The 72,089-nt window shown below is 29.0% G+C and overlaps 1 protein-coding gene across 2 annotated transcripts; it reads right to left on the minus strand.

The window, feature by feature from the left end:
* Positions 1–9,519: 9,519 nt before the first annotated feature.
* mRpL40 (mitochondrial ribosomal protein L40) lies at positions 9,520–22,213 on the minus strand. Of its 2 annotated transcripts, XM_043049246.2 has the most exons (5): positions 22,065–22,213; positions 15,942–16,034; positions 14,634–14,801; positions 12,258–12,456; positions 9,520–9,756 (listed from the first exon to the last, which is right to left on the minus strand). In XM_043049246.2, the coding sequence occupies exons 1-5, from the start codon at positions 22,091–22,093 to the stop codon at positions 9,583–9,585; spliced, it is 663 nt and encodes a 220-aa protein (XP_042905180.1). In that variant the 5' UTR covers positions 22,094–22,213; the 3' UTR covers positions 9,520–9,582. The 2 variants fall into 2 exon arrangements, with proteins under 2 accessions (XP_042905180.1, XP_042905184.1); XM_043049250.3 differs by lacking the exon at positions 15,942–16,034 and having other exon boundaries at positions 22,065–22,196.
* Between the last annotated feature and the right edge of the window lie 49,876 nt (positions 22,214–72,089).

Genomic DNA, 72,089 nt, shown 5'->3' on the forward strand with positions numbered 1-72,089 from the left:
GAAAGAAATAAAAAGAAAAAAAGAAGAAGATATAATGAAAATTTAGAAAACAAATTAAAAATCGATCGAAATTTAAAAATGAAAAAAATAATGAAAATATATAAACTTACCATCAGCTCAGACGAAAGTATCTGCAAAACTTTTGCTTTCTAATACTGTATTATTGCCAAAGCAAAATATATGAATACATATATGATAGCACTGACATATGATATGAATATATATATGATAGCACTAAAGGGAAAGACAAATAAAGAAACTGATTAGTAAAACCGTTTTATCAAGTAAAAATCACTAAAATTCAAGAAAATACCAAACAAAATATAAATAGGAACACTCAAAAACATATAAAGCAAGAAGACAGAGCGGATGTTATGGATATATACAAACATATAGCAAAAATAATTCAACGATGTTTAGTAATTGATAATAATAAATATAAATTGATATGAAGTACTGAAATGAAATATTAAAATATGATTGTAATAAATAAATATAAATTGATTAGGTTTCAGAAGAAGAAAAAGCTTAAATGGAGCTTTTTATGTGCGTTCATGCCGAAGCAAAGATCAAATTTTAATGAATTACTAAGTAATGAGACTGTTGTTATCAAATATATTTTGATAGAGCAATATATTTCGGCGTTTTAATGTATCAAGAAAAATTTTAAAAACAACGAACTGTAGAATAAGATATTGCTTTTTTTAAAATAGCTAAAAGAAAACGTTTTGTACATTATTAATATAAAATAGCAATATCACCAATGAAAATTGCACACTTTTTATTCTTTGTTGAACGAAACTAAAAAGATGGAAAAAAAACTGAATTAAGGAAGACTTTAATAAACACTGATTTTTTACTATTTTTTCCAACAACGACTTGACACTTTTTTTAAGTTTTTCGAATCAATTTCTCATATGGATAAAAAATTAAATTAAACAAATCTGTGATTCTGTAGAATTATTTGTACTTTCAAAACTATATTAGCGTAAATGTCGTATTAGAAATTGTTAATACAGAAAGAATATAATATTTAAATGAACGTTCTGCATATAAAATTTACTTAAAAGAAAACTAATCAAAAGGTAGGCAAATGCTCTAAAACCCAAGCTCTTAATCTAATAACATATTTTAAGTCCCTATTTTCCTGATGATAAATGGTTTGTAATAGTTAAAATTCTCGAAAATAATGATTTATGATTATGTCCTCAAAAATGATGGAATAATTCATATTTGTTTGCACTTTCAGTCAACTTTTCTTCTTTTAACTTCCCTTTCCCGCTTTGCATTCCTTTTTTATACATGATTTTCGTAAGTAAATGAGCCCGATTATATATATATTTTTTTCTAATGTTAATATTTTTAAAATATAGAATAATCAGATGTCTAGGCAGTTTTCCGTTTACGATCATGAATAATGAATTCGTTTTTCTGAAGAAAGTTTTGCTACATCGGAGGCAAGAGGTATAAATGTTTCATATTTTATACACTTAATTAATGATAAGCATTGTTTATCATAGTAATAATCTTGGTAATAATCTAACTGGAACTTGAACTGAATAAGAACTATTATTGAACTATAACTAGCAATAATTGCACAAAAGTATTTGTTATAAGTAATATAATTTGAAAATCTGGTTGACAACGTCTTTACAGCCAATAACAAATTTAAGGAACACATATAACTTTATTTACAATTGAAAATAAAAAAAATCACAAGCAGAAAACTATGTCGCCATTTGGCATTGTTTTATTTAGTAAACAGTGCCAAATGGCGTTGTTAACTATGAACAGTAACATTGTTGGAAATTCTTTTGAAATGGTAAATTTTGATAATTTTTGCACGAGAGCCACGGTGACTGAATTTGATGGAGCGTTCACCTCCCCGACCCAGGCTCGAATCCCAGTTTGGATGTTTGCTATGAATTCTGCTCCCAGCTCGTACCGATCACAGTGCTGACGTAAAATATCATCAGTGGTAGACTGATCATGGGTGAGAGTCCCCTTTCCGTCAGGCTAACCGTGAAGGTTTTTGTGACTTTCCTCTACATGTAACGCAAATGCGGGTGAGTTCCATCAAAAAGTCCACCACGGAAACAAATTTCTCCCGATACTTGATCAAGGAATTCATTGTTTTCTGGATTGAGTTAAAAATTACAAAGCTACGGAGTTGAACAGTAGTAGTCGTAAAAAAATTGGATCGGTTGTTCAACGACGCTTATAAAATAAAATAAAATTATTAATAGTTCATCAGTATGCAGAAAGTTCAAAACTACCAGCCATTTACAAATTACCATTAGTAACAAACCCTTCTCGAAACATAATTTGACAAAAATCCCCCGTATTGATATGCAGATCATGAGCTGCAATCTCATTGGCTGGAGCTGGGAATGAGTCTTTAGAATAAGACCATTTGAATTGCAACCAAACCTAATAGCGCCAGAATTTCCTATGTATTCAAAATCAGAGAAAGAGTTAAGTAAACATTTTTTGTTCTTTTTTATTATCACCATTGAACTGCCGTCCCAATTTTGAGTTTACGACTATATTATTGAATGTATCCTAGTAATTTTGAACAAAAACTAGAAACAATTGAACTCCTGGATTTATTGGAAAAAAATAGCCTAGCTGGAGGACTTTTTGATGAAACTAGTCCGCATTTGCCATTCATAAAGAGGAAAATCCCCCAAAACCTCTCATGGTTAGCTCGAAGACGAGGAGATTCAACTAATGATTCGTCTACCATTGGGGATATTTTATATCAGCCCTGTGGTCGTTGCGAGCACGCAACATAATTCATAACTACCATTCACCGGTGGAATTGGAGCCAGTTCACCTCCTTGGGATACGAATGCTCTATCGCCTGAGTTAAGGTGACTTCTTCAAATTCTCAGTTGGATAGTCTGGGCATAAGATTACTTTACTTTTTTGATAAAGAAATAAGTTAGTCTCTCAAAGAATAATTCACTCATTGGGCTAACAGTGGATGCAATTATGCACTTTGAACAGTTTAAAATCGCCAGGTAGATGATTTCTGAAGTTTTTTTTTCTTTACAGATACTGGGAATGGAAGTTCCTAATAGGTTAAAAGGATAATTTATAGTTACTATAATAAGCGATAAGCATACTATCCGAATAGTGGATTTAGAGTACCCAAATCAATGCTTACGAATGTTTATCGATGGCGATGAAACTACTAATTTTTTTTTAAAACAACAAATAATATAGTTTTAGAAGAAGAAAAAAACTTTTATCTTGTAGCTCTTAGAAACTCTTTTCTCTCTTTTTAATTTCGATAGACTTTGAATTGTGTTTTGTACTTCACAAAATAAACATTCCAATAACGAAGATTGTTTATTTTGAGAGAAATAACTTGGCTGAATTCAAAGCTTTCCCCACCCATTATACGTATTTTCAATAACCCATGTCTTTACTCCCGTGGCTAATAAGAACACTACAACATAAGTTTCTTTTTTTTAAATTTTTTTTTTCGAACATAATAAGCCTGAGGATCCAATCGATTTCCTTTTCCAATTCGAAGTAAAAAAGTTTCGTTTCATCAAGTAATTTTCAAAGAGAAATAGTGAACAAATTTTCAGCATACGATCTACTTCTTAGAAGTGTTTTTTTTCTTTCACGAGGAAAAATCAAAGAAAAAAAATCAATAATCCTATTTGATCTTTATAATTTTCAAAATATTTTGGAGATTTTTTTTATACATGTTACGATTGTATTTCAAAAATAAAAAGGAACTTGCTGTTATAAATTTTTCATAGTTCTTTATCGTATTTCATTTTGCTTCGCTCAAATTTATTATAAAACTTTGTTTCTTTCAATGCAATAGTTTATAAAATATCCCCCAAGAAACAAAATACAATAAAATTATCGAACGCATATCGTTTAAAGGGGATCGAAAAAAAACTATTACCACAATACCTGTATTAAATACCTATTACCGCAGTATTAATTACCACAATGCCAATGTCCCATCGCCCCATTTAATGAAACTATAAGCATCACTGGCGTCAAATATTTTGACGCCAGTTATTGTAAATTTAAAATTGTGATTTTTTCACTGCCCCTGTTAACTTGGTGTACAAAATATTTTTAAATGCTTTTGAAGAGCCGCGATGGCTCAGGGTATAGAGCGTTCGCCTTCCAATGCGGCGAACCGGGTTCGAATCCCAGTCGATGCAAATTTCGCATCCGGCTTGCACCGACCACAGAACTGACGTGAAATATCCTCAGTGGTAGACGCATCATGGATTAGAATCCCCTTGCCGTCAGGCTAACCGTGGGGTGTTCTCGTGGTCTTCCTCTCCATGTAACGCAAATACTGGTTGGCTCCATCAAAAACTCCTCCACGAATACAAATTTCTCCCAATACTCGATCCAGGAGTTCCCTCGTCTTCTGGATAGGGTTCAAAATTGCAAGGCTACTGAGTTAAACATTAGTAGTTGTAAACCCATAAAATTGGGTCGGCTGTTCGAGGACTTATAAACGAAAATAAAATGCTTTAGAAGTAAGTAGCACTTAAACTCAATAATATAAGAACTTCATTCATTTCAAAAATTGTAAAGGAGGAAATGGCGACAAGTTTTAAGCTTTTAAATAATAAGCATCCATTCTCCAGACCTGCGGCTGTGAATTAGAAAAAAAAGGGTTTCCCAACGAATCATTATCAAATATATATTTCCGCTTGTTTCTAGGGATTATCCAATAACCAAGTATACTTTTAAGTTTATATATCAAGCGTACAGACAAGAGACCTACTTGACAGGTTAAAATGATACCTAATATTAAGGACTGAATTGAGATTTATACATTTTATTTTTATTGTTGAAAGCGTATAGATAAACAGTTATTTTGCTAGTCAAAAAAAAAATCAAAACGGGAATGCAAAATCACCTTTTACACATGATCACTCAAATACACCTTTTAAATATGTTGTTCAATGTGCTCGCTCAGAATAAATGAACGCGGTCAAATATCTTGAGGAAAACTGTTGCATCAAATTTTCAAAAACGCAAGTGTGAAATATTTCCAACGAATGCGTTTAATGATACTTAACTCAAGCTTCTAATCTCTCTCCAAGAGAGGACTTCACACAGCATTAAAATTTTATATAGACAACCCCTATTTTTTCTTCTTTTTTCTTCTTTTTTTTTGCAGATTTGGATTATCCAAAAAGTACCCCAATTTGACCCAAGGGTTGTATCATTTTTGGCTGTAGGTAAAAAAAAATTGCAAAGTAAAAATAACATTTTTTTAAGTAGTGATACCTTGAAAAATGCGTAAGTACCAATTTTTAAAAATATAAGAAAAATTTCGAAAAAATATAACATATCTAAAAACTTAGGACATTCTTAATTATTTTTAGGACACATTTTCCTAGGCAATTTTCACCTTTTTGTGGCCAGCATCTATCAGAGTCTAAGCTGCTTTTATTTGTTCCATGCATTTTCGTTTGATTCCAGTTATGATATGTTGATTGCCTGCATTAATCATTGACTGGGGGCTTGATACCCATTCTTTAAAGTCAAAAAGTCTATCAGCGTTTACTTGTGGTAGATTGTGAAAAAAAACACGACGTCATCTATCCCTTGCGATATATTTTGTTTTCTTTTTGTCCAGAAGTCTTTACTGCTTTGTATTTAGTATATGCAGCCTTATGAAATTTTTACATTCTTTGAGTAATGAAAAAATTTGTAATTTTTTTTTTTTTTTTGCAGCTATTTTGATAACTCGTATGTCTTTGATGGGGCCCAGGCTGATTCTTGATCTTTCAAATGTGCCATTTTTATTGTTATAACAGAGAAACTTCTTTCAACTGATGCCTGTCCAGTGGAAAATGTAAAACAGGTTTTTGCAAGAACAGATAAATAACTGTAATGTAAAACATTTATATTATCTTTTAATTTGATAACTTTTCTCAAAAATAACACAAAATATTTTTTGTTGTTGTATATATTCAAAATACTTGACTTTACCTTATCAGGTGGCAGGTGTGGGGATTTCAAATCTGAAATCAGTTTCTTCAAAGAAATAAGTAAAGCTATGAATTTTTTTAATTGACTTAAGTATATTTTTTGTCGAAATGTACAAGTTTAAAAACATTATATAATGGGTTCCTATGCTAATTTAATTCTGATGATGTGTCCTAACGTCCCTAGAAGTTTGTGTCGCACTGTTTACACAACCCCCTGATATTTATAACGTTTTTAAATTTATACGTTTTGACAAAAAAAGTCATTTTTAAAATTTAAAAAAAAAATCTGCAGCTTTCGCAGCAAACCGGTTTCTCTCTTCCAGCTACAGATTTTTTTTACGTTAATTATTATATTTTTTGTCGAAATGCACAAGTTTAAGAAGTTATAAATAACAGGGAGTAACGTAAACTTCTAGGGGAGTTATAGCACATAATCAAGATTAAAACTGTGTACGAACTTATGCCCGGAAATGTCATCTTACGCGACTGTAGAGGCTTTCCTATAATGACCTGGTCAGAAGAACGCAAAAATACAGTTCCTAATAAGAAAGCACTTACTAGCGGCGCATGAGGACATTTCCGGGCATGGGTCCCCTAAGCAGCTTTAATCCGGATAATATGAACAAACTTCACTGGAAGCTTGTCGCAACATTTATGCTACCTTCTGTTATATATAACGTTTTCAAATTTGTACATTTCGACAAAAAATAGACTAAAGAAGTCATTTAAAAAAAAAATCTGCATCTTTAGCAGCAAACCGTTTCCTCTCTTTAAGCGACATATTTTCTTAAAAATGATATATTTGTCGAAATGTTATAAATAAAAAAAAGTTATAAATAACAGGGAGTAACGTTAACTTCTAGGGGAGTTATAGCACATCATCGGGATTAAAATAGCATAGGAACTCATGCCCGGAAATGTCATTGTATGCGACTGGGTACGCTTTCCTATTATGACCTGTTCAGAAGCAAGCGAAGATACAGTTCATAATAGGGAAGCACCCATCGGCGAAGCACGAGAACATATCCGGCCATGGGTCCCTATGCAGTTTTAATCCAGATGATGTGTATCCCAACTTCACTAGTTGCTTGGAGCAACATTTATGCGACCTCCTGTTATATATAAAATTTTTAAATTTGCACATTTCGACAAAAATAGATTAAAAATATCATTTAAGAAAATCTGTAGCTTGGAGAAAGAAACCGATTGCAGATTTGAAATCAGCGATACTAAAGTATTTGAGATCTGTTAAGAAACCTAATGCAACAGAAAATAATCAAGAATTTTTTTTTTTCCTTATGGGTTTCCAAGAATTTTCCCGAGTAGTTCCCTTTTTCTAGAATGCCGTCGTCATTTACATAGGGATTCTACTCATCTGTTATCTGTAAGTTTTGCAACATTTTGTTTCAAAAAAGGCAACTTTTTTAAGTGAAAACAAGTAACTACTTAAATAAAACTGCTTTGCGTCGACTAAAAAAGCAGCTCTCAAATATTGATTAAGGTCTTATACAACTACACTAACAAAAAAATCGACGCACCAAGAAGGAGTTGTCCGATTGAAACGAAAATTGGTGGATAGGAAGACAATGTACAGAATAGTAAATGATTAAAATTTCAGAACAATTGAATAATTTACTGCAGAGTTACAGTAACAAGTTCAATAAGGTGTTGACCCGCCTCTAGCCTGGATACAAGCTGCCACACGGCGTGGCATAGACCGATAAAGCTCCCGGATGGTCTCTTGCGGGATTTCCTGCCAAATTCGATTCAATTGTCGAACGAGGTCATCAACATTCAGTGCCAGATGCAATCGCCTTCCCATCATATCCCAGACATGCTCGATGCGAGAGAGATCTGGCAGGCCAAGGAAGAGTTTGACAAGCTTGCAGACAGTTCTTAGCGACACGTGCCGTATGTGGTCTGGCATTGTCCTGCTGAAAAACCAGCCCAAGGCGCTGCAAAAGGAATGGTAGCAAAACAGGTCTTAGGATGTCGTCGACGTACCGCTGTGCAGTAAGTGTACCTCTAATGACGACCAAAGGGGTCCGGCTGTCAAAGGAAATGGCACTCCAGACCATAATGCCTTGTTGAGGGCCGGTGTGGGGTGCAATAGTGAAGGCGGGATCACCCCTCTGCGTCTCCAAACACGTCTTTGATGATCGTCAGGACACAGTTGGAAGCGGGATTCGTCGCTAAAGACTATACGTCCCCAGTCGGCATCATTCCAGCCATATCTGTTCAAAACATTCATGCATACGAAATTTCAAAGAAATCGGATGATTGTTTCTTGGTGCGTCGATTTTTTTGTTATGGAGTGTATTTCGGTAATATAGGTTTTTAAAAAATATATAGGATTTATAGGAAGACTTTGACACCGGTACTTGTCATATCTCAAAAACAAAAATGAACTCGTCTGATATTTTGAAAAACCTTTTTAATATCCATCTTGAAACCTTCCCTCAAACTAGACCCCACCCTCGAAGAGTCGACCTGGGATAGTGAAAGGGGGTCAAGTTTAATTTCATTCAGATTAATTTTTGAAAATACCAAGCTTTTTTTTTCTTAAATAAGACATTATTTTACATATCTCCCTTTTAAGCACTTTTTTACGTTAGCAATTACAGCGTCACCTACGAAGAAAAATGCAACAACCAGTATATCAAATTGGAGTAATTTATGGAAAATTAAAAAATAGTAGTTCCTATTTAAGATTTTAAAATTGCCTTCACACTCATCCCAGGCGATGAGATAAGGGGGTAGAGTTAAGCTTCATTGAGAGCATCGTTCGAAAATATACCGAACGTCTACAGAGACAATCAATTACGAAATCGGACATAAAAACGTGCCTTCGCTAAATATACATTACATATACAGGAAAATAAGGTTTCAATAGCTTAGGTAGGAGAGTGGTAGAAAGTTTGGATCGTTTAATGTTAATTTTATTTTTTGCGCATCCCAAAGTCGAATTTTTAAATTTCACAAGAACTATAAGACCAATTTCATTAAAATTTTGACGTTTAGAAACATTTGTAAACTTTACAATTACAAATGTTTTTAACCATTTGTTTATCAGATATAAAAAATTATAAAAAATAATTTTTTACATGGAAATATCCTTGGATGAAGAAGATTTATAATTGCATACAAAAATTTATTAGCTGATAACAGTTACGAAAATGTGCAGAAAACGAAGGAAGAAAAAAGAGGAAAAAAAAAGAGGGAAAAAAACAACATTAAGAAGCCCGAATTTCAACCACCTTTTTGGCATAACTAAAGGAACCATATTTTCCAGAATACATTTATCCCTCATACTTGAAGGGCCAAGAATCCAAATCCAACGAAAAAAGATTATTTAGAGATAGTTCGCTCCTGTGGTATTTCGTAGCTTAAAATATCGATCGCACTAATTCATGTAATTAGGGTAAGGCCCCGAACAATTAAGATTGAGTATATATATTTGTGAAAATTTGATCACTAAATCAAAAGTTATTGAGGTCATATACTTTTTATTCAAAAGAAAAAAAAAACAAAACAGAAAGATTATTTTATTCAACTATAAACAAACATAAAAACATCTATACATGTAAAAACATTATAATTTCTTTTTATGAAGTCCTAGTTGTCTTAACTTCTTAGGATCTGTAGGTAAAATAGGCTCATAAACTTTAGTTATATCAGTATAATTTCCATCAGGGTAGTCAAACTTATTGATGGGTGGGGTCTCAACAGGTCCTAGCATTTTGAAAGGTATGAAACTAGGATTCGGCTAAAAGGAGAAAAAAATAATAATTAACACTATAATACAAAAAGTTTATACAGAAAAACATATTTATACAGTTGACTCTTTTATTATATGTTAAAGAAGTACAAAAACAATTAAATTTAGAAAACTTGAATATATATATAGTTTGTACCGTAAATTTTATACAGTAAATTTTATCTAAGCTAAATCTCATTTTTAAGCTAGCTTAAACTTCTTGGTAATTTTTTCTTACTTTATTTCAATGTCCACAATAATATTGATACATATTATATTTTAAAGCTTTTGTTACTTATCTTTTTCATACCACTATCCAGTTTGAGAGCTCATTCATTTTCTAACAGTATTTAAAATTATATCTTTTTTATAAAATGTATAAGAACCAGATGAATAAAAATAGTAATTTAAATTTGATTATAATTAAAGCTATGCCATTCAACAAAAGTAGAGCAGAAGCGGCCTATTTTGAAAGATTACAGATCGTAAATTTGAAGAAATAATCTTAGATTAAATAATGAGTTAAAGGATCTCACTCTAGGCAGCTTCATTTAAAGCAAATGAAAACGCATATGCTAATCAAAGTAATTTATGCTTAGATTAGATGCTGATATTGTTTTCCTTAATAAATGTTGATATTTAGTTTAGGCCTCTTTATTTGATGTTGTTTTGGTTTTCTTGCTTATGACCGATCACTTGCTTAATATTTCAGTTCTTTGTTGTAAGCCTGAAGAAGAGCTTTTTTAACAATCTACATACATACACATAAATGTTTTATATAGAACTAGGAAAGCTCTATCCTCACTCTCTGTACTCCTAAATCCTAGAACTGCTTTTGCAGTTTCTTTTGAATCGTGTCTCAATTCAAACTTAACAATCTGAACTTGGTTTGCAATCCAAACTCGCTTTGCTCACTCATTGGATACTCATGTATTTTACTCTAACTTTGCATGAATGCTGGTAATCTTTTTAAATATAAATTCTTAGAATATGAAAACTACGCAACTTGCGAAATGCTTCATTTCTATACATTTTAGCTCTATCTCATTTCGAAGGACCATAAAAAAATATATATAACTACCAGGGGTCTGTTTAGAAGAAATTTGGGTTCGTTAACGGACCCTTCACAAAATATCTTTTCATAAAAAACTGACCCTTCACAAAATATTTTAACTTAAAAACGGACTCTTCACAAATTTGTTTATCTTCATTATTGTTTTGTTAATTGAATAAACCCCTCCCAGGGCAGAAAACAAGAAAGAGGTATGTAAACGAATTATGTTTTGTCTTCAGCAGACGATTCTTCCAATATTCGTCCCAAATGAATATTCTGCGTTCAGCAGTATAGGCAAAATACCAAATATTTGTATGATGCCTCTCTAATTTAGAAGCGCTGCTTATTTTTGAAAATTAAATTTTTTTCATTATAATTTTACAGTGCTGAGCATAATCTTGTATCAATTTACAATTTAAAAACTCCTTGAAAAAGTTTTTTTTTTTTTGCAATAACCGGACCCTATTTGCACAAGTTCATAAAAGCAGGACCCTGAATGTGAGTAATTCCTTCACAAAATGTCTGGTCCGACCCCTGACTACAGTACCACTCATATTAATTACCAATTACATTAATACCATTATTACCTACCACCACAATTAATAAAGTTTGGTAATATTTTATTTGACAACTCCATCAACGCTGCATATTGACCAGTTAAGCTACATATACTCACAACTGATTAGTATGTAATGTTTTGTTTTCATGTTTATGACTGCTCACTCTCGTGATTTTTTAGCTTACAGAATTTTGTCACCAATGTGAAAACGAATTTCATTGTTTTCTAACAATATACATATATACAGATTGTTTTATATAATAATATAGACAAAGCTGTTCATAGTTAATTGTTTGCCCACCTAAAAAATATGTGTACAAAACAATTCTAATTGGTGTTTGAATCATGTCTAAAAATTAAAGTTCAACTTGAAAATTACTCATATTTAAAAAAAAATTTATAGCATCGGTTAACCAGGGTTTTGCTATGGTTACTTACAAAAATTAAAATCTAAGATTTACCCAGTACCAGATTTTATCCCTAATATCAGATATACCACATAACACTCATGATGTAATGCTTGCACACTAAAAAAATATAACTTTTGTAAATTTAACTTTAAATCACTTTTAAAAATTTGACAATCTTTATTTTTTAATAGCGCCTGACATTTGGGTTTTTCTGCAGTTACATTCAATTACATTAAAATCTAAGATTTGTGGTAACCACATAATAGCCAAAAATATCTAGTAATTTAATGTAGGTAAACTTAAAATATATAAGCATGATTTTTATAATATTGTCTGATAATTAAGGCTGAACTATAGTTACATTCAATCATTAAAATTTAAGGCTTAAAATAACTAAATATTATCTCTGAATAGCCAATTAGTATCAACCGATATGTTTAATGACCTCATAAATCAACACAAACAAAATGAGAGATTATCTGATTACCTGAATAGCTGCTTCATATAAAGAAGGTGAAGCTTCCTGTAATGCATCAAGAGCTTTTTCTTGTGCATCAATGATTCTTTGAATTGCAGACATTTCTGCAACATGTTCTTTTCTTTTATAAACTGCCCATAACTGCTTCAATTCCATTCTTTCATGGATTTCCTCTTCACTTAGAACTGGTAATGGCCTCATTCTTTCACTACATAAAATACATTTCAACATGATAATGCTCGGATCCAAATTAAGAAAAATAATCTATTTTAAAGTGTGAATTAAAATGCATTTAAAGTGAAACTTAATTTCCATTGCTGTAAAATAATAAAATAAAATTAAAAAATTTAATTGAGTCTAATTTAAAATTGTAAAAGTTTGCAACAGAAAATAAAAATTAATTCTTATTGCAGTTCAAAAAAGTAATGGATCTAACAATTAAAGACACACAAAATGTAAACAAAAAAAATTTAACTACATAACACACAATTCAACATGATAATGTTCAGAGTAAAATTAAGAGAAACAGTATATTTATTAGCCAAAAGAGTAACACTGTTTTTCGAAGCTCTGTCGCCAAGGAAAATAAAATAAAAAAATCCATAGTTTAAGTACCTTACACCTGAAGCAATGCGATGATTTTAAATTATTTATATAATATTTCCATGAAAGCTTCGTCTGGGCTTTAGAACAGATAAATAACTTAAATATTTTAAAAGTTATTAAACTTTTTTAGAAATCGCCAATTTAGCGACATTTTTCCACCTAAATGAAAATTATCAAAATCACAACTGTATTCTTTGTTTTTGCAAATTTTTATGAGCAAAGGTAATCCAGTATTAGAGTAAGTTTGTAAGTTTTTAAACATTAAAAAATTAGAGACGCTTTTCATTTTCGACATATTGATGTTTTGCGCTATTTTCAAAATAAGCGTAGACAGCGCTGGCTTTAGATAGGCTAAACTTGACCTAACAGTCATGAGTAACAGTTGAAAACTCACAGCAGTTATGAAAATAGCATATTCTCAAAAACGCATCATTTCATAAGACAACAGTGTCTGTTTCATTATCATTTGGCATAGATATGCTTTTTATTCCTGTTTCATCTTTCAGAAAAGATATAAAATCAAACATCAGCCTACTCCTTGAGGAGTTTCTTTTCGTCAATAATTAATTCAACTTTAGGGCCTAAAAAAAAACTAAGTTCGCCACAACAGAAAATATGTTGAAACAAACTGTCAATAAAACAGGACAATAAAAGTCATTAAAGAATATCATACAATAATGAAGAACAAAAATCTTTTCATTTAAATAGATTAATAAAAAGTTGCAAAAATAAAATTATAATCGTCACAATTAAACAATGAATAATCGTTACAATTTATTTATACTATTTATCCTGGTGATTTGGTCCTGAAAAAAACTAATGAAAATTGCTTTAATATTGAATATTTAGATTTTAAAATTGATATTGTTAACAATTTTATTAAAATTGGTGTGTTTGATAAAAGAAAAACCTTTAATTTTAATGTTATTTTTTTCTGCAACTTTAAAACTAATTTGTGTAGTAAAATATTCAAAAATCTTGTTTTTTCGCAATTAGTTAGGATCAAAAAAATTTGCAATAATGTTGAAAGTTTTCGGGAAGCTGTGGATAATTTTTTAAATAATTTGAGTAAAAATGATTTTCCTTTTAATTTTTGTAATGTTAATTTTTTAATTAAAAAAATGATTAATGGTTTTTAAGTTTTTATATAATTTTTTTCTTTTAACAGGGCGCAATTCTAGTCTTAACTGAGCAGCCCCAGTTAAGCATTCTATTAATTTATCTACGTATCTCCTTCTCCTGACCTTTTTCATTTCATTTTTAAACTTCTACTGCACATTATTATAGGGGGCGTTGGTTTTTCAGTTTTTAGTGTTTTCTTTTCCTCCACTTGCTTTTGAAGTTGATTCTTGACCTGTGACTGTGAGTTTTTAATTTTCTGATGATTTTGATTGATTTTCTTTTCGTAATTTGTTTATTCTTTTGAATGTATCTTGTTTTCCTGGACCTCTATACAAAACCATCGGGGTACTGAGGGAGATATTTTAAGCTTTTGCTTCTCCCTCAAATAGAAATGGTTTTGTTTTTAATGGCTACCGAGGCCGGTACCCCCTGAAGACGTCGGCTTCGGTGGTCATATTTTTATTTTATTTCATTTGTTTCTTGTATAGAGGCAAATGAAAATAATTTTTTGGTGGACTGTTTATTCTATTTAGTCGCATGTGGTGACCGCTAATGTTGACCATTAGCATACAATATTACTAAATTGATATAAATGTTAAATCTTTAAAATTAAAGCTGTATGTAACAGAAAATTTCTGTTGAGAAATCACCATTTACCTGTCCCTAATAGCTTTTTTAGGAATTTCAAGTTCAGAAATAGGCTTGAACTTTCTTGCAACTTTTTCTAATCTTCTTATATCTCTCTGAATTCTCTTAACTTTCTTTTCTGCTCTTTCACGTAAAACTTGAGGATCAATTCTTTTTTTCTTCCTTAGAGGTTCAGCCCTAAAATTTTAAAATATATATATATATATATTTTTAGCAATTTAAGAAAATTATTAAACTTACAAAAAATATGGAAAAGTTTTAAAAAAATATTTAAATTAATTTTTAGCACACATAAAATATAATTAACATAGTATAGTTGCATATCATTTTTACAGTAGCACAGCTATCAAGTAACACATAAAAAATGACAGAATGTAATGCAAATGAATGTTTCAATATAATCCCTTAATTACCCACAACTCTATTAACAGTGATACGGTTATAAACTTGAAAGGCTGAAGTTTGTTCTCAGTAATACTCAAATTTGAAATATAATCCGTTTTCTCATATTCATTTTTCCTGCATGTGGAGAAGAGTTTTTTTACTTTTCCCCATCCTTAAATGACAAAATACTGTTAAGAATCATAAATTATTAAAAAACAAATAAAAAATAAAAAGATGTATAAAAACAATGTTTTAACAAAAAAAATCACTTTTTCAACTATCTCTTATGTTTAACAATTATTTAGTAATTTAATATGTGTATAGATATTTATACAGAAATTTACTAAATTATAATTCAGTAATTATTAAATTATTGTAACTAGTCAGGGGTGTAGAAAATTCTCGAAGCTAATATTTTCCCAAAACATTTTTTTTTTGGGGGGGGGATCAAAATTTATCTGAAAATTATAATCCTTTTTCTTTTCAGTTAACAATAACTTTTTCAAAACCTTCAAAGAAAAAAGTTTATTTAATATATGACTCTTAAATAAACATACATGTTAAAAAAAAAACAGAAATCATAATATATTGAAATAATTAAAATTATGAAACTAAAATTAAGGTCACTGATAAATTTAAGGAATTCAAACTAATAAATAAATAAAATAACATAAAAAGTATTTTTAACAGGAAAAATTCTGTAAAGCAACATATTTTTTTACAATAGAACACTTTATAACATTTTCCTTCTTTTTTTTAATTAAACGGAAAAACTTTTCTCGGGGCTGTCTGAATTTCTACCAAATGTTGGTTGCCGGATCAGACATATCCTACACCCCTGCGACTAGCGTTGAATAAAAAAAGTATATGGACTACTTAGGAGATTATTACAAAAACAAAAATTAATCAATCAATTAAGTAATATATATGTACCATAAAATTGGAGAGTGTCGAAACCATAAAGGCTGAGAATTAACATGTATATTACGAACTGCATTCACAGCAACATTTAAGTGATTTCGGAGCCTGTAATGAGAACAAAAACAATATCATTTAAGTCTGATTCAATTAATAACAATAGTTTATTTTGCAAAGTTTTTCACTAATCCAAATTTAAGAAATTGAGATGTAACGAAAAATGAAGTAGCTGAATATTCCGTGGCTGAAAAAGCATTTTTTTTAAAATAAAAAAAAAATATTCATAAATATTTTTTCATATGGAAATAAGTCATCATTATTAAAAATCATTATTGAAAAATAATCAAAACTAAGCTGTTTTATTGGTATGAAGTAAAGGGAGAAAAAAAACTTTAAAAGAAATGTTTTAAGATAATTAGATATTAAAATAATTAGAAAAAGTTTAAGATAAAAAAAAGTAACAACCATAAAAAAAAATCGGAAAAAAAAGTTTAAATAGAAAAAAATATACCCTCTTAATTCTTAAAACAAAACTTTAATACTAAACATAATATTTTCTGAAAAAAAAATCAATAAAACATTAAAAGAGGTAATGTCTATCAGAAATATTTTTAAAAATGCAGCGCTATCATAAAAATGCCGATAAAAACACAAAAATTATACAAAATCAAAACAGAAAGTATAAAAATCCCTTTTAATTTTTAAAACAAAATTTTAAATTTGAACATTTCAGTTTTCTAGAAATTGTAATAGATACAAAAAGTGAAGATTAAAGTATAATAGAAACCTTCTTAGTTGCCGCATCATAATAAAAATGTCTATAAAAACATAAGTTTTTAGAATTAAGTATAAGTTAGAAAGATAACAAAAGAAAAAATTTTCTTGATTTTAAAAAGAAAGATTTAACACAAAAATCTTAATTTAACTTTTTTCACACACTGCTGTATTTTTAGAAAAAAGTCACCATCAAAGATTAACGTTCATGTGAAAACTCTCTTTAAAAAAATGGCGTCATAATAAAAACTCAGATAAAAAGAAAAATTAATAAAACATTATAAGAGAAAAAGAAAAAAAACTGCTCTTAGTTTTAAAGGATAACTTTAATTTTGAGAATATTGGTTTTCTATGTTACTATTTATGTGTCTTACCGTACAAGAAAAAGTGACAATAAAAGAATGAAGTCTATCTGAAAGACTCTGATAATATGCTTCGATTTAGTTAAAACCGAAAAACAAGCAAAAATAAAACAAAAAACAAGTTCTCAATTTTTAAAGCATAAAGAGTTGAAAAATAGCGAAATTGACTTGCCTAAATTTAATTTTAAAAAAAATAAGAAAAAAATCAATATTACAAAACTCATAGTTTAGTATAAAGCAGTGTTTTCATCGCAGAAAAAAAATGGGTGAGAATTTCTCACTCCTTCTCAAAAACAGGGTGAGATTTCAAAAAGTTAAGTGAGATTTCTAAAAATTAAAAAAAAAAAAAAAAAAAAAAAAAAAAAACATGCAAAGAGACTTGGAAAAAAAATCATTTCTTTAATTATAATACATTTTTAACATCTTCTAATTTTTAAAGCATTGAATATTTTTGCTGCACATCACATGGAAATTGTTCTACGTCTACTTTTTCATCAGCTATTCTCATTAGGTTGCTCAAATGCGTATTTGCTTCGTTTTGATCGTTTCTACCCACATTTGTTTCATTTTCTTTTCATTTGTCCGTTTCGGAGTAGAAGATATTGCCTTTACAAGGTATTTGTCCATCTTACATTAACGTCTTACATGAAGAAACCTTACCTACGTTTAAACATGTGGTTGCAGAGAAATGCGTTCTGAAAGAGGTTCCGAGAGATGGTGTTCTGTTGTTCTTAAAGGTTCTGTACAATACTGGTAAATAGAGAAGCTAGATAATGGGGCAGATGTTGAAAATAATGAAAGATCGAGGAAGAAAAGTGAAACAGATTTTATTCTAAATGGTGCAATGACAAATTATTTCAAAATGCGAAGAATTCGCGAATTTTGAAATTGGTTTATAGAATGCGCGAATTTCTTTCGGTAATCATTTTTTAATGCGAGAAAAGAAAAAAATATGCGAGATTCTCGCGCTGTAGTGAAAACACTGATAAAGTAATCTAGTTTCAATTAAAATGCTGTTTTACCATGTGTATTTCAGAACATAAATTTTAGTTTAACAAGTTTTAGAACTTAACAAATATGTGTAAAAACTATTTCTAATAATGTAAAGTAAAAAACGCACTTTAATATTATTTTTTTATAAATCTATTAAAATTTCCCTAAACAAAAATTATGTTGAAAAATAATTCTCCAGATAATACTTTGCCGAATATTCAGCCGAAGTTTGGCCAACCGAATATTCAGTAAAAGGACAGAGTAGGCCAAATACCAAATAGTGGCCGAATATTCATTGCATCCTTACTTATTAAGAAAATGAAGATAATAAGAGGAACTTTGTAGAACGGAAAAAGTTCAATTGCAATTAATGAGTTATCTTTAAATCTTTAAATTTTTTTAAATTTTTTTTCTTTTGTCAGCAAAATTTAAAAAAAAAAAGAAAATAGATATATGAAGAAAACAGTGTAAATGAGTGTTTGGAACTTATTAATTCATCAATTGAAAGCCTACACATAGGAAATAAAGGCTAGTGAAAATCTTTATTTTTTCATTGCCAAAAATTCTAAAGATAATTTACTCAAATTCTTTAAAATGAAGCACAGAGCTTTTATCCACTCAGCTGTTAAATTTTAAAATAATTAAATATCTGTTATTAAGAGACAAGAAAAAAAAAGTTCCCTTAAAACACATCAAAATTTTTTTAAATTCTTTAAGCCAAAATAATAAGAAAATTAAGAAAACCCCAATCCGTTTAATAAACAATGACGTTTTAAGAATTAAAATTATAAAATATAACACAAGAAAAACTTATTACTTTTTATTAAATACAAAGAATGTATCAACTGTAGAATTCAACTAAAATTTAAACTAATTTAAATTCAAAAATTCAAATTTTAATATAAATGTTTAAAACAAAAAAATTTAAGGAAGATAATTTAATAGAATTAGAATTTAAGAAGAAAAAGTTTGATAAAATAGAAATAAATATACTTAATTCAAATAACCTGACCCGACCCCGGAAAAGATAACACATAAAAATTGGACAACATAAGGGTTATGACTGATGTATTATAAAGCATTTGAAGCCATAATACCTCGAAGGATACCTTTGGGTAAAATTTAATCCACGGGTTAAAAACAAAATTTTACCCTTGGATTAAGCCAACATTTAAGCTTAACCAATGATTGAGCAAAACCCATAAAAATATTTCTGACCTGTGACCTATGAATACTTCTCTGCTTTTTGAGGAGTTATCCCTTGGTTACCTACCCATCGAGCATGAGAAGAAGAAAAAAAATTGATGATTCAATCTTGGCGTTTAAGCTTAAAGTTTTTAAAATAGTAAAAAGAAAGGGAAAATAATTAAAAAGTGCTTAAATTCTATACTTTTGAACAGTTTAAGATTTTTTTAATCCAATGTTTTCAGTTCTACCTTTGTGAGTTCTCTTACCTATTCAATTTTTTTATAATCCATCTTCTATTTTAGTTATATGTATAGTTCTATAAGTATGATCCATGAACCAACATGTTCAGAATTTTTTCACACATCCACAACAACGAATGTTTTTAGTATTCTAATTTTCAAAAATCAAATATTTACATCAAATATTCAAGGCCGTAAATTAGTAAGTAGATTGATTGCAGCTCATGTATATCATCGCAATATTCCTCAAAAAAAATAAATAAAATACTTAAGATGTTTTTCAAATATTTTGGAAACAGCTGAGTAGTAGTAAAAATCACCCAACTTTGGGTAACCCAGTGTTCTATTACTTGTTTGCCTCTTTAGAACTTAAAATCTGCAACTTTCAATCGATTATTAAAAAAAAAGAATCATATTAAAAATACTTCTAGATGAAATTACAAAATCAAACAGAAACTTATAGGGGAGATTTCCGTATCATAATTTTTGCGCCAACTACAATCGTCGAGGCAAAGTAAAATAAAAATAATAAAGTATCTGCAAGCTCGACACCGAAAACGACCTCAAAGTCCTAAAACTTAAGAACTGGAGGGGAGCTGCCATGGACAGAGGGAGCTGGAGAAGGCGTGCTGTTGAGGCAGCCAAGGCCTGCAAAGGGCTGTTGCGCTCCTGAAGAAGAAGATCTGCAAGCTCCTAATAGTTTTTAAGTACAAAATGATTTTATTACATTACAAAAAATATTTAACTACTTAACAAATTCACTTATTCCCGAGAAAGAAAAAAAAATTATATATATATACACAATAACCTTTAGAACATTAGAAGAAGATTAATATAATTAGTCACAAATAAAAATAAAATTAAAGAAGTCTATTTATGTTAAGTAATTATTGTCATGTTAAGAATTAAATAATATTAGTGATTTTGCTCACATAATTCTTCCTAGCAAAATTCATATTTTAACTTTTTGTGTCAAACTTGGGAGATTATGTTTCATTTTTATTAACAGACGAAATTGCATAAAAAGATTTCCAACTGTCACCATAATTGTTTATTTTTGTAGTAAAGGGATAGACATGTCCAGTTGTCTGCTCTTTTATTTAAGGCGTGATCACTAATTTTTGGACTACATGAGCAGTTTATTTTTTCTCTTTGGCAGCAGCACACATACAATTAAGCAACTTTCATCTACCTTGCATAAATTATGATTATATTGTCATCTCCTTTTTTTGTGTGGATACCTTTTCATTATTACAATGAAATTAAATAAAACATCTGTAAAACTGGAGAATTTTTTCCAATGTATCCACGCACGGTGTGCATCCATATTATCCAACTATGCGCCTAGGTGCCAAATAGATTTTAAACTTGAAATTTTTTTTAAAGAAAACATGTAGATGTTTGCCCGAGGTGGTTACAAGTTCAACCTTTCAAGTCGATTTTTTTTTTAGTTTCTACAGGGGTGATTGTGAGCCGAGGTCAAAATTCCGGAAAATTTCCTGAAATTGAAGGGGAAAAAAAAAGTTTAAATTGAAAAATTAGAAAAAAATTTAAACAAGGTTTTTTTCCTTTTTCTCAATATTTCTTAGTTTACTAAAAATATATTTAAAATTTTACACATACCTATAATGACCTGGAGAAGTAATTAAAATTTACAAATATCTTATTTTTTTTTTGAGTTTATGATTATAACAACTATTTAGTGATAAAAAATGAATATTAATCATAAATATAAGCTTATAAAGTATCTCTGTGGCTCTCCCTTACAAACAAATTAAATAAACTGTGTTCAACTTAAGTGATCAATGATTTTTTGAAACGTTTGTACTTTCGATCTCCGGAAACTTCCGGATCACTGTTAGCGAAAAATCCGGAAATCAGGATTTTTTCCGGAGCACAATCAGCCCTGTTTCTATTGGCCACAGTCAGGAAGTTGCCAAGACTTGGCATTTATTCTGCCACAGATCACGATACGGAAATGGGGAGATTTCCGTATCATGATCTGCAGCAGAATAATCGCCAAGTCTTGGAAACTTTCGAGCAGTGGCTGACACAAACCTAAAAAAAAAAAAAAAAAACTCACAGAAAGGGACCAATTCGAAAGGTATAACTCATATCTACCATCGAGCAAACATCTATGTATCTTTTTTTTTAAAAAAAATTGCAAGTTTAAAATCTATTTGGCACCTTGGCGGATGAAGCTAGAGAGACAGATCGCGATACCGAAATATCTTCAGTTATTTACTGTTGTGAAAGCAATACAAGATAATACAGTTAAATAACAATATAAAATAAAGTTAAAGAAAACAACGGATCCATGTTTTTATTGACACTATAAGAATATACCGGTACATTGTGACTATAATAGTTAAGCTGTTAAGACTAGAAAAAGATAAAATTTTAAAAATCATGAAAAGTAATGAAGATAATACTTTGTTAATAGAAAACAGCACATCCCCCATACTAAAATAAGCTCAAAATGATGGTAGCAGCGAAAGTTTAAATTCGTCGACGATAGAATATTTAAAACGCACAGAACGGTGCTAAAAAGAGGTTAAAAAAAAGAAGATTCTTTTACTCACCCATGAAAATATGAGTTAAATAAAATCATGTTAACTACGAACGGTTAATAGCGGTAAAAATGTACTTCTGTTATTTTTACAAGATCAGGATTTAAAGCTGCAGGATACGTTTTGTGCATCATTTTCTTTAGACAAGAAATTTCGCTTGCAGCTTTCTACTTTCAAATTAATTCAATGTTGTTTTGGTTGGTTTAATCTCTACGTATCACATCTGCGTGTCAGCACTGTGATATGGTTTCCTTCATGAGGTTTTTGAAATATCTATTTCAGAAACAAAAAAATTCATCCATCTGAAATATTTTATTTACGAGCTTAGTTCTTTTCCAGTATAATTTATACAAGTAATAATGACAAAAATCGCACTCTCGCGTTACCGATAGACTGATGATTATTTTACAAAGTTCATCTAAAGTTTGAAAGTGAAACAGTTTATTAAAGTTAGAGCTTTTAGATTAAAATTAAAAATCAGAAAATTTAATCTAGAAACTGCTCATTTAAAGTTCTTGTCATTTTTGAAAAAGAATAATTCTTCACCGGAATAATTTTTTAAAAATTAATTTGTATCACGAGATAATTCCGGAAATAATTTTATTTAAGAGAAGCAGCAGCATAGATATAAAGGCAGATTCTATATTAGTCTCTGAGTAGCGCAATTGGTAACTGACGACGGTCTGGGAAATATCCCTAAGATGAATTGAAGGCATGTTATCACAATTTCCTCTGCGGAGGAGATAGCTCCTCCATTTTGGAAGAGCGACGACCTCCCTCGAAGTCAAGCACTTTACGGTGGAACAGTTTTACGTGGACCGATTTCATTTGAATATAATGAAACCAATTATTCCATTGAAGGCAATGGCATAAAAACTTCAAATTGTGAAATTTTTTCGCTTTAGAGTTTTTCAAATTTCACCTATTTTGAATAAAACCTAATTGTAAATTTTTTTTTGCGTCACACTAATTTATTGCTCCGTCAGATCAGCTTACGAAATTATTTTTGCTCCTTACGTTTTACGCGAGATAGAATATAGTGTTGGGGCCAACTTCGAATCTGGTGCTTGACTTCTAAAATTTTAAAAATAAGAAAATTAATTTTACCCTGCATTACTCAATAAATTTGCTCAGTGTAGGTAACACGGTTTTCACTATCTTGATGTTCTTTTTTTTTTTTTTTTACTCATTGGCTAAATGGGTGTCGATTTGATGGATTGCGATTGGGTTTATGCATGCGTTGCTATAAGGAACGCTGCTGTTTGATATTTTTTTTAGAATTCGTTTTGCACTTTTAATTTTGTTATGCATTAAGTTGGTGAGCTTATTTTTGAGATATGGGACCAGAGACATCCATTCTTGAGTTGTGAATAAAAGATAATTTCATCATTTGAACGATATTTTTGTTTTTATTGTTTTAATTAAGAATCAGGAATTCTAACCTACAGTTCAAACTGGATCGTTTTCAATACTAATTCAGGTGAATATCACAAATGAAGAGGGTAAAAAAATAAAAATTAGACAACAACCATTTTACCAATAGGTAACCTGTGATCGGCTTTCGGCGATCACAATTTTTAAACAAATTTCTTTTTGAAAGCTGAAAAGTAATAGCAATTTTAATTAATAATAGATAAGTTAAATATTATAAATTTTAAACTTGATTTTGTTTTTAAAATTTAGAAAGTTTTTTTTTTTTAGTTCTGTCTAATTTCTTGTATAACATCACCACCTCAAAAAGCAGACCAAACTTAAATTGAAAAAAAAATGAGATAGGAAATATAAATAAGTTAAATATGCTTTTTTCTTCTTTTTTATTCCCGAAAATTGGTTTTTATAATAATTAAAAAAATTTCAATATTTTTTTAATTTTTTGGACTTGGTGTATTTTATTTTGTTAAATTATGTTTTTTTTTTTTTTTTTAAAGCTATGGAAAAAAAAATTCGACACATATTGGTAATTTCGACAAAATTGGAGAAATCAATTGTTTCATTTGAAACGGGTTTCGAACAATGGCACTATGCATGAATTCATAAGAAAAAAATCAAAAGTGGCCTCCAACGGGGGCTCCAAGTTAAGAGATATAGTTTTTACAAATTATAAAATTAATTAAATAAAAACAATTAAAATAAATATTAAAATAATGTAAAATTAAACAAATAAACGGACAATAAGAAAAGAAATTTCGACGAGTTAGGAAGGGACCACAGCACTGTTTACAAAAATTAAAATAATGCCTAGATTGTATACTATTATGATCTCACGTGTTTTTGAATTTAATTAAATTTTTTTCAAATTGTTTAAAAAAAAATTCTATATTTTTCAGCGATTTTAGGGGAAATGAGGGAAAGGGGGAAAATGTACGCATTATTGTTGATATCAATGCTTTATACTAAATTAATTTTTTTTCCAAAAAAAAAATAATAATAATAAAAAAAATTCTTTAAGCAGTTTTGGACCCTTGTAGTATTTTTGGAATAAATGACTCCTATTCTTTCAGATGAATCCTGATTAGAATGAATCAGGCAATGCTATAAGAAGGGAAACAATAGAAAACGTCTATCACACTGCGCTTAATAGATTTACTAACTACACCGTCATTAATAATTTTTAAATCTTTAATAAGTCGATATTATGAGGATTTATCTGTTCTTTTTCCTTTTTCTTTTGTTTTATGACTCAGTAGTAAAATGGCTTTCTTTTGTTTGGAAGCGAACTAGCTAGAAACCGAAATTGTTAGAGGTACTCAATGCTCCTCTGTCTGCTTCTTGCTAAAAAAATATATAAATTAAAAATATTTTCTATATATAATTTTAAAAAATCAAATTTTTATTTCATAGATCCTTTCCTCTTCCCTACTGAGATTCTTTTGAGCAGTTGGCCAATATAAGTCATAATGCTTCATAATGTTAGCCATCACAATGCTTCATTTTTATGATCACATGTATCATTCTAAAACGTTACTTTCAGCTTGAAAATATTTCAAACATTCATTCAATCAAACCTAAAACATTTTAGCATGTAACTATAATAAATAATTATTTTTTATAAAGAATAACTTGACAAATAGTAATAATTTCTTTTTCTAACAATATAGTGCGTTAGTAACAATTGAAATAAACCAGAAAAGGTATAGTAAATATTGCAATTTAATACTACAAGTATTTTTTTAAAATTTTAAGTTAATTTTATAGATATTTAATTTTCTTTTTGAAATAGATTGGCTTAAAATATTAGTTTATAATCACCAAACCATTATGCTACATATGACATATATCTTTTATTTTTTCCACACTAAATTTTTAAAGACATATTTGAAGCCGATCAACGGATTAAAACAAAATTTTATTTACCATAAAATAGTGACGATTTTTTTAATGTCATTAAAATAATGTTTCTGGGGATTTACTGTTAGATTCAACCTGAAAGCATTAACTCAGACATAAAATGCCGAACCTAGTTTAGGCCTGGTTTCTTAGGACAGGACGCCGTCAGCTGGAAATCAGCGCTAACCTCTGATTGGTCCATTTGCGAGTTTGATAGTATACGTCATCGAACGCTCATCTTGAACTACAATTACCGTCCAACTCAACTGCAGTTTGATTACAACGTGACGTTACCCACAGAAGCAATGGCGGACAACATCCTGTTGCACATTGAAATCAGCCAAGATTTTGATTTTGACATTAAACATAGCTTCTTCATTAAACATAGCACTCTTCATTTAGCTCAGCTATAATGTGTTTTTTCTTGGACAAAGTTATTATTTGTTCTCTAAAACACTGGTCGACAATAACAAAATCAATACAAATTCAAAATAAATATTTGTTTACGTTATTAACGCATGCGCAATGAGAGATAATGTCTGCGTTGGACCGACTGCTCACGCTGAGCTAACAAAAAAGTATTTTTTTGGCGTCAGATCTACGTCAACTTTCCGCTGACGCCCAGATAAGGCGCTTGTCCTAAGAAACCAGACCTTTAGGAAGGTACTAGGTTCTCGATTATCTCGAGATCGTAGTTCCTAGTTTTTTTTTTTTTTTTTTAAGTGAAAGTGATATTGGAGATTTCCTTTTCTCAAGAAAGCACTAACTTTCGGCATTAAAATATAATAAATTTTAATTTTTGTTCATATTTTTATTTAGCTTGCTTAGAAATTATTTTTTATTCGTCATGTAAGTATTGCATTGTTTGATAAGCTTACTTAAAAAATGTTAGCTGACAAAATTTTACGTGTAATAGATTAATGCCTCTTGCAAGTCAGAAGTTCTGCGGTTCCTTTGCCTTTTTTATGTTTTTAGAAATAATAAAAATAAACTCTTTAATAATTTTGGGATTAACTTTATTTAGAGATACACGCTTTCTACCTCTTCAATGTTTCCCATTGAGTTTATGCATTTTTTTCTATTCTGACATGATTCTTGTTTAGTAAATATCCCCATTTGAATGAACCACTGACTTTATTTAAATGTAAGCTGCAATCCAAAATACAAGAAATACGGGGTTTTGCGTTAACTTCATTGAACTACTATTTTCAGTTTTAAATGAATCTCACACTAAAAAAATTTATAGGATAATTCAGAAAAGTCATGAGAAGTAAACATATTTTTAAAATATCAAGCAAATCTTACAAGGAAATACAAAAGTAAGCGAAGAAAAGGAAAGAAAGAAAAGCAATTTTGTGTAACAACTTTAAAATAAGAAGGAGACTTCCTAGTTGCCTCGCTATCAAAGATTTTTCTTCCCTTTTTTAATTTAAAAAAAATATTTATATTAATATATTTCGATGCATATATGTTTTATTGTTAAATCTGGAACATGCCCATTGAAATGCGAAATCTATTTTTTTAACCATTTTTCGTAGGGGATACGAAAAGGGTAGATAATCAATGAATCTGTACTAATTTATGCCATTCAATCAACGCATTAAAAGATAGTGATTAATTATATTCGAACTAATTTAAAAGGTTCTCTAATTTGGCACCAAAAATGAGGCTATTGATCGCGCCAACTCTTTACAGTCAAGACTTTCTTTTATATTCCCAACGAATCTTCGTTTAGTACATAACTGAAATTTTTCTTATTTTAATCATCGGTGACCTAACATTACTTAGGTTTATGTGAATACGTTTTAAAGGTCTTAACACAAATCCCCCTCAGAATTAAATAAATAAATACATGTTTTCATTATTTTCCCTTCTTCAGTTACTAATTGTATACCTGCAAGTGACGTCATCGTAGACAAATTTCAGCATTTGTCGATTCAGAAGCCAATCAAACGACACACATGCGTGACGTTTCTCACTAGTACCCAATTCAGACTGATTTAAATAACACGGTTAGACATAATTACTTCACTTCTTATAGAGTTTCAAGTACCATATTTAGTGATGGCATCCCGACACGTCATTCACGTTGAATTTGCTTCAGCCTACATGATATAATGATTCAAAGATAAATAATTAAAGAATGTTTTATAAATATCCATTGTATCAAATTTTTAATCAAAAAGAGACCAATAAGCTAACAAATATTATTGATGTTATTTAAAATAATAAAAGCAAAGGTTTTTGTATGTCTGTTCTGTCTTTCTTATAATTCTAGAATCATTTGATCTAGGATTCTGAAACTTGACAAGAGGAAACCAAAACTAATTTCCCAATCCAAAAAATCGCTAAATTTTTTTTAAAAAGACTTCATTAGTAAAGGTCTGGTTTCTTAGGACAAGCGCCTTATCTGGGCGTCAGCGTGACGTCAACGTCCCGCTGACGCCAACAAAATACTGGTTTGTTAGCTCAAGGCCTGGTTTCTTAGAACTATCGCCTTATCTGGGCGTCAGCGGAAAGTTGACGTAGAGCTGACGCCATAAAAATACTTTTTTGTTAGCTCAGCGTGAGCAGTCGGCCCAACGCAGACATTTTCTCTCATTGCGCATGCGTTAATAACGTAAACAAATATTTATTTTGAATTTGTATTGATTTTGTTATTGTCGACCAGTGTTTTAGAGAACAAATAATGACTTTGTCCAAGAAAAAACACATTGCAGCTGAGCTAAATGAAGAGTGCTATGTTTAATGAAGAAGCTATGTTTAATGTCAAAATCAAAATCTTGGCTGATTTCAATGCGCTGTTGGATGTTGTCCGCCATTGCTTCTGTGGTTAACGTCACGTTGTAATCCAACTGCAGTTGAGTTGGACGGCAATTGTAGTTCAAGATGAGCGTTCGATGACGTATACTATCAAACTCACAAGTGGACCAATCAGAGGTTAACGCTGATTTCCAGCTGACGGCGTCCTGTCCTAAGAAACCAAGCCTTTAGAGACACGCAAAAAAAATTTTTTTTTCGCATTGTTTCAGCATTTTGCATTGTTAGAGATTAAACTGCAGACGCTTCTATTTTATAAATTTTTTAAAAGATACATTTTGTAATGTATGTTAGCCTACAGTTCTATAAAATCTAAAACGAGTTTAATTGTGAGTTTGCGACACGTTTTAAAATACTATTAGTCTCACCGAATTAGTAGTTTGGAAAATATCCGATACATCGTGCTAATTTTGTCACGCTTTTGAAACGTATTCGTATAGGAAACGTATATTCGAACGTGTATTACATAGTTACGCGTTTGAATAACTTTAACGTTTTACGTTTCTTTACTATTAATATTTTACTTTTAGTTACTTTTAGTTTTCTATAACTTTAAATTATGTGAAATTAACGGTAATTGAGTTAAAAAGAAGTTTTGTACGTGTCTGAAAATTTCTTGATCGTGGTAAATCGAGACCCTCAAATTTTTATCACCTATCTAGCATCATTTTCGGTGCTGAATCATATTGAGTATTGTTCACCTTTGTTTTTAATAGTTGAATTTCTACAGTCGTGCTTTGCTTAATTTAATGAATAAAGTCATTGGGAAGATTAACTAAGAGTAATAAAAAGAAATCGTAATTTTTTTAGGTGATTTAATTGTGTCGGTATATGTCTTCCAGTTGTGTGTGTAATTGCACAGTGTTGAATAATATTGATTTTTCTATTCTTGACATTTCTTAAATGCCTCTTCACGAACGAAATAATTGAATTTTTTAAGCGATTTTTAGGCTCTGGTGCTAAAACTCCCTTTTGTTCCGCTGTCCAAACTTCAGAATCATAACACAAATGGTTCTGGAGTTATAAAAAATATAAAAAGCCCAAGCACTCATCCCAATTTTTCCTTTTATTGCTATAGATAAACGCAAAATACTATTTTCCTGCTTTATATTTGAATCCTGTCTTAAGCTATTATTTATTACAAACTGGATGTTGGAGTAGAAGGATTTAATTTTAAATTATAGCCAGATTGTAGTAAAATCCATTCAGACAAATAATTTCCCCCCAGTAGACTTTTTGTAGAAAAGTACAAGTCATATAAATTTTATTCATGGTTTTTTCACATCAATATTCTTAAATTCGTTCGGAAAAAAAAATTCTAATTTTAAAACGTCTATAAATTTTCTGTATGAAGCTGCAAGATTATGGATATTTTAACAGTTTGTTTTATGCAACAGCAAGAAAAAAAGATAAAAGAAGAAGATAAAACTGATGGTTAGCGTGATTATATTGATAAAGAATTTAAACAATCTAAGCAATCCCCGCAATTGGAATAGTGAAACTAAGATTCTGTTTTTCGTTAAAGACAAAGCTGAATACCCGCTCTTTATGCGAGGTATAAAAAAGTAAATGATCAATAAATCAGTATTTATCAACACTATGAAATCATGCACAAAACTGAAAAACATGTATCAGAACATAAAAATTCAGAACATAAAAATTAAGATTAAAACAATTCAATTTTTCGTATTTTTATTTTGTGTTGTCTTTTCGGTAGCTTTATGTTATCAGATTAAAAAATATTGTTTTCAGAAGCTTATTCCTTAAAAACAAAGATTAGTTATATTCAGTATCATTTAGTATAATGCTATTGATCAAAATCGATTCCTGATAAACAAAAATAGCCAAAATAATAAAAAAAAAATTGAGTATATCCCTAACTTATCCCCGGCCCCCAGCTGCGGCCCCCAGTGAGACATGAAAAAAAAAAAACTCCCAGAAAGGGACCAACTTGAAAGAGGTACACTTCGTAGCCACCACTGGAAAGACATCTATATGTGTTTTTTTTTTATTTGAAATTACAAGTTTAAAATCTATGTGGTATCTGGGCGATTGTAGTTGGTGCGATACGAAAATATCCCAAATTAATCTAGTTCTTCATTGCATATAATTCCAGAAATTTTCTTTTATGGATTTGCAATAGGAATATTTGAAACAGTAAATATTCATTGAAAATTGGAGGAGTAAAGTTAAAGAAATACTTACTGTCAAATGTTTTTTTATTTATTTATTTATTTATTTATTTTTCTTAATATGTGTTTTCCGCAGTGAATTTATGATTAAAGGACGGTCTAAGCCAGAAGAGGTATGCATCCGTCACTGAATGCTTTTTCAGTTTCCCTAGGTTAGTAAGGTAACGTTCAGTGGTGAATTGCGCTCAGTAATAACCTCAATTATAACCCCCACTCCTCACAGTATGCGGATTGCGCTTCTAGGTAGGTCTCTCTTCTCACTGACATGTGAGGGCTGCAATTTATGAAAATCATGCACTATCTGGGGGATAAGTTCTTACCTGCCTTAGAAATATATTGAAATATAATTCGCCAAGTTATGCCGGGATTAAATTTGAGAGATTGCAGTCAGGATTAGATTCAAAACTAGAATATAATGCATTTCGAATATAATAGTGATTTAAATAATTAGATTTTTTAAAAGAAATTATTGATTAAAATCAGCTACGATTTTTCTTAAAAAAACATTAACTTAAAGAAACATAATTTTCATAACATTTAATATGAACGTACTTAGTTAAAAAATTATTAATTTAATTTTAAAATATTTTCATATAATATAATTTATAAATGCACTCTTAAAGGTGTAATTTTTTAAAAGTCTGATTTCATTGATAATGAATGTTTTTTAAGGGAGCGATTTTACTTTGGGTTAACTTTGGTTACTGTGGGTTTCGGTTTACTGTGGTTGGGTTACTTTGAGCGCAGAACAACCCTTCACAAGGGGTGATAAGATGTAGGCAGCGCAGTTCACTAGGTTTTAAAAAATCACTAGCGCAATCACCGAAACAGGTTTCATCAAGAAGACAGTATACTGGGGAAAAATTATGAATAAAGGTGGGAGATACTGTCTTCACACACTATACTAATCCAAGATTGTGTCAACGGATTTGCATTTACTCTTATCGATATAAATTCCAAGTGGCGAAAAATTGGTCTCAGAAACGATATTTTTTTCAGAAAAGGTATATTTTCCACAGATATGTTTCTTAAAAATATGATCGACTTTTCTTTTATTAATTAGGCATTGAATAGTTGCTGACTGGATTGCAAAAGATTGTTGATAAAGATTGTGATTGCACCATTGGTTAAAAATAAAACTTATTGATATTTTTCTGTTTGAATTTATGAAAAAAATACATTTACATTTATACATATTTTAAATTTATAAAAAAAAACTTATTTGTGACCCCCAATTTGCCTATTCTTTTACCTTATTGTTTGGAATTATATGAATTACATAAATTAAAGGTGGTCCCTATAGAATATCTTATGTACTGTGAGCAAAATAAAAAACGAACCATCCTGAATAATTCTTGAACTAATAATCGGATTTTTACGTTCTAAGACTCAGTTAGTTTGCGAGGGTGACATCACATATGCTAATTAATTACTGCAGACGATATTTTAAGATACGAAATTAGACACAAATACATACTTTCTCTGAATAAACATATTTTTTCCCCGATGAATTTGGATTTTTGACTCCAAAATATAGGGTTGGAAATAACATTTCTTAAAATGACGTAAAAAATTGTGCATTTTGCAAATCCAAATCTTTTTGACCAGTTTTAAATAAAATAATAATAAATAATGAATACTTAATAAAAGTTATATTTTTCATGAAATTAACTTTGTATAAATGAATTTTACAATTTTGTGCAAAAACTTTTGAATTCGTTTAAATAGTTCTCGAGATATGGTGAAATATGCAGACAATAAAATTAACATCAAGGGGTGCAAGCTTTGGGCCGCTTTTCTAACCAAACTATGGAAAACATATTTCCTTGATTGCAGCTACTCCCTATATCAGAGTCAGAAATCCGAACCAGTAAAAAAAAAAGAAAAGATATGTTTATTCAGAGAAAATACGCTTCTCTGTCTGGTTTTGTAACTTAAAATATCGGTTGTACTAATTAATTAGCATATTTTAGGTCACTGTCATAAATCTATAATATAAATAATAAATAAATAAATATTAAATATATAAATAATAAAGTTTCATATTCATTTCGATGCATGCAAGGAATAAGGAGGATAGATACTACTAACTGTATAATTTTAACTATCACTTAATATTTATGACTATCATAAGTAATGCATGAATGTAGGTAAAGTTATAAATCTAATCTGAATCTAAGCAGCGCATTTTCAAACTAATGAAATAATTCTAGTTTCAGGTTTCCAAGAGCTGCTTTTTAACTATTTTTATACACGGCTGTTCAAAAACTAAGATTCATATTCCCCAGAAATGCCATTAGTTATTTCAGCATATTTTTATTTATGATTGATGAAACGCATCAGTATAGCCACGAAGATATATTTTGTGAAACTTTGCATCATAAACCATTAAGAATACGGATTGATTTTTCTTAACTGCCAAATACTTTTGTGCTGTTATATCGACAACTTAACCAGGAAAACTATTTATTACGAACGGATAATGTAAAATTAATCACGAACACTTTTCTGTTTGCAATATCCACAAATAGCTTGATCAAGTTTTGTACCCATTAGCTAAATTACAGATACATTCTTACATTCAGTAACTTTATTTTTTTTGTTTTCTTGTTTCTGGAGGGATTTTATAATTTTTTCTTCGTATTTCACCTGAGCAAAATATCATTCATTCGATGAACGTAACTAGATTCTTTCACCGAAGAAATTTAAAATTGTAATTAAAAAATTTAGCTGTTTGGTTCTATGATAACGTGTTTGTGTACTACACACGTGTCATGTCGTACTTAGACTTTGTGCCATTAATCCCCACATTTAATTCAATTACGATTGGTCAGTTGTTTGGTCAAAGCTATCAATAAAATCATATTGTGATGGAACAGGGGAATCGGTGCTCACCCACCAACCAGCCGACTGATGTTCTAATCTCAACGAATACTGATCAATATTTTTACTGCTACTTTGCAGACATAAAATATCCCCAGTTGTAAATGATTCATGGATATAGAAATCCTTGCGGTCGAGCTAGCGACGGAAGGTTTTCATATTTGTTCTATCCGTGTAATGCAAAGGCAAGTTACTTTCAGAAAAAAATTTAAAAAGAACTTCAGAAAAAAAAGAACTTTAGTCTCGCATTATGTTTACGTGGGGCTAAGATTTATCATAATGTGCTTCAATTTTTAACCATATTACTGTTACGATAAATTTGCACGATATCGGGTTTTAACACATCCAACATTTTTAACTGAGTTAAAATTAAAAATCAGATTAAAGTCAAATAGTTATTACAATGTATGTACAAATATTTTTTTAAAAATATCTTATATCCATGGATTTATTGATTATTAATACTATGTTATTTTTGCATGGAATATAGGTTATTCATAAATTGAGGTCTATGAAACTGTGAAAATGTTATTTTTATGATACATTTGTTCAATATGTGACTGATTCACAGAGAGAGAAATCCTGATTCGTTTTTTAATAGTTCATTATCCTGACCACCGCAGAGACATTTCAATTGAAAAATTAACTTATATAAATAATTTTTCACTAAGAGTATATGTTCGGATTTAGAGAGGAATGTTTCTTAAATTTTTTGAAAATTGTTACATAGAAAATGTTAACAAAAATAAGGATTAACTCTTAGTTGTAATCGTATTTCCTTTGAGGGTCACAAAAATACTACTTTGGTTCAACTTGTTAAAGAAAGTTTGTCGATAATCAATAAAGAGAGCAATCTGAACTTCTTCATAGGTATTGAAACAAGTCACACAATCGCAATAGTGCAATGCAAACCATTGAATAGATTATGTACATGCTGTTGATCATGAGTCTGCATGTATATTCCTAACCAAATGATTCTGAAATGCACAATTTGACAGAGATGGGGAGGGGGGAATTATTCCATCTCTGCAATCCTCATCCGAAGACATGTAATTTAACAAGAAGTTGAAATTCTTTATGAAATCAACCGCGTGCATTATTAATTTGTGGTATGCGTGTTATACTGTGAAAAATTACTAAGCCATGTTAAGTAAAAAAAGACCTGAATATTGATTGATAAATGTAAATAATAAATAAATTATAAAAATAAAACGTTTTAAAACATTTTTAGTTCAGTTTTTCTTTATTTACGACTTCTATTTTTTGATATTTTTGGATGCTTCAGGATTAACGATCACACTGTTTTATTGAATAGAGCATCCTAAAAATTTGATGATTGGGAACGGGTTACATAGACGTGTGAAACAAGCTGCACCTACTTTTACACTGGAAGACGTCGATTATAGCAAGATCTGATTCACGAAGCCGTGAATCCATCTTATTTTGTTCACATTATGCGAAGGTCTGGTGGATGGATAAAGATGTGGAACAAGCTCTGCTCGTTGTGAAGTGGGACTTTGGTGTTTCTCAAGAGTTAATAAAAAGCCAAGCAATACTTGGTCATATTGGCAGATCAAATGCTTCTTCTGATGTTACAGTTTCACACCGAAGGTGTTAGATACTTCATGGTCGATGATGCTACTATGTATCTTGTTAGAAGTGTTGAAAATTGGTTTAATAAACCTTAATCTAACCTCTAATACATTCGTTGGCAACCACAAAACCCGAATCTTAACCCAATAGAGACATACTGGAAATGCACATCTGACAGATATCTTTTTTCCCCATCTAATTTACAGTACCTTTAATTTCGGTTAGCACTGCGTGGTATTTTCTAGATAGATAATGCACTCTCTAAGCTTGTTGAGTCGATGCTCTTACAAACACGGCCTGCTATCAGTGAAAAAATGTTCAATAAAATATTAATCAAAGGTATCTAATTAAATGGTCAGTGCATGCACTTTTGATGACTGACTCTATTTACTGACTCGTGTTTAACGTGTACTCGGATATAATTTCGGTTCTTACTTTCTTGTTGTAAATACTTTCAACTGTATTTCGGTTTCATGAAAAATAATTTTTGTTGTTGTCACTTATAATTCTTGAAAATCTCAGTTAGCCAGCTTGAAATCAAGTGAATTTTTAAGACAGAGTGGGCGATTTTTGTTTTTACAATGATCCAATCTATTACCAAGAATACGATTTTATCCGCACACATCATAGCCTGCTTTACAGGGAGGATTCAATCATACACCATTCATTTATTCGAAATTCGTAATTTTGGCCTGAACCAGAGAACGATCAATCTCCAATTCAGTACCCCCAGAAGTATTGACTTTTTACGGGAACTTGGAGGACTTTGTGACCCCGACAGATTTAACATGCACAAGTCACCATTTAATAAACGGAGATTCTTCGTCTGGCAGGAGTCGAACTTACGTTCTCATGAACACGAGTCTAGCATCCTACCGACCAGGTTGTTCCGGCCTCATGAAAAATCTGTAAAGGTTTAGAAGTAAAATTATATTTAAAGTTTAAAATACAACAAAAGAAATCTTTGTATTTTTTTGTATTTTTTTATGTATATATTTTAATAATCTGATTGAATCTTCTTTTTTTTTTTTTTTTTTTTTTTGTTAATTTCGAATGACTCGGGTTAAACTGGTAACCTGACTGAACAAGATAAATTTTTTGGTTCCTACGCACTCTCATAAACAACTTCCACTGAATCTAAATTTTATTCAAAATTTTGTATATGAATATGTAGTACATCTTTACGTTAACTAAAACAAATTTTTTTAAAAATAAAATAAAGATTTGAATACGTATTTTAATTAAACAAAATAGAGCTCTTCAAAATAAAATAATAATAAAAAATAATCAATCTATTATTGATATTTTTAGCTTTAATGTATTTTTATCTTTGATGTATTTTTTCTACTTCTTTTTAATCATTTGGTTGATTCCTTTATTTTTGTTAATTTCGACTGAATCGCGTAAAACTAGCAGCCTGACTGAACGAGATCATATTTCTGGTTCATACGTTCTCTCATAAGCAAATTCGACTGAGTCTAAATATAATTAAAAATTTGGTATTCAAATGTGTAGTACATATTTACGTTAACTATACTGAATAAACAAAATTTGAATACGTATTTTAATTAGAAAAAATAGATTATTTTAAAATAAAATAATACTAAGAAAAATCAATCAATGATTGCGCTTTTTAACTCAAGAATAGCATCTTTTACAGAAATATTATTATTGTTTTTTAAGTGAGATATAAATTAAAATCCTAATTAATTGAAATCTACCGAGATCAATACTCAGGACAATAAGGAAAAGCAAAAGCGTTGCCAAAGTAGTTCAGTTCCCGTTCCGTCAAAGTAGATTTCATTAAGATCCCTTTTGAAGTGAATCTACCTAATAGTAATTAATGAAGACATCCAAACAACCTTCGAATATTTAGTGGTCGTTTTCGATGCTACTTCGAGTTGAGTAAGAGGAATGCTTCCATCTTTTCCCATTAAGGTAAGGTTGTCGAGCGTTAAATCTTACAAGAAAGATTAAGATGCCATTTTAATGTCGGGCGGTATTCGTCACAATCGAAATCTTGTTAGTACACTACTGTTCGTTGTGAAAAAAAAATGAGAAAAAAATAAACACGATGTTACGCAATGAAGTTTACGTAAGATTCGAGTAGAGATAAATAGTCACATAACAGAAAAAAGTGCCATTTATCTTTTTAATCGATTACAAGCGTATCAATACTTAATCGTATTTATCGTAAAATCTTTGAACAAAATTTAATTTTTTTTACGAAAATGTTTTTATTTTATGACCTACAATGGCAAATGTACCGTAATCTACAATTACTTTATAAATACAAATGTATTATATTATCTAATTGCAAAGGGAAATGTTTCGTACTCTGCAAATGCATCATATTTTACGAATGCAAATATTTCAGATCATACAAAGGCAAATGCCTTATACTTTGCAAATGAATTATATTATCCAATTGTAAATGTTCCATATTCTGCAAAGACAAATGTTCCACATTCTGCAAATGCATTTATATTATATGAATGTTCCATATTCTACAAAAGCAATTGTTCCTCACACTGCAAATGCTTCATATTTTACGAATGCAAAAGTTTCAGATAACACAAATGCATATATCTTATACTTTTCAAATGCTTATGTTCCCCATTTATAAATGCAACTGCTTCATATTTTACAATCTGAACATATTTTAAAGATTTACCTATTAAGTTAATTTTACAGGATAACCATTTTATTGTGGTTTTGTATAGACTTTACACCATGGCTCTATGCATAGAGTTGATAATAAGATGAGTTTTTTTCTTTCTTTATTATTATTAATTCTATGTATGTATAATGGCATGTGCACCTTTTGCATGCATTTCATGTATAAATTATAGATAATTAAGGAGTAAAAATTATTGGTAATTCAGCGAGACTCAGTCAAAAATTCACTGGACATCATCAGAACATGGATGTCACACACTTATATATTAGTGTCAGTTTATCTATAATGTTTTGAATGGCCGTTACTCCTGTATTTTTAGTACGCGATTCATAGTATCTATTACTCACCAGTAAAAAACTATTACTAGAAGTCTTATTTTATCTATATTGTGACCTTGAATTTTTATTATTCAAAAGTCATGCGAACGCTGAATAAGTTTTTGATTATGATTTTTTTTCCAAAGTTAAAATAATCAGTTTCTAATTTTCATAATAAATTGACCCTAAGTGCTAAATTGCCTAGTTTAAGTAACGCCACTCTTTTCCTCGCGACCTTTGTGTTGTTTTCGATTTTGATTGGGTGTCGTCGATCACATGGGTAAACAGACGCCACACCATTTTGCTGACTAGTTTGAACGGTGAAGTCTTCTATTTTCGCTGTAATCTGTAATTTCTGTAATTTCTATTTTCGCGTTTCTTTTTACATTATTTGTTTCAGACTTTTAAATTAATAATTACAGGTTGTTGTGCATTTGGGAGATCTATTAAGTCCAAATTGCACATTAAATTATAACGCGCATCTGTTGGAGATCACAATAAGGAGCGACGGAAAGTATGGCTGCATAGAATTGGCGTAGATATAAGGTCTCTAAACGATACTACGTGCAATAAAATTTTATATTAAAAAAATGAAAAAAAAATTTAATGGTCTCATTATTTTGCTTGCTTTTGTGGAATATTGCCTTTTCAGTTTTAAAGAAATGGCTACATTAAATGGCTACATTTGAATTGTTTTCTTTATTTTATAAGAAAATAATGTGTCTATTTCAATCAACGAACAAGTATGACTAGTTTTTCCTCTTTAAAGATATGTTATAAACATTATTACTCGCCAATAAAGTAAAAAAATATATATAAAAGAATAAAACTGAATATAGTTTAAATACTTTTGCACCATTCATAGTACAAAATGGTTGTCTTCAGTAATTCAGTAAAATATATATTTATTTTACATTTCATATACCTCGCAGTTTGATAGTTTTACTTTATCCAATTGATAAAATATGTATTTTTTGAACATCAAGAATTACTTATTGAAATAAATTTAACATAGAATATTATACTCAAATAATATATCTCAACCATATTGAATCTATATAAATTAAATAGCTTTAATTATTATTTTCGTGATACTGATAAAGTGATGATAAGTTAAGACAATTAGAGACAAGATTATTGTGTTTTGAAAAAATTTACGTATCCAGGACCTTAGATTTACAGAGTACTAAATTAAAAAGGAGCAGTAAATAAAATTAGAACAAATATTTTTTTAAATATTATTTAAGTTTATGTAAACTATTTTTCCTATTATGCTATAAAATTTACTCGACCGAAGCAGGAAGAATTTAAATATCAAGCAAATATGGAACATAAATATTAGCCTTTAAAAATACAGGTTTTGATATTTTAGTGTTTTATAGTACAATTTATTTTATATTTAACAAACCAAATAAAATAACGATTTTGCTATGCATACAACTGGAAATTTGAAAAATGCATTCTACTCTCTAAAAAAATTATTCGATTTTTTTTAAAAAGAAATGCAAAAAAAAGAAAACATTTTTTACTACTTACTAGAATATTTTTTTTTTTTTAAATTTTCCTTTTCTTTCATAGGAATTTCCATAAAAATAATTTAAGAATTTTTTTTTATAGTCAAATGTACGAGATAACTTTTAATTAACACACCGATTGGAAAAAATATTTTTCTCTTCAAAAAAAATCTTCCTAACCGTGAAAGTTCAAATAACGTATTTGGCGAATTAAGGAAAAAAAAAAGGTATAGGGTGTTCGAAAAAGAAAAACCAAAGTAATGGAGGTTCGTGAACAATTTCGTTATCTCTAGGAAGCCAAAGTGTGATCTGAAACCAACGGCGGACGTGTTTGGCATTCTTTAACCGAAAAATGTACCCATTTAAAAATTTTAACTCGCTGTCGATCGCAATCCATTTTTCTTCTCGCCATTTTGGCTGCATCGAAGAATGTGTATTTTTACCCTTATTATAAAAGAGTGGTTAGCTCAAATTTTTTTAGATCTTTTGACGTGAAAACTAATAGAAGGCTTAGTTTTCTTTTGGTTGTCGTAAATATTTATATTAAACTAATTTATTTCGTAGAATTTTATACATGCTCTTCATTTTGAAGAAAAAAATTAGTAACTCATTTCGATTTGCATTCATATAATCATGATTAATAAAATATTACTGGAATTAGAAAAAAATCGTACTGTATAGTTTAGTAGTTTCTTTTAATTACAACTTATATCAAAATATAATAATTTAAAAAGGACTAATAACTTATAACAACATTAGTTCAAAGAGAACCACTTTAAATTAAATAACTTTTAGCACATAATACATGTACATGATAAATGAATAATTTTTACTAAAGCGATATTTTTATTTTTAAGCATTTTTCTAAAATACTTAAAATTTTAATTAAAAGTCATTCTTCATTCGAGGAATCACTTCAGATAGCCAGATTTCCTACATCCTTAATTTAAAAATGTCTCATTCCTCAGTAAACATTTTTAAATAATTAACAATGCAGCACACAAATTTGAAACTTCTTGAGGTATATCAATAGATTTCTCATTACTTTTTAACGAGGGATTTTTAATGTTTTAAAAAAAATAGATTAAAATAAAAAAGTACTAATTTGTCTGATATCACATTTAGTGTTTTGAAAAAAAAAACGTACACTGCAAATACGCACGTTTTGATCAAATTAATCTGTATAAATATACAAGCAAAGTTTTACTTAAATTAATCTAAGATATATGTGTACGAAATAAACATAACAAGATTCGGTTTAGCAAAAACAGTAATTTTTGAAAAAAATGTTTCTTTTAATTTCAAACACGCAATTTTTAGACATATCAGTCAAAAAGATCAAATAGTAATGCTAATGAGGTGAACAAAGAGGGTTTGAAAAAACAGGAAAACACTTATACTGCTATAATAAAAATTAAAATAGCCTTTAAATAAATGACGTTTAAATATTATAATTAAGTAAAAATTGATGTAGAAGATTTATTTTTTTTCGATAAAAAAAGTGGCATGCTTAGCGGAGAACTATTTTTTTCTGAACATACTTCACTGAAAATTATATCTTCATTACTCTGTTCACGAAATAGTACTTTATCATTGAATTTACACCACAGTTTTTAATAAAAAAAATATTATTTTTAACTGATGCACTATAATGTTAAGTTACAGTTAAACTCTGTGCGCACACTTTTTCAAAAGTTGCAACTAGTTGAAGAATGGATATAAATACTATATAAAACTGAAAAATAGTTTTAAATTTTTAAAGAAACAAGAATTTAAAATTAAAAATAAGTAATGATTCTGGAAGTATATTATTTATTGAACCATTTATTAAAAGTGTTACGCTATTTTTATAAAATAATGTTTTGTAAATTATAATTAATGTTATTTAATTTTTGAACAATTGATGATTATATAGAGACACTTATTTAGTTAAAAATTTTAAACTATTAATTTTCTTAATATGCTTTATTTTGAAAGTAGCTTAAATACATCTTGGATTGAAATTTAAAAAGGATTTTCCTATGCTTTGCGTGGAAGAAAGAAGAAAAAAAAAACAAATTTTGTATTTGTTTGTGAGAAAATTGGATATTTAAACAAATACTTTTCAACTGTCTCGTAGTTTTATTTAAAATATAATTTTCAAGATATTTATAACTTTCTTTTTCGATTTAAAACATATTTGAATCTTATAAACTTGGAATTATTTATATATTTCTTTTTAAAATGTTTATAAATGGATTTTATGGTAAAATGGATTTTACGGATTATACATCCAAAGTGCTGGTAGTTTATATTGTAACTTGATCTAAAATTTTTTGCAGAATACGCAGAATTCTTGAATTTTTTTTCCATTTTGGACTTTAAAAATTATATTTGCTACAAACTAGAAAGCAGGAGACAATTTTGAATTTGATCAATTGAACCCTTTAAAACAATGTTTTTTCCCTCACTTTAACCCACTAGATAAGAAAATTGCCCAACAATCAATTTACGGAACGTTTCACTGAATAGATGTTGTTTACAAAGTAAAGTAAATTAATATAGGTGAGTTGACATTTATATTTGCAGATGTTTTCGAGTCTCAAGATTGACGCTGAATCTAATCATTACACGTTAAATATTTTTATTATCTGAAGCAAAATTATTTTATTATATTTTATTTTATTTATCATTGAAGTCCTTCCAGTAGAGTTTTTGTCCTTCGCCATGATAGGTCAGTACCTTAACCACCATGCCATTATGGTCCATATTTATTTAAAACGATTTCAATATTTTCTTTCACTTCATAATTATTTTTAATGAAATTATCTATGTACACTGCAAATCATTCCGGATCGAATTTTGTGAAAAAGTACGGGCACTCATGATGCCGGTATTTTTAAGGTAAGATCAATTTTTACCAAAACATCATACGGAACAAAAATTCTGATGTACCGTAATTTTTACAGTAAAAATTATAATAAAATCACTAAATCACTCTAATTAAATAAATATTACTGTAAAAGTAAGGCTATACTATATTACAATAAAAATGATATTATGGTAAAATGGTTTTTACGGATGATGCACCCAAAGTGACGGTACCATACAATAATTTTTTTCGAAACTTTTTTACAGTGTATAATGGTAATTTCGTTCTGGTAATTTCAAATCATTAAAAGTGCTAGAATTAGAAAGTACAATTTCTTGGTTTTACTATAAATTGCAAATCAAATGATGTTACGTAGATCCACTTAATTTTGCTTTTAATTGCATATCTTTCATAAAAACTAAATTTAAAATACATATTTAAATACTAATTTGGTTCAGAAAATAGCATCTCACAGCAGAAAGGTATATTGCGGTTGCATTAAATCAAACTGAAAAAATGCGCAATTATATTTAGTTGACGTTCTGAAGTCAGAGACGAAAAATTGCTTGTCCATTAAAGCTGTCAAGAAAGAAAAGTTTAATTCCGCTGTTGGCTCAAATTGCATGTTTTACTCTGGAAATGTGAGACATTTTCTGTTTAGATAATTATTTTCAATTGCTTTCAAAACGTGCACTGGGTTTAATTTGCCTCAGGATTAGTGAAGCTATGCGCATAAATGACTCTTATTATAGGTTATTATTATGACAAAACAATAAGCACGATTACTACTTTCTGGATGGAGATTTATATTTATTGCCCTTAAACAAACTAACTTCGTATAAATTTACACAGCTCTGAAAACTGGAAAATATTTTTGAAAGCATTGCTACATGGATAATGGAGATTTAAACTAAGCATTTACATTCATTAGATTTTAAAATGAATATTTAAGATTATTTGCTAATTTTGAATATATATATATATATATATATATATATATATATATATATATATATATATATATATATATATATATATATATATATATATATATATATATATATATATATATATATATATATATTATATATATATAGTACAATAAAAGCAAAAAGGATAAACAGAAAAACGAAGTTTTATTTTACTGCTCATAAGCGGCAAGTATATAGAACTCATAAAATAAGTTAAAAATATAGATAAATCATGGAAAATAATAAAGATTAATGAAAAGAGAAGAAGGAAAATTATTAAAATAAAGAAGAAAAAAAAATTGAAATATGTACTTTTTTAAATTATTTATTTTGAAAAAAATTTTCCTTCTCTTTTCATCATTCATTCTATGTTAAAAAATATGTGAATTTTTTTTTTCATTTATATTCAAAAATTTAGCAATAATTTATTTTGAAAATCGAAGAAATTTCAATGATGAATAACAGTTTCATTCTGACCTAAATGACTGCAACTAAGTGCAAATGTGAAAAATTATTGTTTAGGAGTGAACCTTGCTTGGATGATTTTACTTTTAAGGCAGAAAAATATAGGTGCTTCATGCTGTATATTATAACCACAAATTATTAAAATGCTACTTTTGACCTAAATTAATACGAAATAATAAAAAAAAGTAGGAAAAATATATTTAATAAAAGTTATGCTTTGAAGGGTTAAAATTGTAATTGTATTTAACGCTTTGTGATTGCAAAAATTCAGAGTCTGCTTTTGAAGCATAATTAAATACAATATTAAATATTCTCATGAAATTAAAATTTATTCATCAATGATTCATTTTCTATTATTTTATGTAACAGTCTCTTAATGTTTGACGCAATTTTGTGTTACGTTTTCTTTTGAAATTCCATGTTTGTTTCGCAAAAAAAAGCCGTAGGTTGATTTAAATCTCTTTTACAGAAATCTTTCCTTCTTCATCAACAGTCCCTGTTGAATTCGTGTACCATATAAAAATTAAAATGTCTGCAAATGTTGCTAAAGGTATTTAAATACTTTAAGATTGAAAAAAAAGAACTTTTAAAAAGCTATTTCTCTTTTTGATATGAATGGAATGCTTAAACTTTGTTTTAACAATTTGTTATTTCTTATCAATAAAGTATTCTTAATTTTTTGCTTGCACAATTTTTTGCATTTTGCCATTAAAAAATTTAATAAATGTTTTAAAGTTAAAATTTGATATTTTCCAAGTTTATGTATTAATTTTAAATTTCATAGAGGAATTTTTTGTCACTAAAAAAATTAAAATAATAAGATTATAGGGAAAAGGCATCTGATTGTAGAGAATGATAGCAGAGGGTTAAAGAGAATGATTATAGAGAATGATTATAGCAAATGATTATTGCAAATGGTTATAGAGGAAAGCATAGCAGCGTTACTGAGAAATTAAGAAGATGAAAAAGGGAGAAGTGTCTTACCTAGCATTCTTACTTTCTTATCTTCTTCGAACCTTCAGAGACATAAGTCCTTTAACATCTCTCTCCACCTAATCTTGCCCTTAGCAACAGACTTGCTTGTTCCCCTCCAGTAATCCCTAAGATCTCTAACTCATTTAATATTTTACGTTGTAAAGTAAGTTTGAGTCATCCTCTAGTTCTTTTTCCGTCAGGACCCATGTGAGAGCAACAGATGATATTTTTTTCTATGGGAAAATCTAAGCATGTCACAATATCCGGTTCCATCTCCGTGTAAGAATGCACTCGTCTATTCTATTTTGACTTTTTTCAAAAGAATTTTACTTGTTATCTAATATGGTCAGAAAATTTTTTAAAATAAATTTCAATTTTGTGTTCGGAAAGGTTTTTAATATCTGTTTTTGTGTTTTTTGTCTGTTTCTGTGTCTCTGAACCATAATGTAGAACTGCTCTAAAAGTTACTTTGGAAACTACCCTTTTTGATTTTATTTCAATAATTAGTGCTCTCCAGAATTTTTGAAAAGTAAAAAAAAAATCAAAAGTAAATTTAACTGAACAAATGAATTTTATGCCATGCTCTAAGGTATCTTGATAAATTTGCCAAATTTACCACACACCATATTCACGTAGTTTTGATCACACCTTTTTTCACATTATGGTAGCAAATGATGAAAAAGTTTTACACTTTATGGAATTAAACATTTTAAAAAACTAAAAGTATTAAACAATTAAATAATCGTTTTGGTAAACTCAAGCATTAAACAGTATTTAATTCAATGAAGTATAACTGACATAATCTTCCATCAGAAATGCTTAGAATTGCTGAGAAAAATCTATATGATTAAACCTTTTTATATGTCACTGAAAATGTTTGATACAGCTCTTATTTTTCAATTTATTAGTTGAAAGAAAAACCAACAGATTATACTCAGAGCATTTGCCAAAACCATTAATCAAAAGTGGATTTTTTCGCTTTGGAATTTTTCCAACTAAAAGCAATTGTGGGTTGTTTATTCGAAAATATTACATTGATCTTTTGGTTGGGACACATATTTTTCATTTTATGTAGAAAAATTTGCATTTTAGCATTAATTCTTTAGTATTAATAACTAAAATTACTCCCAAGAAAAAAAAGTTTTATTTTTATTTCCATAGCTTTTTACGGATTTTCTAAGTGAAATAAAACTACTGTTCATCATTAATAGTAAAGTATATATTCAAGATACTGGGCATTAGCCAAAAAGCAAAACCTTTTAATGAAAAGTAAAATGAATTTCGATTTAAATTAGCTTCATATGTGAATACATAATTTCGTTTTCAAACTTATGGCGATATTTGACTTTAAGTTTGTATGATAACATTTCTTTTTCTCAATTTAATTAGCAGTTATTAAGTTATTCAAAATGTAGAATGATGAATAATCACATGCATATTTTTTATTTTTGAATTATTAATTTGTACGCTAGCTAATTAATAAAAATCATAATTGATTTTTCAGGAAATAATGAAACATAAATTTACCCATAATTGTCGAAAATTCTTTCATTAATATAAAAGTTTTTAAACATAAAATTTTGATTGAATGAATCCAATGTATTATCTTACAAGCATAAAACGTAGTAACACTTATTGATTTGTAAAGAATTTATTATTTACCAACAATTTACATTTTACAGGGTTGTTCATAAAAGATGGACTAAATTTGGTGGAGAGGTAAGATATAGCAATCTATGGCTGCAAATCAATGACTGCTCCCGTGACTTTATTTACGCCTCAACAATGTTAGAATTTTAACACTAAAATCATGATGAAATAACCGGCAGCATTCAGTCCATCTGATGAATCATAAAGTTTACTGTAAATAATGTATCTTTACCTTTAATTGCTTGAAACCGTTTACTACTAATATGGTTATGAAACCATAAATACAAAATTATACGATTCTTTAACCCTTTTCAACTAGCATAGATTCAAAACCGTAAAAAGTATAGTTTAGCTGGATACGAGAGCTAAGACTTTCGTTGGATGATGGATGTTGGAGAGTACAGGACACAAATTGGAATGCGCAGGACTCTGGAAACTCTTCCTGTGTTGGGAGGAATGGAAGAAAGATTTTGGTGCCAACGCTGAGACTCGAACCCTATTTCTGTCGGTCATGAGACTGACCTATTAGCCCTCTCGGCTATAATATATACGCAGTAGAAAGGAACTAATTGTCTTTATTAGGTGGGATTAGTTGGCGTGATAAAATTCTGGTTGTTTAACCGTTTTAGGTGAAAACAGTTAATAAACGATTTTTTTCACAGTTTTGACCACCATCTTATTTATGGTTATGTGACTGTTTCGTTAGAAAATGGTAAAGAACAATTAAATAATTGTTATTAGAGCAGACTTGCTGGATTTGACGAACTTGCTAAGTTGGTCATTAAATTATTAAATTCTGTTAAAATTGCTGTTTCGGTATTTATTTGTATGCAATTCCATACAATAACAAATTGAAAACGCAAAATTAAGGAATTTTAGAGAAATGAAAGTACCATTACAAATGCGCATAACTATAACGGGATAACGAAACAATGACTTAAGTATTGTTAAGTTAATTGTTAAGAGGACGTTCACGATCGCGGTGTGGTGACATTTCCTATCGTCTTTATGATGTGCATACTTCCAATCACAGTTTAGTTCACCATTTATGAATCTACTTGCATAATTAATTTGTTATATAACAATGTGTCTTATAATTTTCATCATTTTTCAAAATGTTTCAGTAATTTTTATTACGTAATTTATTGTTTACCCCTTAAACCATAGTTTAAAATAAGTTTGAGCTTTTTTTAAAAAAAATTATTCTCTTTTATTAAAATTAATTGATGAATTAAAATGAAATGGAAGATTAATGAAAAGAAAACTTTGGTGAAAAATATGAAAATGAATTAACTGAAATGCATAGTTATCATGAATTATTTTAAGGGAAGAATACAAAAATTATTCACATGAATATGAATGTAAATTGTAAGCTTACGAATTTACAATTTACAATAAATTTTTTACAAATACGAAAGTTGTAGGTCATTTTAAAACATAAGATTAAAATATTGTATTGAATTTAATTCTACGTTGTTTTTTTTTATTCTTTCATTTTAATCAGAGATTATTATTAAATTTTTCGAATTTGATTTAATTCGAACTTATTTCCTTTCTTTCTTGGGTTCTTATTAAAACGTATTTACTCTATAAGTAATGTATTAACAAAAAAGGAAAATTAAAAATGATGAAGAATTGGAAATTAAATAAAAATAGTTTTATATTTAATTCTAACTTTTCAAAAGAAAAACGATTTCTTAGTCATTTTCAAACTAAAGTCTTGCTTCGGAGGTAAAGTTTAGAGAATTTTATCCACAAAATTATATTTGCCTCAAGAAGATGATGCTGTATTTTAAACAGAAGCACCAGGTGCATCTAAACTAGATTAAAACGGAGTTGTTCAGACATTTAGGTGTAATTGGTTTTACCTGGAATATATCTAAGCAAGTACTATTAAACTAGAAGAAAACAATCTTCCTTGAAAGCGTGTTTACTGCAAAAGTTTAGATTACTTGGAGTACTTCTGTTTCTATCCAACAGGTCTAACAGCGGTAAAACATTCTTATAAAGGTTTAAATGCTAATTAAAACAAGTAATCAAGAAATGAAAACATTAAAATACCATCTAATCTAATCTTAGTAGTTTTTTTTAAATATGTGTAATAAATAGAACTTACAAAGTATTTGCTTAAGTGATATAATAATTCCAGCTTTATTTTTTTAATCTATGGTATTACCAGTGGTGTAGAAAATTAACAGAGCCCAATATTTCCCTAGATCACGGTTTTTGTTTTGTGAAATTGCGAAAAAAAAACTTAGTGTTTTTAAGAAGTTGCAAGAGCTTTTTCAAAATAGTTTTGGAAATTAAAGTTTGCATATCGTTAAATCATTATGATAAAATTGTTTTCTTTCATAAAGAAAAAGAATCATTTGATTTTACACAATTCTTAAATAAACTAGCAAATGTGTTAAAAAATAATAGAAATTTAATTGTATTGAAATAGCAGTAATTTATAAAACTAAATTTAAGGTCCCACTACTTAAATCCATAAACTTAAAGATTTTAAACTAATAACAATAACAATTTAAACTAATTTAATTTAAACTGATAACAATTTGGGAAGTAAAATTATTTGTGTTACATTTAACATACCAGAAAATATTCTTTCTCTTTTGAAATAGCTGAACATTTTTAACCATCAAAGCAGTCCTTATTCTTATTTCTTGTGGGTTTTTTCCTAGATCCGGAAGCATTAAACTTTTCAAATTGCACAGGGAAAACTTTTGTAAGCGTTTTGTATAGTAAAAGTGAAAACTTTAATTGTTTTTCGTTTTATAAGTTATTTTTTTATGAAAATTTTTTTGCAGCATTTCTTAAACAAAAAAAATGTAAACCAAACCAACCAATTAATTAGTCAAATTAATTAAAATTAAACCAACCCAAGACCTTTTGAGTTCACGCCAAACCTTGATCGCGTGTTCGGATGTATTCTGCACTTCGCAAAAGTTTTTTTGACGTTATCTTAAAAAAATAACCAAAAATAATTTTAAATTAAGCTAAAACTTAATAAATATATTATGAGTTTTATAAAGTTATTTCACATAAGTAGTACAAATCAATTAATATACACAAAAAAACACGTTCATAAACCAACTAGCTTAATGTTAAAATTACAATATCTTTTAACATTTGCATGAATTTTTATCAATAAGTAAAATTATATTTAATCCTTATTCCTTTATTATGATTGCAACTTTAAGTGCAATTTTTGGAATTTTATCTTACTGAAGGACTATCTGTCGTTCAGTGTAATCTAATTTACTGTAATTCAAGTTATACATTATTCAGTATCAAGGTGAAAACATCCTTTATTTTCTTTATTGTTTAATTAATTTATATTTACTGTTAATTTTTTTTATTAAATTACAAATGATTGTTTTAATTAATTAAACAAACAGTTTCACAATTTATATATTATCTATTAGAGGCTAATTCTTCAAGTACTCTACCACAATTCCAATGACTGTTTTGCAATAATTGTGGTTTCTTCACTCTAAGAAATTTTTCGGATAAAATTACAGCAATAAGTACTCGCCCCCTAATTTCAGCATCCGTAAAATCCTTTTTCCCATGAAATTCACTTTTACCATCCAATTTTTTTTATATCGCTATTTATTTAATCGCAATAATTCAGTGATATTACAGTAAATCCTACACTAAAAATTACGCTATATCGGAATTTTTGTTCCCTATTTTTCACACAATTAATGTATGTATTTTGTTACCTAATGTGACAGTACTTTTTACCATAATTTTATACGGATTTTTTTTACAGTGTTGGGATAAAAGTTTTTTCTATGAAGGTTGAAATCTATTATAGAAAATTTTTGCGCGCACCTGATGAAGCTGATCATTACGTTTTTAAGTGTCAGGCAGGGAGGGATACTTGACATTTTTGATTTTGTTGAAAATTTCGGATTATGTAAAACTATAAGATTTTTTTTTCGAAGTCGTGAGGGCTCAAAACTCTAGTAATTTGAGAAAAACGCATCGATTTACAAGTGGGAATATTTTTTGTGAAGCAAATGAATCATTGCACTAACCATTATTTTACACTGTTCGTTCACACTAACTACACTCTCAGAAATAAAACCCTCATATTTGACGATTCAGCAATCCTTGAACTGTATGAGGTTAATTTTGAGAATCATTCCGACACGAAATCACGTGATTTGTAGCGAAACACGAACTCTCTAATATATGACAAAAGCGTTTCCTTAATTACGGAACCACATCGTAGTTGCATTGTAGGAGATTGTTAAGTAGAATGTCGAAACTAGAATGAAGGTTAGATCATCGAAAATAAAGCTATGATAAAGCCGACATGCCTGTGTTGTGGTCAGTTGACCTCATACCAGAAAGATCCCAAGTTCGACTCCCGCTTCGGCCATTGGTGTAAGTTAACTCTCAGTTTTTTCAGTTTTGCGTTGTTTGAGAAACATTGATCCACCTAGTTAGTGACCACGATAATGCAATAAGAAACAGCATTAGATGCTAAAAAATTCCTTACGACAAAATACTTGTTTAATTTTGACAAAATCCGTTTTCTCAAAGAAGTGACGATAGTTATTTCATCACTTCGACGAAATGTTTGCTCTGGACACATACCAGGAAATTGTTTTGCCAGAAGCGAAGGAAGTTTCGTGAAATTTGAATATCTATTTTTTACAGTGTATTAAGTTATAAGTACTTTCAGTGGAACTGTGCATCAAAATAAAAATAGTCAAAATAATGAAAGGTCACTCAAGACACTACGAACAAATCTATTTTCATTGTATGTGTAAAAGAAACAAAATAATTCACAGAGTGATTCTACTTTTTTTTAATAATATGATCCTAAAGTTTGCGATGATTACCTAAGTAATTAAATACAGAAATCCTTATAAGAATGGGGTAATTAAAATTAGAAAAATTTCTCAAAATTAGCCCATGCATAAATGCATATACGTTTCTAACTTAGGACTATTTGCCTTTGTCTATCGTTAGCCCCAGAACTGCGTTCATTGTAGTTAACGAAATAACCAATAACATGATTTGAACCTTGGTTTCGTGTGTCGGAAGTGAACTTTTCAACCACTGAGCCATCTCGATTCTTGTGCAGTGTATATACAGCCTGCCAGTAAATACCGAAACATATAAGATTTTCTAAAATTTAGCCTAAAACTTAAATACCTATTGATTTATTTTAACAAATTGTGATCACAAAATTCATTCACCAAACAAAAGGAACACAAGATAAAAATTATGACAAAAAGTTTTCTTAACACGCAAAATGAAATTATGCTATCGAAAAGAAAAAAGATAATGAACTACATCTTCAAATCTTATTTTGTGTAATTTAATTTACAATGCGAAAAAAAATTTATTCTTTTAGTGAGAAACGTTTTTCTATCGAGATTTCTGTTTATTTTTTGCTTAACTTCAATGATTGTCTAAGAGCCACTGTTAAAAAACTGAAGTGTTTTTTTAATTTTATTTAAGAGTACTTCAAATTCTTTAAGATAAGTGCATCTTATTTTAATTCGGAAATCAACTTTTTGTTATTACATACCAGGAAATACTATAAAATATTTAATCAAGTAATTTAAATTTACTTCACAGTTTAATTCAGAAGAATATATTTTAAAATTTTTTCAGGTATTTTTATAAATTTTGTGTCATACGGTAAGTATTACGGAATGCATATTTAATATTTTAGATTTATTTCATAGTTTCTTGTATACGGGGATTTTTAAACTAACTACTCCTGATATTTTTCTGAAGTGAGTGTTTACACAGTAAATATTAAAGAACAGGACCCATGGAAATGGTATATTTAAATAACTTTTGGTCTAATGATCGGACTTTTACGAACTGAAATTGAATCTTGATGATTTTAGGGATTGCACTTACATACGTTAATTAATAAGTGCAAGCATTATTTAAATCATGTATTATATTAACATTTTTAATGTCTACCCATTATGAAGTATATTCAAATATGATAATTAGATCAAAAGTTATTCTGGTGTCCTTTTTTTTTTTTTTTTTTTTTTTTTTAATATATTGCGAACTGTAAGGTTAGTACATTGTACTCATTATACTCTATAATTAAACTACTTTTAAGGCAATAAAATGCGTTTATTTTTATATTACAATCTAGTTCATAAAAAACTTATAGATTTCAAAACTTATAGAAAATATATAAATTCTTTAAATTTAGAACTAGATTTGTTTTTTTTTAATATTAAAGTATTTTTTTTTAATATTAAAGTATTTTTTTTAATATTAAAGCAGTTTTTTAATATTATTAGTTGACTATGAGAGAAAAATACAGTTTTTTAAAGCACCAAGAATCAACTTTTTTGGTTTCGCCTGAGGGCAAATCTTAAATGCATTGAAAATTAGAACATTCTTTCACCTGACTTAATTCACTTTAACGCGTCAACTTTTAGAGTGCGAAAAGGTAATAAACGTCTAGTAGAGGAAATACAAATATTAGTATTAGGATTCTGACTTCTTTCCATTTTATTTCATTTCGCGCCAACTGCTTGGCGACAGATTTAATAATATTTTGAAGAAATTTTTCATAACAATATAGTGTCACTCATTTCATTATTTACACAAGAAATATTTCCGCTTATTATTCTAACATTGCAGCCTCGGCTCTGAACTTGAGAAGATTTTCAATAAAGACTACCGAACGAATAGTAATTTATTCTTCCTTTGATTGACGGTAAATCTGAAAGTTGGGATAATAAATCTTCCACTGACAATAGTGATAAAGGGGTGATGAGATTTTTTCCGCCAAAAGAAAATATTTATTTTTACCTTGCTTCCATAAATTACGAGTTGGAACTGTTATTTATTTCATGAAGTGTCATTTAGTGATGTGATTAATAATTCGCCTTTTGCAATAAAGGTGTATTGTTATTAGAATTTTTTTTTCATTCGTAAAAATATTCGCATCTGGGAAAATCTCATTACGATGAAATATTGTTTCATCAAATGATTGCTATCTTTTTGATATTTGCAAAGGAAAGATCTTTGTACTTAAACATACTTTAATATTTTTTAGAACAAGATTTTTTATGGTTCAGTTTTGATGAATAAATTAAATGTTATATACAGCGTAAAGAATTAATTTTTTAACTCTTTTTGTAGTACAAAATTAAACTAAAATAATTTTATTCGAAATATTTTTAACCTTTGATTATATATTTTCAATTTTTTTCATACGTAAACAATCAGAAAGTTTAAAATGATTAGTTTGATTGAGTACTTGCAATGGGGTACTTGTGCTTCAAGAAGAAGAAGAACACAGATAACCACACTTGTGATCCATGACGTCAGCGCAGTAGATCGTTTATAAGCAAAATGACGTGTTAAAGTTGAGCTAAGTTTCTTCACATAAGTTAAAATGTTAATTAACGTGATATGAAATAAATACAGTGCCGTATCGCATGTTAAATTAATTGAAATATAATTGTTTCTCGTCTTAATTTTTTACTTAACTTAGATTTATTTTTTGTTTATGTATTTTATTGTAACTGTGCTGTATTTTTGTTTTGTGTACCTGGCAACTTCGATGCATAATTAGTTTGTTTATGTTCTGCATGGCCTTATGCCTGTCTTTGTGTTAAGTAAGAAATATATAATGAAAGAATCTTTGTGTAAGAATATGAAAAGTATAACTTAAAGAGAGACCATACTTGCGGGCTTGGCTCCCTCGAAATAGAAGGGGAAGAACAGTTGATAATGTAAGCACATAGACATTTCAACAACCAATCAGGATCAAGATACCCACACTACGTTACTTGCAGGTATCCCATTGGGTAATTGCAACTCGGGTTGCAGTAAAGTGAGTATGCCTAACCATGTAATTACTATCAAATTTAATTGGCGTAGGCTGTGGGCAACATCACGCATGTGTGTCAAACCTGATCGGCTTCTGAATCGACAAATGCCACGAATTACTGACAATGAGGTCACTTTCCGGTATCCAATTCCGAGCAATGAAAAATTCATTTTAAATAATAATATTAAAAAAAATAATCACCGGAAAATTAAAAATAACTAGGTACATTTTCTGTTCAAAATAAAGTTTCTTTTTAATAATTCCTAATCTCCAAATTACACTCCAAATTGGCAGAGTATGAACTCTTTTGCACTGCTACTCAAAGTAACATTTTAATATAAGCGTGATTACTAATAATTTTGCATTTTATTATTATCCTGAACAATTGCTGGTTTAGCCACTTTTTCTCAAATTTTATTGACTAAATTTCATTCATTGAAGAAGAATGATACGCTGCGTAAAACACTAAAAGCATCTGCGTTTAAAATAATTTTTAGTCGAACCCCATTAACGCGAAATCGCCTATACTCCGTTGCAAGTTAAGAAAAGGGCATTGTGATAAGGGATTTAAGTATTCATCCGCGACTGCAATTGCTGGTTTAGCCACTGTTTCTCAAATTTTATTCACTAAATTTCATTCATTGAAGAAGAATGATACGCTGCGTAAAACACTAAAAGCATCTGCGTTTAAAATAATTTTAAGTCGAACCCCATTAACGCGAAATCGCCTATACTCCGTTGCAAGTTAAGAAAAGGGCATTGCGGTAAGGGATTTAAGTATTCATCCGCCACTGCAAATAGTTCCGATTTATTTAGCAATTAAATTATATAATTATGCTTTCAAAACAATATAAAAGCTTTTAAAAGTTAAACTCTTCGGACAGAAATTTAATTCGTTCTATTTTTTATGAGCAAAAAGAAGGCCGTGCTACGTCGCTTCAAGAGTTGGCGAAGCTGATATTCGTTCTCGCTTGTAGCTTGGCATCCACTTAGATGCAAACAGGCTCTCTCCATTAGGATAATGCTTTTTTCTTAACTTGCAACAGAGTATAACGCGAAATATCGCTTTACATGAAATACATATTTCAATTAATAATATTTTACACGCTTAACATAAGTTTTCAAGCTTATTATCGTGTAACATGAAATGAAAGTGGACATGTAGATTTAATTACATAAAATATGAATAAAGTGCAAAATATTGATTTTGAGGAATGTTTTTTCTAATTTCCTTTTTTGGTAGAAGTATGCGATAGGCGAATGATGCTTATTGTGTAAGGAGATGACTCACGCTGATTTGACATCTACTTTTTTTGTAAGCACTTCTAAATCGGATCCATGCTATAAAAAATTGCTCAGGTGAAAAATTCAGGAAAGGAAGACTTACATTTTTATTATGATGCAAGATGGTTGATTTAAAAAAGATTTCCTTGCTAGTCATTGGAAAATCTGCCATGCTCCAATGCTTCAGAAATGCGAAACGTTACCTGTAAATTATTCATTTAGCAAAAAAGCCTGGAAAAATATAGAAATTTTTTCGCTATGTATCCGTGATTTAAACAAAATTATCACTGAAAAAAAATTGAAAAGTTTACTTTTCACTGGTCAATTGTAGTGCACACTCCAAAATCCCTTGATTAAAAGAGATTATATGCATATTTTTACCACCAAACACCTCAGCAAAAATACAACCTTGTAACCAGGGGATAGTGCATGGAAATGAATTATCGAGTAAAAGATAGTGAGTAAAAAGATTAGCTGTTATGCCAATAAAATTGAATTTTCGATATAACTCTTGGAAGTTATGATTTTGCTTAGAAAACCATTGAAAACTGTTTCTGCTGACACTTCTTTTTCAGACATTGTGGATTCAGTACAATTGCTAGAGAGAATGATACAGAATCAGTAGAAGAGGAGTCTGCATTTGATGTGATTCATGAAACTAAAAAGACAAGGGCATTTGAATGAAAATGATTTTCACGATCATGTAAATGTCTATGAACCTCAGCAAAAATACAACCTTGTAACAGGGGAGTACTAAAATACAGCCTTCAATCGCACTTACTTTTGATGCTATTTCTAAAGAAGACATTTTTTCCCAATGCCCATCTGGATAATGACCTAGGTCATACAGGCACCTGAAGGGCAGATTTGTTAGCCACTCTTTCAGGGGCACCGTATAAGGTGGGCCAACGTTGCTCCCACAGTAAGGACAGAGTACAGCGAAGGAAAGAACATCCATGTCTCGCCCGGGATTCGAACCCAGAACCTTTCTGATGCAAGGGCAGTTCCTTAACCCCTAAGCAGGCCGGTCGGCCTAAAGAAGACATAATTGCAGATATTTCAGGGAAAAAAAGGAAAAAAACGACGAATCTTCAGATGTGCAATCTTACCGACTGTTTCAATGGCTGGTGCTGTTGCATAGTTAAGAACTTTGGAAAATTTTCTCATTTAAGAAGTAAAGGCATCTTCTGCTATAAATTGTTTCGAAGAGGTTCAGTAATTCTGATATAAGAGTGAGAATCAAAATCAATTGCAGATTATCTCAGCTCGAAATAAAATGTATAAATTGTTGGTATGCTCATTATATTTTTCATTTGTTTTTTTTTCTCAATTAAATAGTTGAAAATTAGAGAAGAAGCTGAACTAAAATAATAACTTAAATGTAAAATTCACCAGACTGTCCCAACATCCTAAAAGTATTTCACATCAACATCCTAAAATCACAAAGATGAATACGGTGGGATTCAAACCCGCTACTTCCATGCTACAGTAGACGTCTCATTGTAATTATATTCTTTAACTTGTGCTATCTGTTATTCAATTTGACAAGAACTTATAAGAAAATTACCGTCATTTTATTGTTCCCATGCAGGCAGAAACATGATAAATTTTACCATATTCAGGCGAATTTGACCATGCCTTTTTTCTCAGTTTAGCTTCATGTTCAAATATATTTACTGAAGAAATCTTTCAATCAATATAAGATCATTAAACACAAATGATAACAAATATATTTGTAGCCAAGTCATAAACTATATTGAAATCTTAATTACAATAATCATTTGTTATATTTTATTACATTGACGTCATAATCTATCTCCTGAAACTCCGATCAAATGTATAAAAAGAGTGGTAAAACATAGATTCAAAATATAAACCATAGTATTTTTTTTTAATTAACCTAAATAGATATTAAAAAAATACTTGAGATAATCATGTTCAAAACAGCGGCGTCAATAGCTATTTTTTGAAACCTGAAAAGGTTTTAATTATCGACTATGTCAACTTTCATCTATCTAAAGGTACCTCAAGATAGAATCAAGTTAACATGTCTTATATACTAGTGAATTGGTATTTAATATTGATAGTGGTAGTTACACCACATTACTTCCCTTCCAGAATTTTATCTGTGATATAATTCGATAAACGAATACCACTAGTTGATTCATGCTGTTTATTTATTTTTATCATTTTTGCTCATTATATATTTTCCTGATTTTTGTTTTCTTTATAGCATTAACTCATAATTTTTTTCTTCTTCATTTTTTATTTTGTTTATATCATTTCTCTCATTATATTTTTTCTTCATTTTTTTAATAGCATTTCGCTCATAAATTGTTTCTTCGAGCAGTATATTTTTAAGCAAATCAACTGTTTAATGTGGATTATCCATCAATATTGGTTAGCTCTTATCACTTCCGCTGGTCACCATTGAAGGGATTTAATTACTGACTATCAACTATCATCTATCAAAAGGTACCTCAAGATAGAATCAAGTTAACATTTCTTTTATACTAGTGAATTGGTATTTAATATTCATAGTGGTAGTTACACCACAAACCTCTCAAGGATAAAAAAATATTAGAAATAAAATGTATTGCTAAAACAGGAATTTAAATGCAAAGAGTAGCCAATTACTTATTATAAAATAAACCACGAATTATATTATCATGTATAAGATAGGGGCATCAATAGCAATCTTTTCATATCTCTAAGTGCTACAAAAAGCGATATTAGAAATAAAATGTATCGCTAAAGCATGAGTTTAAATACAAACAGTTACCAACTACTTATTGCAAAATAAATCGTAAACTATATATAAGATACTGACATCAATAGCAATCTCTTTTAGTAGCTAAGTGTTACAAAAACAGGATAAAATGCTTCTCTAAAACATGTGTTTAAATGAAAACAGTAAGCAGTTACGCATAACAAAATAAATCATGAACTATATAATCATACATAGGATATTGAAGTCAATGGCAATATTTTCAAGTCTTTAAGTGCTACAAAGAGAGTTATTAGAAACAAAATGTATCGCTATAAAACAGGAGTTTAAATGCAAACAGTAACCAATTACGTATAACAAAATAAATCACGAGCTACATAATCATATATAGGATATTGACATCAATAGCAATCTTTTCGAGTCTCTAAGTGCTGCAAAAAGAGTTATTAGAAATAAATTGTTTTGAAAGAACTATCCTTTTACTTTAAAGCATACTAGCGAAACAGCTGTAGCCAATGGGTTAACCATGAAACAGCACGGCAATTTCAGAAGACCAGAACAAGCAGTTTGATTTATATTTTTTGGAATTATGAATATTCTTGGTCACGTAGTATTTTTATCCCATTAATGGAATTTCATTTTATTGCGTATTTGTTTCCTTCAATTCCTACTTCAACAATAAAAAATGAATTTTTCTTTGTAAACCCATTTTGAAATGAAATAGTTTACTCTCGGTCAACACAATACGCAACTTTAACTCCATACAACTTTGTTTCGAATTTTATTGTTGTTGATTTTTATTTCCGATGTGAAATATTGGTTTCTAGATCTAAGCCGAAAAATGTTTGAAAGAATTTAAAAAGGAGGAAAAAAAAATCAGTTTTATTTTCTAAAATTGTTGCGTGTAGTTTTGAGTTGTTTCATTTCAAACAGCTCGATCACACAGTTTCTTATAATAAAATGGAAAAGCTGAACCTGACCATTTTTTCTTTATCCTTACTCAATTTTTTTATGCCAACGCTTTCGCCAAGAACACTCAAATTTTTTTTTTTCTCAGAGGAAAAATAGAACTTAAAAAAAGGGTATTCGGAAAGATTCATAGAAAGAAGTGAAGAAATATACTTTTTTAGCTATCTCTTGTAAGAAGAGGTATAAAATTGTCTTCCTTGTTTTTCTGTTCTTCTCAAATTCTGAAATTCTTTCTAAAGAAAACTTAACTTCTAAAGTCACGTAGATTGATGATGGTCAATCAATGATTTGCCAAAGTAGTTTCAATCTTTCTAAGTTTGGTTTTGGTAGTTACGTAGTTTTTTATTATTATTTTTTTCTAAGTTCATCATGTTCTAAAATATTAAATGACATTTTTACAGTTGTGGCAGTTTTTGTGTAAAACGTGATAAAATGATTGAAGCGATTATTAAAGCCAGATAAACAAGAATAAGCTTATTTATAATTTTCGATGAGCGATTCGCGAGCGAAGATTCAACCAGAAAGGAATATAGCTAAAAGGAAAAATTTTAAACATAACTTACTTTTTAGTTTCTAATTCTGAAAGTTGGATAAACTAACAATAAATCTATAATATGGAATATCATAACACTTTTTTGTTTGATTAAAGTTTCTTTTACACCGGCACTTCAAGAATTATATAAGATTTTAAATTTTGTCTTAATAATATTGGTTTGAGCACGTGAGCAGTCCAGTTATTATTCCATCTAAGGCAACAAGTCCAGTAATTATTCATCTAAAGTAACAAGTCTAGTAATTGAATAAATAATCTTAGGAAACTGAAGCAGTAAGATAATACTTGATTAAAACCTTGATTCGTTTCAAAAATATGCGAATTGGAAATAACAGTCGACATGTTTCAAGCACTCAAAAATTTGAATCTATTTTAAAGACTTGCCAAACGCGAAAGAGAGGAAACAAAAGTCATATGAAATATAAAACGTAGAGTTGCCAAAGTAAAATATTAAAAAAAAAAAACTGAAAAATCACAGCAGCCGAGAGAGGATAAAATATCTCACCACCTCACTATAACTCTTAAAAATGCATTTCATCATGATTTGTCCCACTCGGCTCCTGTGGTTTTTCTTGTTCTTTCTGGTTCTGTTTCTCCCCTTTATTTTTCCATTTTCCTCGGCAACTTTTATACTTTAAATCGCTTTTGTTTCTTCTCATTCACTCCTGGTAGTCTTGAAAATGGGTGCCTATTTTTGAGAGCTTTTAACATGCTTACTGTTATTTCCAACGTGTGTGATTTTAAAGAGAATGAGGTTTTTAATCAAATAAGCCTTGTAATATCCATCTAAAGCAACAAGTTCAATAATTATCCATCTAACTCAAGCCATTTTCTTGAATCCTGCAGTCTAAGCAAGATAAAAAAAATTTTTAAACTCTTAAATCCTGAAATTATGAAAATAAAGTTATAATCTTGCAACTAAAATTAATTAACCTTTAATATATTTAGTTCTTTGACAAATATTAAAGCTATGCTTTTACATTTTATATTCATTCTTTTTAAATACTGTCATTTTATTCATAAAACGTTATCAATTTTTCTCTCTGTCTTTCATTTATTTGCTAGCAGAATACCAATTCTTCGGGGTTGAAAAAAGTAAATAATCAATAAATCGTTATTAATCAACTCTACGAAATTATGCACAAAACTGAAAAGTTTATAACCACACAATTAATTAATAATTCTAAAAACGGTTACAATGATTGCAAATTCTTAAAACTTATTATTCTTTATTGCCCTTACCGATGGTTTAATGTTATCAGATTAAACGAAACACCTTTTTAGCAATTCATCCCATGGAAATAATGATTATCTGTATTCAGTATTATTTGTCATGATGATGTTGCTCGAAGTTAACTCATGATAGCCAAAATCCACCACAATCAAGAAATTTTCTCTTCTACATTGCCCATTCAGGGGGGGGTTTCCATAGCATCTATATTGAAATTACACAGTATTGGTGTAATTTGAATCTGTGCAAAATATACTAAGATAATGCTACTATATTTAGTACCCATTGAAGTTGCCCAATTACTTAGTACATAGTAGTACCTATTACCAAAGTTACTTACGCATCGTTAGGTCAATGATAGTACCACGATTTTTACATTTCCCCAAAATGAATTAGTTTTCTTTCTCTACTAAATTTGTTATTAAGTACATAGCGTGAATTTTTTCAATTAGTCTTGATTACAAACTTAAATAAGCATCCTTGGCATCAATAATAGCGTAGCAATATTTTATGTTTCTCCTAATCGAATAAATACCATTTCTTCATTAATTTTACTATATAGTTCATAAATTGTTTCAATTAGTACCTATTTTATATTTTATGACCGTCGTTGAACAGCCGACCCAATTTCATGGGTTTACGACTACTAATGTTCAACTCCGTATCCTTGTAATTTTGAACCAATCCAGAAGACAAGGAAACTCCTGGATCAGTACCCCCGGAGGTATTGGTTTGTTATGGGAACATGGAGGACTTTGAGACTCGACAGATTTAACGTGCATAAGTCACCATTTACTACACGGGGAGACTTCGGCAGGCGAGGATCGAACCCACGACCTCTTGGACATGGGCCCAGCACCCTATCGACCAGGCTATCCCGGCCTAATTAGTACCTATTGTCAAAATTAATTATGCCTTATTAGTTCAACGTTTCTCTCAAATGAATTAGTTTTTATTTCTCTAACGAATTGTTCATATGTTACGCTATGTACTGAAGCACATAGCCATAACCACTTGGAGTAACCTTCTAGTATAACCTTCTAGTAGGTGTTCACATAGCGTATAATTTTTTAATTAGTCTCGCTTACTAAACTTAATTAAGCATCATTGGTGTCAATAATAGCAAGACGATTTTTTACATTTTCCTACACAAATAAATTCCATTTCTCCCTTAATTTTGCTATATGTATTTAGCTTTTTTTTCTATTGGTTCCAATTGCCAAAATTAATTAAGCATCATTGACGTCAATAATAATGCAAACTTTCTACTTTTCTCCTAAATGATTGCATTATAATTAAAAGCTTACTTACATTTGATTATATGATCAGAAATATTTAGCGATCATAAATAATTATGTTTATTCTCATTAAAACAAAGATTGCGTACATGTCATTAAGTTTAATCATCAATGCACAAAATTTAGAATTAAAGAAATGATCTGTGTTGGGACGAAAAATTAGTTTTCGGTGTGTGTAAAGGATTAGGTTAGGATTGCTATATTTGGCAGTAATATTTGTTAATGTATGCTAAACTAAGCACTTTTATCAATGCTAAAAGCTTAGTTTGAAAGTGTTTAAAATTCAGATGATTTACATACAAGAAAATTTTAGAAATCACAATGTGCGATGAACACCAACTCTTTAAGAAACGTCAAAAATAACTTTCCTCCAATATACCACTCATGGTACATGTACCATGAGTGGTATATTGAAGGGCTTTTATTTAATAAGTGTTAAACACAAGGAAATATTTTGAATAAGAAAAAAGGTTCAACGCAAATGCGTTCATACGCTTTTTCCGCCCTCAACATACTTTCAGTTCTTTGCATGAACTCCATTTATGTAGATTTTCATCTTTCCCATTACGGAACTGATTTATGGCAATATGAGAATTTAAAAAAAAAAACAGTTTTTTTACAGTTGATAGTTATTTGATAGTCTTCCCCTGACTGGGAAGATGGTGGTGTTCTTTTTTTTTTTATATATACTTGACATTTTATGCTGAAGGTGAATGAATGTAAAGAATAATGATGAGTGAAGTTTTCATCATTCTCATGAATCCGTGATTGTTTAAGGGGAATTGGTAGGGCATATATCAATAGTGCTAAAATTGGCCTTTTTAGATGTAGTTTTCCTAAGAAACTACTTATGATATCTCTTTGAAATTTTGGGGAGGATATTTAAGACTATATCAGTTATACGCTGTGATAATCTTTTAGTGTTAACAGGAATACTTTCTGATTGGTGAAATATTTTTGCTCGGAAATGATGAAATTTTAAGAAATTGAAAGTTCTTTGTTCATAATTTTCTTAAAATAAATTCTGCCAAAGATATGTATTAACAGTTATTAAAGTGTAAGCATTTGTGAATATTCCGTGAAAAAAAAACTGAAGCAAGATCTTGTTTAAATGCTGAGATATCGGAAAAAGGTTAGTTTTAGCATTATTGGTATATGCCCAACCGACTCCCCTTAAATCTGATTCTGAAGGCATACATTTTTAAGAAGACACGATATTGGAATTTCGAAACTAAATTCAAATTTTGCCAAAAGTTTAAAAAGTTTGCTCCAACGTGCCAAATTTGCACGTATTCCTGATGTCTAATATGTAATTTTGAATGAAATGTAATTTTGAATGAATTTTTTGTTAACTATGTCTCGTAATTTCCTACAGTCCAGTTTCGCCATTTTCTTGCTTTAATTTTTTAATTAATTGCTATTCGCTACTTTATTTTTCTCCGCAAGTGGAAATTCTACTGAATAACAGGTATTCCTTTAATTTTCATTTATTCCCTTTGCATTCATTTATTCCCTTTGTATACTTTAATACATGATAAATTACCTTAAAAACTAAGATTTTGCTTTAATTAACAAGTGCAAAAGTTTGTGATTATATTATGAATGTAAAAACAATGAATATGGAAAATTAACAGTTTGATTGGTATTTAAACTAATCGATTAGGTTTGAATTACTTTGGAGATTATAAATTTACTACTGATGGTTAATGATTTAATTTTTGCAGTCGCCCACTGTTTTAACCACTTACAGATAATATTTCATTTAATAAGCGAGTTAATAATAAATTAAATTAAAATTTATCCTTTAAATTTACTTTTTGTAAGAATATTTTATATTCGATATTTCTAAAAAAAGTATTTCATGTACACAAATTTAAATTTTTCTATTAGTTATATAACGAAATATGTGGAAGACATTTTTATGTCGATGAAATATTAAAAAAGTAAGATGAATATTAAAAATACGTGTTTAAATTTATGCGTTGAAAAAATCGTTTATTAATTATAGAAATATATTTCTTTACTCATAAACTTGAATTTGGTTTCATGATAAAATAATAAGCTATCTAGATATTTACGCTTATATTGAAAAATTATTAGTTAAAGTAAATTACAAATTTAGTATAATATGTCGCGTAATAATCATTAGATTTGTAGATGTTATACAAATTGAGAAAAAAAAACGTTATTTTTCTAGAAATTATTTTTTTACGTTAAGGGTTCCTTTTAAGGATCTCTAAGGATTTTTCGATATTTTTCGGTCAATATGAATAAAAGGTAGGCTAAAGTAAGTTATATTTTTTTTTGCCGTGAAATAAAATTTGGTTGATCATATCATTAATAAAAGTAATATAATTAATAAAAGTAATCATTAATAAAAGTAAATTTCATTAATAAAGGTAAATTTCATTAATAAAAGTAATAGGAAATTTTAAAACTCTAAAAATATTTTATTAAATCTAATTTCTATGAATAATTAGGATAAATCTGAAGCAAATTTTTCAGTTTCGTTCTTTTAGGAAATCAATCCAATTACTTATAAATTACTAACAGTTTCTAAAAGAAAATATCGAGTTTTCAATATCCTCATTTTAGGAAACAGATGTTTGGTTTTCATAACAGAGAGTGATTGCTATTGTTTTAAATTTTGTTACTTCGAAGCCATTTAAAAAGATATCAGTATGTGAAATGATTACTTTAAACTTAGCTGCAAAAATTTTATTTAAAAAGTTTTTTATTCTTTAATAAGATGATTACTCAACGCAATTTATATCTGTTTCCATATAAGTCTTCCAATATGTGGATTAGTTTTAATGATTTCATTAAAGAAATGGAATTTAGGATATTTAAAATCTTGTACAAAATTAAGAAAAAATTAGAGTTCAAATTGCATATTTACTTTTATGCTTTTAAAAATGATACTTGCCTTGTTAATGGAGAATTTATTTTAATTGACTTCCTTCTTGGAGTCTAATTTAAAATTATAACTTGTAGGAAAAAGGTTATAAGCCTTAGATAAAAATAAATGTATTTTGTAAATTGACTTTTTTGAGATGATAAAATCGGCCATTTTAACTCAAATATGTTTAATTAAACATATTTATTGCATATTAGGAAATTTTAGAAATACGGATCGTTAAAAAATGCATTATTCCACTATTTATTCCTTTTAGCACTACTAATTGTACGTATTGAAAATAAGATAAATATCATTAAACCTGTTCAAGATGTTTGAGTATTATAGTAAAAAATTAACATAAAACATAACATTTTCATAAAATGTGATCAAAATATAATCAAATATGTCATTTAACTGCTGTGAAAATGTAATGAGATAAACAATTTTTTTTAATGATAAGAATTGTTTTTTTGTCTCTCGTTATGTTTCAATATATTTTTCTACTATATTTTCTCATCCACCATTTAAATGTTTGTGACATATGATGCTTCAAAAAGTTATTAGTTGTTTTTGTTCAGCAAGCATAAAACGGCTTTTCTTCACTTACACTAAAAAATTAGTGTATCTCAACGTCAAAAATGGTGGTAGCTATTTTAAAGTCAAAGTAATGCAATGAAACACCATACGTGATTTTGCCCTGATTTACCCCCTTTGGCCACTGTGGTTTTTCTTGTTCTGTTTTTAAATTTTTTTTCACTCTCGGCTACTGCGGCTTTTCCAGTTTTGTTTCTCGCCTTCATTTTTTTTATTTATAGATGGCAAATTTTCATTCTATATTTGAAATTACTTTTGTTTAATCCCCACCACGTCTGGCAGGTCGTGGAATTAGGTGCCTGTTTTTGAGAGCTTTAAAAATGTCGAATGCTTTTTCCTATTTATATTTTCGAAGCGAATTGTTTTTAATCAGGTAATGCCATATTGAATTCGTGGAGCTAGGTGTTTCACTATTCCCTGATTTTACCCTGATTTGTTTTCTCGGTCACTGTGGTTTTTTTTTTCTGTTTTTTTTTAAACTTTTTTTCTCTCTCAGTTACTGTGGCTTTTCTAGTTTTGTTTCTTACCTTCATTGTTTGATGACAACTTTTCGTTTCATATTTCAAACCACTTTCTACTCCTCTACGTCTGGCAAGTCTTAAGAATATGCTACTTTTTTTTGAATCCTTGAAACATGCCGACTGTTATTTCCATTTAATATTTAGTTTTCGGAAATGAAAATAATTTTCGTATGGTGTGAATGCGAGAAAATCTGGCGTAATCTTATTCCATTTTAAATCTTAGATTTAAATTACACACTAAAAATTCCATAGAAAATCTGTTTTTTTTTTACTCGAAATAAAGTGTTCCTTCATACAATTTTTTTATTTTTTGCTGTTGAACATCATTTTTGGAGATAATAAATACACTACTGTTTTTCAACTGTTTACAGCGTCACTGATAAATAAAAATATGTCAGAAACTTTAGAATGAAACAGCTTCAAATCTTATACTATAAATATTTTATTGCTTGCATTTGTTAAAGAAAACGTTGGATGGCAAAACCTAGACAAAATTAACGGAATGTTGGATAGGAAACAGAAAAATATGAAGTTCGTTAAGTGGACATATTTAGTTTCACATTTTACGTATCTACGGATGATTTTACACGCATCTGAGAAAGTTTATTTCCAATTAAAAATAATTATTTCAAATTATATCATTTTCTGAAATTGTTTTTTTTTCCAATATTGATTTAAAATGTCATTTTCGAAAGCATATTAATATCTAGATAAATCACACCGGAAATTTTTTCGGTATTTAAGTACTTTTCACGCTGAAATAAAAATGTAAGCTATATTAAATTGAATAACCATTAGCTATCTAATTATTTGAAAAACCATATAAGTAATAACTATTAATTTATTTTTGGTTAATTACTAAATAAATTACTAAATTATATTTACTCCTCTTATATTCAATAAAAAAAAATAATGCGTGGAGTCCCTCTACGCGGAAGAAGTTAAACTTCGCAACGTTAATTGTAGAAGAATCAGCAGTCGTAGAAGTATCCCTAGTTCTATTCAACGACTCTTTTTCCTGCTCCGCTCGCTTTTGTGCTCTGTAATCACGGTAATATTGTGCATTTTCCCTCGTGAACCTCTTGAACTAGTGGAAGTGCTTGTGGTTGCCTCATCGTCTCGCCGTGGAAAATGTATTAATAATGTATGCGAATGCGTCATAATATAATTTCAGAAAGGAAACAATCAATTGATATTCACAAGAGACGTACCTTGACATAACCTTAAATCCGTCGCATTGTCCGTGGGATTGTTTTCACTCATTTTCTGCAATTGTTATCCACTTAATTTGAAAATAAAAAAATACTACCCTATTAAATTATATGTGTATCAAGACAAATTAAAAAAATTTTTTATAGAAAAATAATTCGCGATCGCAACGCTCGAGTACGCCGTCTAGCGGGAGCCTGTAAATATCAGACATTAATTTATCACGTTTTCATTTAGTTCCATCAAAATCATTGACAGAATCAGACGCCATTTTTTAGCAGCAAATAAGAAACAAAATTTCCAAAAGGAAAAGGCCGAAGAACTTGAAAAAAATCTCCAGAATATTAGTAAATCTTTCAGGAACAGAACACGCCAAACATTTGAAGAAAAATTCCTCGATAATTTTTAATTTCTATTATCAACAAACTTGCAACTGATGACTTCCGATTTCGGATACTGTTACCGATGTGTGTATTAAGGTAAAATGCATTTCTTCTGTCTTCAATTCATTACGAATTAAAGTGAAGTCAACATGCTTTCGTCATTCCAGTGAATAAATATGAATTCAGAACATACAAAATTGTAATAGTTATAGCATATTCTTCTTCGTTATAGAATAGTATATATTTCTGTATCCATATAATTCGGAAAACAGCAATAAAAAATTATCCACGTTACTTGAAATAGTGCCATTTTTGCTGATTCTTAATTAATTTTTTTATCGTTTTCTTGGTAAGTATTTTTTAGTTTTGAAAGAATAAGTTCAACCAGAATTCAGCTATTTCGTTTTTAGCTACACATTCAAATTCATATCAATTATAAAATTTTGCTGTGTAGTATGTTATCTAAAAGTAATGAAGGGATAAACTATGTATCTATTATTTGAGAATAAAGTTTTCAAACAAGGAACTTTTCATTTTGGAATCCTCCGGGAATTATAAATCAGGTAAGTGCAATAATTTTTACAATAAAAAATTTGCTTGTAAATATTTTTTTTCATTTGATGATAGTTCTCTACAGAATGCTTTTTTACGTCTGATTAAGAACTATAAGAATAATAAAAAAATAAACAATATGAAAGTTTTTATTTCAATGTAAAGAATTCTTAAAATCGTTTATTTATCCTAAGAATTCTTTATTTTCCGTTTTTTAGTTTATAATTTTTTGATAAAAATTGTTTTCAAAATACTTTTATTGAAAAATTAAATGGTATAACATTATGTGTTTATGTATACTTCTTGTATATTCCAACGTTTGAAGTAATATGATTCAGAAAAGTATGAAATAAAAATTCGGTACTTACGTATTAACTCCACCGCCGCTACAGATTTGGCGGTTTTTAAGTGCCGCCAATCTATACTTAAAATTTTTGCGACAATTCATAAAATAAAACACTTTATTTAAAATCAAAATAGTCAATCGGATTTCGGTGGAAAATGAGCCGATTTAGAGTTTAGCATAGGTTCAAAACAATCATATCGCCATATGAACTCTGATAAATAAGATTCCAAATGAAATAACATTTCCAAAACGTACGTTTACCAAGATAAAGTTTTATGTTGTGGGAATTGGTACATTTTCGTTTTTTCGGTAAAATATTTCCCTCCTGAAAAAATAAAATTGCATCTTGTTTTGTTTTTGGCAAATCCCAAAGACGAATTTTCGTAGCACTAAAAATGGCGACAAAAAAGAATTGTTATTTTGTTTTTGTTTCGTCAGCATTCTTTATTTTACGTTTCTTAGTTTCTAAATAATGATTTTTATTGAAACTTGAAATTTTTTGATAAAAATTGTTGTCAAAAAACTTTGTTTAAAAAATTAAATTTCATAAAATTATGAGGCTTATGTATACTTTTTGTTCATTTTAATTTTTGAAGTAATATGATTTTTAAAACTATAGAATGTAAAGTTTAAATGGGCCTTTCATGTTATATCATTAAATTTAGTAATACTATTCCTCGGGCATTAGGTTTTAACTCTTATAAGAATATACATATTTTTTTCTGTTAATGTACAAATATTTTTCCGATGTATTTTGGATGTTCCTTCTCTAATAAAAAGAGATACCATTTTGTTTTCATTTGCATAAGAAATAATATCAAGCATTTTTCTTTTTTAAATTTAATTAGCCACAATAAAGAAGGAACGTTGCAATTTTACGTGCTACATTAACGACGTCTCTAGAGTAAATGAATGACTGTTCATATAGAAATCGCAGGTATTAGTCTCATACAACAACGCCCCCTATAGTTCGTTGCAATCGCGAATACTTTTGTGACTTTTATTTTCTTTATGCTAGTGAGAACCAAAACAATATGGAAATGAATGAGGGAAAACTTGATCCTACCACGTGATTTCCTTTCCAATAAAAATGTAGCGTTAAACGTTTAACGCAACCTTGTTGGAAGTCGCATAAGAAGTATAACTTCAAAAACTTTCAAATGCCTGGACTTTTTTTGTATAAATTGGATTAAATTGAGCTTAAAAGATATTCTAATTAACTAGTGAATAAAAGTAATTAAGGTAATCATTACAATTAATTAAGTTAAATGTGTAAATTATTGTTTTCTGTGACATGTTTTATATAGTGTCGAATAATATATTCATCATTTTAATGCATTCCAACTATTTTTACACATAGCTGTCTTCATTAAAGCATTTCAAAAGCAATTTAAGCCAACGGGAACTACAAAACCACTTCCAAAAAGCAATTTGACACGATTATTTAAAACCAATAACTTATCATGCTGGAAATAAATAAAATTAAATTAACTCCAAAGCAATAAAATCTACTATATTGTACTTATTTTTCTTTTTACTTGTAGCAGAGAGTGATCTTAAATCATTAAATTTTATGTAAGCAGAAAAAGAAAAATGCGAAGTTGTAATCCGAATAAGTTGTAAATCTTTAGGATACACCTTTGTACTTAGTGTTAGGGCTATATATCTACTGTATTAGATTTTTGCTTTCTTTTATACTTTCAGAATAATCTGGTTTAAGACATCCTATTTTTTTCGCAGTTTATTTATTTACTGCTGTTTTCGCAGCTTTTGGTACGGACGATATCAAAAGCAATTTTCGAAAAACCATGTAAAAGATATTTAATGCATCCATGCTGGTCGTTACTATCAAGATCGGTTGCCAATAGCCATAAAGCATTTTCTTAGGTCTAATCTGAGAACTGGATTCTTTTTGATTTCTTACTGTTCTCTCTGGAATAAACAGGGAAAATGTTATGGAAAAAGACATACATATTACGCAAAATTCTAATTATAAATAAAAATTTGCAATTTTTTTAAAAAAAATTATTATTTTTTTAATAAAAATTAATTTTTTTATGTCTAAACTTAGAACTTGATTATTTTCTGAAATTTATTTTTACTGTTTGTTGTCTTGTCATAAACAAGGAATATGTTTTAGAAAAAGATATACATATCGCGCAAAATTCCAGTTATAAATGAAAATGATTAATTTTGCTTTTTTAAAATTATTAAATTTTTTTTTAATCAAAAATTAAATTTCTCAGGTCTAATCTGAGAACTGCATTTTTTTTATATTTTTTATTTCTTAACGTTCTCTTTAGCATAAACAGAAATGGTGTTTTAGAATGAGACGTACATATTGCGCAAATTCCTAATTATTAATGCAAATAGTTAATTTTGTTTTTAAAAAATAACTAATTTTTTATTACAATTTATTAGTTTTTATTGATAATGTTTTATTTATTGCTTAATAAAATTATCCCTATTTTTCTTAAAAATTAAATTAGTTAATAAAAAAATTGCTCTTACTAAAAAGTTACATATGAAATGATAAAAGTACTTCTAAAAACTAATAAAAATACTATTGAAGTACTTAAAAAACTACTTTTGAATTTAATAATAATACATAAAAAGAGGAAGAAAAGGAGGAATATTCCCTAATAAGTTTCTTTAAATGAATAGTTAAATAGCTTCAATCAAAACATGCAAAAAATACAGACTAGTTTATAGTTATAATACCAAATTACTTCTTTGTCAATACTACTATTCTGATGTGCTCTAATTTTGATACATTCCAATTCTGATATATTCTAATTCTGATGTATCTAGTTCTGATGTATTTTATTTCTAATGTATTTTATTTTTGATGAATTCTAATTTCGACGTATTCTAATTCTGATGTATTTTATTTCTAATGTATCATAAAATATAGAAGCGTTGATGTTGCTATGATGTTATCATATTTTTCTTTAGCTGATTATTATTAGTTACATTGTAATTTTCCACTTCTTTCAGCAAAATGTTTAGACTCACCACTCGAGTTAACTAATTCTCTAGTTTCATATCCTAGTTTTCATATCACAGTTTCAAACTTTGTTGAATGCCAGCTTTATGGTCACAGCAGTTACGTCAATGAACTTGTTAGAAATTTGTTGATGTATATTGATTTCTTGCTTAGTTATGGGTTTCTTCCAATATTTAATCGAGTTTATTTTTCTCACAGAAGCAAGAAAATTTCGTATGAAATTGTTACTTACATAATAAAATGGGAAATTTGTTTCTTGGTTTTGCATTGTCTTATCAGCTTTAAAACTCGTTAAAACTTTCGCTAAAGTTCCTTAAATATTTTATGAAAAATATTTTATAGACACATCAATAAATCGAAGAACGCTTATCCTACATTTAAAATTAAA

Source organism: Parasteatoda tepidariorum, chromosome 1, assembly GCF_982258835.1.
Source record: "Parasteatoda tepidariorum strain Cologne lab strain chromosome 1, Ptep-v5.0, whole genome shotgun sequence".
Classification (NCBI taxonomy): domain Eukaryota; kingdom Metazoa; phylum Arthropoda; class Arachnida; order Araneae; family Theridiidae; genus Parasteatoda; species Parasteatoda tepidariorum.

Bases quoted from the DNA above. Each gene is read 5' to 3' on its own strand.
- mRpL40 (XM_043049246.2), bottom strand. From the start codon at position 22,093: ATGATTTTATTTAACTCATATTTTCATGG. The intron at 16,035-22,064 runs GTGAGTAAAAGA...TTCTCATTACAG, and splicing joins TTTAACTCATATTTTCATGG to GCTCCGAAATCACTTAAATG. The intron at 12,457-14,633 runs GTAAATGGTGAT...TATTTTATGTAG, and splicing joins AAAAAAGCTATTAGGGACAG to TGAAAGAATGAGGCCATTAC.